At 45.4% G+C, this 72,089-nt stretch overlaps 1 long non-coding RNA gene and 1 pseudogene across 2 annotated transcripts in view; both read left to right on the forward strand.

The window, feature by feature from the left end:
- The first annotated feature begins 23,189 nt into the window (after window positions 1-23,189).
- LOC123101314 (uncharacterized) lies at window positions 23,190-54,092 on the forward strand (annotated as a pseudogene).
- A 14,346-nt stretch (window positions 54,093-68,438) lies between these two features.
- LOC123106926 (uncharacterized) overlaps window positions 68,439-72,089 on the forward strand; it is a 6,624-nt gene continuing 2,973 nt past the window's right edge. The window contains exons 1-3 of one of the 2 annotated variants that reach the window (XR_006451551.1): window positions 68,439-68,779; window positions 68,919-69,017; window positions 69,133-69,191. This is a non-coding gene — a long non-coding RNA (uncharacterized lncRNA). Of the gene's footprint in view, window positions 68,780-68,918; window positions 69,192-72,089 lie in introns of both variants that reach the window. The other variant, XR_006451550.1, reaches the window with a different exon arrangement.

Consider the following 72,089-nt stretch of genomic DNA (forward strand, 5'->3'; position numbering starts at 1 on the left):
TCCCGTGTATTTATTGAGGACACGGTAAGCATGAGAGTTTGTAGCATAACCAAAAAATATGCCCTCATAAGCTCTAGCTTCAAATTTAGACAACCGAACACCTTTCTTGAGAATGAAACACTTACACCGAACACCCGAAAGTACTTGAGGTTGGGCTTGTTACCGGTGAGTATCTCATATGGAGTCTTGTTCAAGCCCTTGCGCAGGTAGAGCCGATTGGATGCATGACACGCGGTGTTGATGGCTTCGGCCCAAAAGTTGTATGGAGACTTGAACTCTGCCATCATGGTCCTTGCCGCATCCATCAACGTCCGGTTCTTCCTCTCAGCAACACCGTTTTGTTGAGGGGTGTAAGGTGCCGAATATTGATGCTTGATCCCCTCATAACTAAGAAACTCATCCAAGGTGTAGTTCTTGAACTCGGTGCCGTTGTCACTTCTTATTGTCAAGATCTTTACATTGTGTTGACGTTGTGCTTCATTTGCAAAGTCAATGACGGTTTGTTGTGTCTCGCTCTTCCTCTTGAAGAAATACACCTAAGTGTATCTTGAGTAGTCATCCACAATCACCAAGCAATACTTCCTACCCCCAAGACTATCGAAGGATGGAGGCCCAAAGAGATCCAAGTGAAGGAGCTCCAAAGGCCTCTTTGAGTAAATGATAGTCGTGGGAGGGTGAGCCTTCTCATGTAGCTTTCCTTCGATACAAGCACTGCAAGCACGATCTTTAGCAAAACTAACATTCGTTAGTCCACGGACATGGTCCCCCTTGAGAAGACTTTGCAAATATCTCATATTGACATGGGCTAAATGGTGATGCCAAAGCCATCCCACATCAACTTTAGCCATTAGGCATGTCGCGGTCTTAGTGGGTCGCTCCAAAAAGTTAATGACATATAGACCGTTCTCGACATGCCCAACAAAGGATACTTTAAGAGGCTTGCTCCACAAGAGGGCCACGGTATCGATATCAAAGAAAGTGGCAAAGCCCATGATTGCAAGTTGATGAACGAAAAGTAAAGTGTATGCAAGGGACTCAACAAGCATGACCTTCTCGATCGTGAGATCATGAGAAATGACTACCTTGCCAAGTCCCAATACCTTAGAAGATGAGGCGTCACCCCACTCGACATTGGTGGGCATAGATGAAATCTTGTGCATGTCCACCACCAAGTCATTGCTTCCGGTCATATCATTTGTAGCTCCGCTATCGAGCAACCATGATCCCCCACCGGAAGCAAACACCTATGAGAGATCAATGCTTGGTTTTAGGTACCCATTTTGTAATGGGTCCTTTGATGTTAGTAACAAGGGTCTTTGGAACCCAAATAGACCATTCAATGTACTCATGAGGGGAACCAACAAATTTGGCATAGGCATGCCCATCACTAGCCTGACATAACACATAAGAAGGATTAAAGTCGCCGGCTTTGATGGGAGTGGCATTGCCATTTTTGACACAACCACCCTTTGCATTGTTCTTCTTCTCCTTGGAAGCACTCTCTCCCTCCTTCACAAAGGTTTGCATGAGAGGAGGAGGTCCTTTGTTCTTATCATTCTTCTTCTTGTTCTTGGACTCGGGCACGTACCCAATCCCTTCCTTAGCCACAACTCCCTTTTGGTTGGTCAAGAGGTCGTTGAGGTTCTTCTTGCCTTGTATGCAAGGCGCAAGACCTTTCTCAAGTTGCACCTTTAGCTTAGCGTTCTCCTCAACAAGATGCACATGCTCACAACACGGGTTAGTAGCATTTGCATTATCAATTAACATCATACGAGGAAAAGTGGCTTTTTCCTTGGTTAGCTTTACTTGAAGTTGATCATGAGACTCTTTGAGGCTAGCATGAGCACCCTTCAAGACTTGTGAGCCTTGTCAAGTAGATCAAACTCCTCTTTGAGTCTAGCAAGGTCAACCTCAAGTTAGGCCTTCCCAGATTTTAGCACACGAGAAACAATGAGAACATGATCAAAATCTTTCTTTAACTTAGCATGATCAACATCGTGTGACTCCTCAAGAGCCAAACGAAGACCACGCTCTTCCTCAAGAGCATTGGAAAGATCCAAGATCTCATCGGCATAGTCACGACTATGCCCTTCCATCTTAGAGATGGTATCTTCGTGAGCCTCGATCATGTCATTGGCTTCACCAAGTTGTTCCAAGAGAGCAACAAAGTGCTTCTTGGATTTACCCTTAAGTTTGCCCATAAAGGCATCAAACTCATTCACCTCCACATTAGCTCCCTCATGTTCATCAATGCTATCCGTCGAAGAAGGATGATTAATGATGGTAGTTTTAATGTTGGAGGTTACCTTGTTGGTGGCTTTATCCATGAGGCACTTGGCCGTGATGCTCTCATTGGGTGAGTCGAAGAGAGACACCCGTGGAGTCGTCGCAATGGCAACAGAGGCCATGGCAACCGACTCACCATCTTCATCATCGTCATCATCCTCATTGTACTCTTCTTGTACCACCAATACCTTGGGGGGAGTCTTCTTGGTGAAGTTGCTCTTGTTGGGGAACGACTTGGCCTTGTCCTTTCGGATGAGCTTGCCACCATTGTCTTCCCTCTTCTCATACGGGAACTCCTCAACAAAATGACTCACATTGCCACAATTGTAGCAAGTCCTTACACGTTGCTTGCTCTTCATGCCACTTGAGTTGTTTTTGTTAAAGTTTGGCCTTGAGTTTTTCTTGCTCCAAAATTGCCTTGAAGCAAGTGCCATGTGTTAATGATATGCATACTTTGTATCTTAGGGGTTGCTCTCCTCTTCTTCCTCTTCTTCTTCTTCAACGCAGAGCTTGGCCTTCAATGCAAGGTTGGGCTTCTTTGCCCTTTGAGAATGAAGCACCGCATTGTCGACGGTCCTCCAAAATGTTCATGGCCACAAACTCATCCAACACTTTGCTTGAGGTCAAAGTGTGGAAGTACGGCCTTTGACGAATGACGGAGGACATGGCCTTGTGGTAGGGCATCATTGCCTTGAGGAATTTGCACTTGATCCAATTGTCATCCGTGTCCTTGCTCCTGTGATCTCGGAGTAACGCGCGAGTTTGTTTACTCTCCGATAAAGCTCACGAGGTTCTTCATCTTCTTTCATTGCAAACTCATCGACCTCATCTTGCACCACTTCATAGTTGGAGCGTTGAATGCTTGTGCTTCCTCGGTAGAGTGAGACAACACAAAGCCATGCGTCTTTGGCCAAGGCGAAGGGCCGAAGATGAGGTAGATCTTCGGGTGGAATTGCATCTTGAATGATGAAGAGAGCATTCTCATTGAATTGATTGTCCACGGCTTCTCGAGGAGTGAAGTTGCTCGGATCATGCGGTTAGAAACCTTCTTCAATGATTCTCCAAAGATTAGTGTTCACATGATTTAAATGACGTTTAAAGCGGTAAACCCAAGAATCAAAGTCCTCATTTTTCACAATCTTAGGGGGAGGACCGGCATGATTCAAATGAGTGGAAGGAACCGATCCACCATAAACAAGTGGTGGTTCCACATGAGCAAAGATGTCGGTGCCATTCTTACCACTAGAAGAAGGAGCCTTTTCGCTACTAGCTTCGCCCTTATCGGAGGTAGCACCGGTCACCTTGTCGGTGGGATTACCCACTTTCAACAGTGCGGTGGATAGTTTAAGCCCTTCAAGGAATTTAGTAAACATGCTTTCAACCTCGGTCGTCATGGAGGTTTTCAATGTCTCCAAGGCCACACTGAACTCCTCACGAGAGACCGACGTTCCCCCATCGCCCGTAGACAAGATCGGATTCACACCGAAGTGTTCCTCCACACCGTCTACGGTATCAACCATACTCTTCGGACGGTAAAGTCCTTAATAAAGAGACGAGGCTCTGATACCAATTGAAAGGATCGATGTGGTTGACTAGAGGGGGGTGAATAGGAAACTAACAATTTTTAACTTTTCTTTACCAAATTAAACTTTGCATCAAAGTAGATTGTCTAGATGTGCAACTAGGTGAGCAACCTATATGATGCAATAACAACAAACAAACAAGCAAGCAAGAGAAGTAACACTAAAGAGCTTGCATAAGTAAATGTAAGAAATAACCAAGAGTGGATCCGGTGAAGACGAGGATGTGTTACCGAAGTTCCTTCCTTTTGAGGGGAAGTATGTCTCCGTTAGAGCGGTGTGGAGGCACAATGCTCCCCAAGAAGCCACTAGGGCCACCGTATTCTCCTCACGCCCTCACACAATGCGAGATGCCGTGATTCCACTATTGGTTCCCTTGAAGGCGGCGACCGAACCTTTACAAACAAGGTTGGGGCAATCTCCACAACTTAATCGGAGGCTCCCAACAATATCATGAAGCTTCACCACAATGGACTATGGCTCCGTGGTGACCTCAACCGTCTAGGGTGCTCAAACACCCCAAGAGTAACAAGATTTGCTAGGGATAGGTGGGGGAATCGAAAATCTCTTGGTGGAAGTGTAGATCGGGGCCTTCTCAACCACTCCCAAGCAAATCAACACGTTTGATTGGCTAGAGAGATAGATCGGGCGAAAATGGAGCTTGGAGCATTAATGGAGCTTGAGAGGAAAGAGGTAAGTCAACGGGGAAGAAGGAGACCCCCTTTTATAGTGGGGGCAACAATCCAATCGTCCCCCCACTAAACAGCCCCGCAGAGGGCGGTAGTACCGCTTGGGGGGGCGGTACTACCGCTGAGCCAGCGGTACTACCGTTCCAACTAGCAGTACTGCCGCGTAGAGGAGAGAAGCGGGGACCAGGACCCAGAGCGGTACTACCACGGTGGTAAGGGCGGTACTACCTTTGAGAAGCGGTACTACCGCCTCTACTGCCGCAACTAGTGCTACAAATCCCGACACGAGAAAAAGAGCCCTCAAGTCGAGGCGGTAGGGGCCAGGCAGGCCAGCGGTAGTACAACTGCGGAGTCACCGGTGGTATTACCGCTGCGGAGCTATACTGCCGCTTGTGACCCCTCACCGGTACTACTGCTGGGTAGCACGGTACTACCGCTGGGACCCAGACAAGACACACAAGAGAGAAAAGATCTCTCCATGAAGCGAAAGAGCTCTAAGGGTGAGAAGCGGAAGTGTACATGTTGATTCCACCCAAGAAATACCACAACGGAACCCCTCTTGATAGTACGGTGCCCTCTATGCAACTAGACCACCGAAAGAGAAACGAAAGAGCTACATCGTCTTGAATGACACTCCGAGGGGAAGAAATCGTCTCGTGCCAAGGATGAATCTCTGAAACGCTCAAAGCACACGATTAGTCCGCAAACACGTTGTCATCAATCACCAAAACCACATCGAGAGAGTGATGCCTCAACATGTGACATATCAGAATCAATAACAGGTGTAGGTGTCACAAATTTACTCATAACAGAAGGTGAGTCAAGTGCAGAGCTAGATGGCAGCTCTTTACCTTCCCTCATAGTTGAGGGGAAAATCGTGGTTCTTTCATCTTTCAAGTTTCTCATAGTGATCAACAGATATAAACCCCAAGTGACTCAAAGAATAGAGCCATGCTCCCCAGCAACGGCACCAGAAAATAGTCTTGATAACCCACAAGTATAAGGGATCGCAACAGTTTTCGAGGGTAGAGTATTCAACCCAAATTTATTGATTCGACACAAGGGGAGCCAAAGAATATTCTCAAGTATTAGCAGTTGAGTTGTCAATTCAACCACACCTCTAAGACTTAATATCTGCAGCAAAGTATTTAGTAGCAAAGTAGTATGAAAGTAACGGTAACGGTGGCAAAAGTAACAGTAGTAGTTTTTGTAGCAACTGTAACAGTGGCAATGGAAAAGTAACTAATCAAAGATCAATATGTGAAAAGCTCGTAGGCAATGGATCAATGATGGATAATTATGTCAGATGAGATTCCTCATGCAACAGTTATAACATAGGGTGACACAGAACTAGCTCCAGTTCATCAATTTAATGTAGGCATCTATTCTGAATATAGTGATACGTGCTTATGCCAAAGAACTTGCATGACATATTTTGTCCTACCCTCCTGTGGTAGCGGGGTCCTATTGGAAACTAATGGATATTAAGGCGTCCTTTTAGTAGAGTACCGAACCAAAGCATTAACACTTAGTGAATACATGAACTCCTCAAACTACAGTCATCACCGGGAGTGGTCCCGATTTTTGTCACTTCGGGGTTGCCGGATCATAACGGATAGTAGGTGACTATTGACTTGCAAGATAGGATCAAGAACTCACATATATTCATGAAAATATAATAGGTTCATATCTGAAATCATGGCACTCGGGCCCTAGTGGCAAGCATTAAGCATAGAAAAGTCATAGCAAAATTAATCTTAGAACATAATGGATACTCGGGATCAAACCCTAACAAAAGTAACTCAATTACATGGTAAATATCATCCAACCCATCACCGTCCAGCAAGCCTACAATGAGATTACTCATGCACGGCGATGAGCATCATGAAATTAGTGATGGAGGATGGTTGATGATGACGATGGGGACGGATTCCCCTCTCCAGAGCCCCGAACGGAGTCCAGATCAGCCCTCCTGAGGAAGATTAGGGCTTGGTTGTGGCTCCGTATCATAAAACACGATGAATCCTTCTCTCTGATTTTTTCTCCCCGAAAGTGAATACATGGAGTTGGGTTTGAGGTCGGTGGAGTCCCAGGGGGCCCATGAGGCAGGGAGCGCGCCCTGCGCCCTCGTGGATAGGGTGTGGGCCCCCTGATGCTGATTCGTTCGCCAATATTTTTTATTAATTCCAAAATGTGTCTCCGTGGATTTTTAGGTCATTCCGAGAACTTTTATTTCTACACAAAAATAACACCATGGCAGTTCTGCTGAAAACAAGGGCAAACGTGTTTGGAAAAGTATATAAGTTGGAGACGTATCAATGGCCATCATCATCTTGTGCCTTTGATCTCCATCTCAAAGCACCGTCATGATCTCCATCGTCACCGGCTTGACACCTTGATCTTCATCGTAGCGTCGGTGTCGTTTCGCCAACTATTGCTTCTACGACTATCGCTACCGCTTAGTGATAAAGTAAAGCAATTAGATAGCGATTGCATTTCATACAATAATGCGACAACCATAAGGCTACTGCCAGTTGCTGATAACTTTTACAAAACATGATCATCTTATACAACAATTTATATATCATCACGTCTTGACCATATCACATCACAACATGCCCTGCAAAAACAAGTTAGACGTCATCTACTTTGTTGTCACAAGTTTTACGTGGCTGCTACAGGCTTCTAGCAAGAACCATTCTTACCTACACATCAAAACCACAATGATTTTTTGTCAAGTGTGTTGTTTTAACCTTCAACAAGGATCGGCCGTAGTCAAACTCGATTCAACTAAAGTTGGAGAAACAGACACCCGCCACCACCTATGTGCAAAGCACGTCGGTAGAACCGGTCTCATATATCACATGATCATCTCATACAATAACGTATATCACATCATGACTTGACCATATCACATCACAACATACCCTGCAAAAACAAGTTAGATGTCCTCTACTTTGTTGTTGCTGTTGGGGAACGTAGCATGCAATTTTGAAAAATTTCCTACGATCACGCAAGATCTATCTAGGAGATGCATAGCAATGAGATGGGGAGAGTGTGTCCACGTACCCTCATAGACCGAAAGCGGAAGCGTTAGGTTAATGTGGTTGATGTAGTCGAACATCTTCAGAATCCAACCGATACAAGTACCGAACGTATGGCACAGCCGTGTTTAGCACATGTTCAGCTTGATGAAGTCCCTCGAACTCTTGATCCAGTAGAGGGTCGAGGGAGAGTTCCGTCAGCACGAGGGCGTGGTGACGAAGATGGTGATGTGATTCGCGCAGGGCTTCGACTAAGCACTACGACGATATGACCGAAGGAGTAAACTGTGGAGGGGGGCACTGCACATGGCTAAGAAACAACTATTGTGCCTTTGGGGTGCCCCCCGCCCCCGTATATAAAGGAGAGGGGGAGGAGGTGTCCGGCCTAGGAGGGGCACGCCAAGGGGGGAGTCCTACTAGGACTCCACTAATAGTAGGATCCGATCCCCCTTCCTTCCAACGGAGAGGGGAAAGGGGAAAGAGAGGAGAGGGAGAAGGAAAAGGGGGGCCTGATACATCTCCAATGTATCTATAATTTGTGATCATTCCATGCTATTATATTATCTGTTTTGGATGTTTAATGGGCTTTAATATACTCTTTTATATTATTTTTGGGACTAACCTATTAACCAAAGGCCCAGTGCAAATTGCTGTTTTTTTGCCTATTTCAGTGTTTCGCAGAAAAGGAATATCAAACGGAATCCAAACAGATAGAAACCTTCGCGAGGATCTTTCTAGGAACAAACGCAATCCAGGAGACTTGGAGTGGAAGTCAGAGACGCAACGAGGCAGCCATGGGGCAGGAGGGCGCGCTCCCCACCCTCGTGGGCCCCTCGTAGATCCACCGACCTACTTCTTTCACCTATATATACTCTTATACCCTGAAAACATCCAGGAGAGCCATGAAACCACTTTTCCACCGCCGCAACCTTGTGTACCCGTGAGATCCCTTCTTGGGGCCTTTTCCGGTGATCTGCCGGAGGGGGATTCGATCACGGTGGGCTTCTACATCAACACCATAGCCTCTCTGATGATGCGTGAGTAGTTTACCACAGACCTTCGGGTCCATAGTTATTAGCTAGATGGCTTTCTCTCTCTCTCTCTCTCTCTTTGGTTCTCAATACAAAGTTCTCCTCGATGTTCTTGGAGATCTATTCGATGTAATACTTTTTGCGGTGTGTTTGCCGAGATCCGATGAATTGTGGGTTTATGATCAAGATTATCTATGAACAATATTTGATTCTTCTTTGAATTCTTATATGCATGATTTGATATCTTTGCAAGTCTCTTCGAATTATCGGTTTAGTTTGGCCTACTAGATTGATCTTTCTTGCAATGGGAGAAGTGCTTAGCTTTGGGTTCAATCTTGCGGTGCCCGATCCCAGTGAAAGAAAGGGAACCGACACGTATTATATTGTTGCCATCAAGGATAAAATTATGGGGTTTATATCATATTGCTTGAGTTTATCCCTCTACATCATGTCATCTTGCCTAATGCGTTACTCTGTTCTTATGAACTTAATACTCTAGATGCATGCTGGATAGCGGCTGATGTGTGGAGTAATAGTAGTAGATGTAGAATAATTTCAGTCTACTTGACAAGGACGTGATGCCTATGTTCATGATCATGCCTAAATATTCTCATAACTATGCGCTTTTCTGTCAATTGCTCGGCAGTAATTTGTTCTCCCACTGTAATATATGATATCTTGAGAGAAGCCACTAGTGAAACCTATGGCCCCCCGAGTCTACTTTACATGATATAAGTTTCCGATCTATAATTCTAGTTTACTATTTATTTTGTAATCTTTACTTTTCAATCTATACAACAAAAATACCAAAAATATTTATCTTATTGTCTTTATCATATCTCACTTTTGCAAGTGGCCGTGAAGGGATTGACAACCCCTTTATCGCGTTGGTTGCAAGGTTCTTCATTGTTTGTGGAGGTACTAGGTGATTTGCGTGTAGTCTCCTAATGGATTGATACCTTGGTTCTAAAAAACTGAGGCAAATACTTACGCTACTTTGCTACATCACCCTTTCCTCTTCAAGGGAAAACCAACGCATGCTCAAGAGGTAGCAAGAAGGATTTCTGGCGCCGTTGCCGGGGAGATCTACGCTCTAGTCAAGACATACCAAGTACCCATCAGAAACTCTTATCCCTCTGTAGCGACCCAACCTCAAACGGTCAAGCCTCTGTGTATCCGTGCCATCCCTGGATCGGTATGCTTGCACACAGTACATCAATGTATATATCAAAGTGCAATCACATGTATAAATAACGTAAAACTGATATATACCTGATAAATCTCAGCGGAAACAATCAAACGGGTGTGGAGTCCCATCAACGCCAACGGCAAGTTGAGTGTAGACCGTAACCCAACAATGTAACTCTTACTCGTTGTAGCAAATTCCTGCAACATAAGAAATTGCAGCCCTGTAGTCAGTACATTGAATGTACTGGCAAGTCACATCATAAGAATAATGAACCTATTTGTACATGCAATTTGGCTGGTGGAAAGCTCTGGTTTAGTTTTTGCATAAAGCTAGTTTTTCCATAGAATAAAAGATATTATTCTACCACTACTGTATAGCATAGGATGAGTTAGTAAACCCAACTCAATCCATTCCCAAAGTTTCATTTAAAACCCAATTGTTTAATTAATAGTGATGAGATCTCCCAGCATTTCCACTACTAGATGCTCAAGTTGTCCATAACCGGGGACACAGCTAATCGATTAGGTTTTAACACTCTGTAGAGGTTTGCGCACTTTTCCCCACAAGACTCGATCGCCTCCCTTGAAATTCTCGCACTGCCTCGTGTTTGAGAATAGGATGACCGAGACATAGTCTTTCGAAAGTATTTTCCCATTAACCCACGGATAGGCCGGTACACCTACTCATTCTACGTCTTCTAGCCCATCCCGGAAGGGGTCACACTAACTACTCAACTAATCCAGAGCCCATATTGGCTTGTGGCTGCACACGTAAGCATCTAGAAATGAGAATACGATTGATCCCTTTGAGCCTGGGCGGTCGACCACTAGTGGTGCACCACCATGGATTAACCATGCATGCCCCCACTGTACTTCGCCACCATTCAAACCAAATACCGCCCATCTAGTTCATTTACAAGTCTTGGTCCTGCTTACAACTTTGTCACTCATGTCTCACCATGTTCGCTTCCCAAACCACGTCTAAATTTGCGAGGCAGAAATAAACTTACACGGTAGTGACAAGGATGTATAGATCAGACCTACCTCAAATGAACTACTAGGTAACGGCATAGCCATCTGGCAACAATAAATCCTACCATGCAATCCTACCACAAAAGGACTATGTGCATAATATAAACACAGGTAATTGGAAGAATGGTCAAATGTGAACTTGCCTGGTAATAGTTGATGAAGATTATATCGCTCTCAGAAATTTACTTAATAGAACTATTTGTCACTCTCCGATGAAAATCTATAAAGTCAAACATTGCACTCACATAAGCAATCCTTTCAGATAACCAAGAAGAACATGCAAAGCAAAAAGTCTTGGAAAAACCAAATGAACATTCAACACACTTAACTAGTATGGAAATATCCTAAGTGCAAAACAACATGTGACATAGGTTGCAAAGATGTGATGTGTACTAAAGTGCATACATGGCATAATAGTAAAACTATCATAGACTGACCATTTTTGTGTGGAAAACGTGTGACAATGGTCCAACTGGTAGGGTTTGGCTACGGTGACATGGTGCAAAAAGAATCACATCAATCGGAGCTATGGTTTAGGAGATATGGCCAGTTGAAGTTTGAATTCAAACCTGAATAAATTCAAATTTGAAATTGGCAAAAAAAATTCAAAGATGGTTCTCTGGATAAAGCTATTTGAGATGAACATTTTGCCGCCTGTTTCGTCGAATTTGGAGTTACGGTTAAAAAGATACAACCATTCAAAGTTTAGGGGCTAAACTGAAAACTCATGAACTTGACTGTGAAAGTTTTATTCGCGACCAGGTCCCTGGCCACGTGGCGGCTTCCGGGTGGCTGAGCAGCATTCGCTGCTTAGGCTAAATGGCGAACGGCCACTAAATAAGCAAAACAGAGGCAATAGCTAACTACAAGAAAAACCGACTTCGGTTTAAATAAAAACCGTTCGGTTTAACTACAGCCAAGGTTAACCGGTCTAATACTAATAACACAAAAAATGTAACGAACGAGGCGGGCAAGCAGCTCAGCTTACAGCGAGCGACGATGATGAACAGGGGGCGGCGGCGTTGGTGTCAGGCGGCGGAAGGGCGGTGGCGGCGGTGCTCCTCGGCGGCGGGGGAGATGACGGACGGGGCATGCGCGAGGTGGGCGGTCCGGTGGTGAGGCGGCTCGCGTCGGGGAGGTCAGGGTCGTGCTGTGCGGGGACGGCGGCTCCATGCTCCGGCGAGGACGCAGGTCGTCGGGGCAGGGTCTTCGGCAGGGCCTAGGGCAAATAAAAATGTCAACTAAATGCGTCTCGAGTAGGGCAGTAGGTTGACGGAAGAAGGCGGAGCCGAGGTCATTTACGAGCGTCGAATAGGACCGGCGAGGTAGCTCCGGTGGGCGAGATCCCAAGGACGAAGGCAGCGGCTGTGAGCGACGTGGGACGATGCGAAGTGGCAGAATGGAGAGAGGGGGCGAGGAGCTTTTATAGGCGCGGGGAGGGGTGCTCGGGGCTGGGGATATGTGTTATCCGAGCGCAAGGTGGGCGGCTATTGCGGGCGGTGAGCTCGCAAGCTCTATCCGAGTGAAGAGAGCGGGAGGTTTGGGGTGACCTGGGGCGGGCCCCATCTGGCAGCGGGCGCTGCGTGCGAGCTAGGGGAAGGCAACGGGCGTGCGAGGCGGTGGCCTCCGGGCATTGGGAGCAGGCCGCGATGCTGGCGCGACTTGCTGTGGCCGTGGGCCGGCTCTGGGACGCTGGCCTCCTGGCGCTTGTCTGGCTAGCTGGGCCGGTGGCCTGGCCGGCCAGAGTTTTTTTTAATAAAAGGTTTTTCTCTTTTTTTAACAGTCATAAAAACAAAGAAATTGAGTAATAATAAAAAAACTATATAAGCATATTATATACCAAAATGCTCCGAAAAATAGCAGCAATAAGATGAACTATTTTTCAAGTTCAACTAAATTCCATAAAAATTCCTAAAAGTCAAAGAGTGCTACTGTTGCATTTAAAATCAATAAAATCATTTTTTAAATAGCAAAATGATTTCAAATTTATTTTCTCCTAATTTTGTATTGAAGGGAATCATTTTACCTTATCTCTGTTTATTTATTTTTAGGAGAAAAATAATTTGAATATAAAACTAAATAACTCCCAAGAGGACTTGAATTTGGAAATTCAAACAACTTCGAATGGAAAAAGAGTTTCAAATAACTTCAAAGTGACTTCCAATTTATTTCTTTGAAACTTCCAGCTCTCTTTCTTCAAATATGAAGAAGTCATTTTATCTTCCCTCATGAACTCATTGAGTTGCTTAAAGTTTCTAAATTTGAAATATTTCAAATGGAATTCAAATCATTTTCGAACCCCTTTTCATTTCTTCAAATGGAAGAAGTCATATTATCTTCACTCTAGGGTTTTGTAATGAAATGAATTTGAACTAAGGGAGATCAAAATGGAAGATGAAAAGTTTTGGGGAAGTCCTTTTATTCCCTCTCATTCAACTCTCAAAAAGTTTTCAATTTCCAATCATTTTCACACAATCAATCACACAACAATCAAACAAACAATCATAATAATTTATTTAATATGACATTCCAAAATTTAGAATTTTGGGATGTGACACCCTCGCATTACATTATTTGCCATTCGCCTCTCGTTTTCCTCTCCCCCACTTCACCTTTGCCGTTTTATTCGTCCTTTTTCCGTTTGCTTCTTTCCGCTTGCCTCTTGTGTTTTTGGGTGTTAGTGTGCCCGTTTTGCTTTAATGGCTCCACCAAAAAGTGTTGATCCTCACCTTAGAAGGTTGGAAGAAATTGAAAACAATGTTAGAAGCTTTATGTCTTTGCAATTTGAGCATAAAAATTTCTTCATAAACGAGCTCAAAGAACGGAAAAGTTTTATGGAGTACATGAATAAAGAGCTCGATGATATGTCTAAGGAATTTTATGGTTTGAAATCTCAATTTGCTCATCTTGAAAACTCAATAGCCCAAATTTCGGATAAGCCAGCCACCTTGGTTAATAAGATGGCCGCTAAACCAGAAGATCTAGAGAATAACAATGATGAAGATCTAAAAGTGATTGATGTGTCCCCTATTAAATATTTGTTTTCCAATATGAATCTTGATAAAGATGGGACTGGAGATGAGTCAAATTTAGTTAAAAGGCGTCCGAATGATTCAGAGTTTTTAGATCTTGATGCAAAAATTGTAAAAGTGGGATTGAAGAGGTCAAAATTTTACATAGCAATGAACCCACTATTTTGGATTTCAAGGAATTTAATTATGATAATTGCTCTTTGATAGATTGTATTTCCTTGTTGCAATCTGTGTTAAATTCTCCTCATGCTTATGATCAAAACAAAGCTTTTACTAAGCATATCGTTGATGCTTTAATGCAATTTTATGAAGAAAAACTTGAATTAGAAGTTTCTATCCCTAGAAAACGTCATTATGAGTGGGAACGTACTATTAAAATTAAGATTAAAGATCATTAATGTTATGCCTTATGTGATTTGGGTGCTAGTGTTTCCACGATTCCAAAAACTTTGTGCGATGTGTTAGGTTTCCGTGAATTTGATGATTGTTCTTTAAATTTGCACCTTGCAGATTCCACCATTAAGAAACCTATGGTAAGGATTAATTATGTTCTTATTGTTGCAAATAGGAATTATGTTCCCGTAGATTTCATCGTTCTTGATATAGATTGCAATCCTACATGTCCTATTATTCTTGGTAGACCTTTCCTTAGAACGATTGGTGCAATTATTGACATGAAAGAAGGAAATATTAGATTCCAATTTCCATTAAGGAAAGGCATGGAACACTTTCCTAGGAAGAAAATTAAATTGACTTTTGAATCTATTATCAGAGCCACTTATGGATTGCACACCAAAGATGACAATACCTAGATCCATTCTTGTTTTTATGCCTAGCTAGGGGCGTTAAACGATAGCGCTTGTTGGGAGGCAACCCAATTTTATTTTTTGTTCCTTGCTTTTTTTTTACTGTTTAGTAATAAATAATTCATCTATCCTCTGTTTAGCTGTGGTTTTATGTTTAATTAGTGTTTGTGCCAAGTAAAGCCTTTAGGATCTTCTTGGGTGATTGTTGTTTGATCTTGCTGAAAAAAATAGAAAGTATGAGCTCACGAGAATAATTTTCATTTTTTTACAGGAGAGCAATAAAGTACCAATTCCAACTACAGTAGAACAATATACAAATTATTTAGGTCGTCCTAATTTTTCACAATTTTTCGAGTTCTAGAAGTATACCTTTAATACAGATTACTACAGACTGTTCTGTTTTCTGAGAGATTCTGTTTTTCGTGTGTTGTTTGCTTATTTTGATGAATCTATGGCTAGTATCGGGGGGTATGAACCATAGAGAAGTTGGAATACAGTAGGTTTAACACCAATATAAATAAAGAATGAGTTCATTACAGTGCCTTAAAGTGGTGGTTTGTTTTCTTACACTAACGGAGGTCGTGAGATTTTTTGTTGAGTTTTGTGTTGTGAAGTTTTCAAGTTTTTGGGTAAAGATTTGATGGATTTTGGAACAAGGAGTGGCAAGAGCCTAAGATTGGGGATGCCCAAGGCACCCCAAGGTAAAATTAAAGGACAACCAAAAGCCTAATCTTGGGGATGCCCTGGAAGGCATCCCCTCTTTCATCTGCGTCTATCTGTAACTTTACTTGAGGCTATATTTTTATTCACCACATGATATGTGTTTTGCTTGGAGCGTCTTGTATGATTTGAGTCTTTGCTTTTTATTTTACCACAATCATCCTTGCTGTACACACCTTTTGGAGAGATACACATGAATCGTAATTTATTAGAATACTCTATGTGCTTCACTTATATCTTTTGAGCTAGATAATTTTTCTCTAGTGCATCACTTATAACGTTTTAGAGCACTCTGGTGGCTTTATTTTATAGAAATTATTGATCTCTCATGCTTCACATATATTATTCTGAGAGTCTTTTAGAACAGCATGGTAATTTGCTTTGGCTATAAAATTAGTCTTAATATGATAGGCATCCATGATTGGTATAATAAAAACTTTCATATAGAGTGCATTAAATACTATGAGAAGTTTGATACTTGATAGTTGTTTTGAGATATCAAGATGGTAATATTAGAGTCATGCTAGTTGAGTAATTGTGGAATCGAGAAATACTTGTGTTGAAGTTTGCAAGTCCCGTATCATGCACGTATGGTAAACGTTGTGTGAAAAAATTGAAGCATGAGGTGTTCTTTGATTGCTTTCCTTATGAGTGGCAGTCGGGGACGAGCGATGGTCTTTTCCTACCAATCTATCCCCCTAGGAGCATGCACATAGTGCTTGGTTTTGATGACTTGTAGATTTTTTGCAATAAGTATGTGAGTTCTTTATGACCAATGTTGAGTCCATGGATTATACGCACTCTCACCCTTCCATCATTGCTAGCCTCTTCGGTACAGTGCATTGCCCTTTCTCACCTCGAGAATTGGTGCAAACTTCACCGGTGCATCCAAACCCTGTGATATGATACACTCTATCACACATAAGCCTCCTTATATATTCCTCAAAACAGCCACCATACCTACCTATTATGGCATATCCATAGCCATTCCGAGATATATTGCCATGCAACGTTCCACCGTCCTGTTTATTATGACACGCTCCATCATTGTCATATTGCTTTGCATGATCATGAAGTTGACATCGTATTTGTGGCAAAGCCACCTTCGTAATTCTTTCATACATGTCACTCTTGATTCATTGTACATCCCGGTACACCGCCGTAGACATTCACATAGAGTCATATTTTGTTCTAAGTATCGAGTTGTAAGTAAATAAAAGTGTGATGGTTTTCATTATTAGAGCATTGTCCCATGTGAGGAAAGGATGATGGAGACTATGATTCCCCCACAAGTCGGGATGAGATTCCGGACGAAAAATAAAAAATAAATAAATAAGAGGCCAAAGAAGCCAAAAAAAGAGGCCATAAAAAAGAGAAAAAAGGCCCAAATAAAAAATGAGAGAAAAAGATAGAAGGGGAAATGTTACTATCCTTTTTCCACACTTGTGCTTCAAAGTAGAACCATTATCTTCATATACTAGTGGGAATTTTTCATTATAGAACTTGGCTTGTATATTCCAATGATGGGCTTCCTCAAAATGCCCTAGGTATTCGTGAGCAAGCAAGTTGGATGCACACCCACTTAGTTTCTTTTGTTGAGCTTTCATATATTTATAGCTCTAGTGCATCCGTTGCATGGCAATCCCTACTCCTTGCATTGACATCAATTGATGGGCATCTCCATAGCCCGTTGAAGCCGCATCAATGTGAGACTTTCTCCTTTTTCATCTTCTCACACCACCTCCATCATCATATTCTATTCCACCCATAGTGCTATGTCTAGGGCGCGCGCTCATATATTGCGTGAAAGTTGAAAGAGTTTAAAAAGGCTAAGTATGAAACAATTGCTTGGCATGTCATCGGGGTTGTGCATGATGGGAGCATTTTGTGTGATGAAAATGAAGCATGACCAAACTATATGATTTTGTAGGGATAAGCTTTCTTTGGCTATGTTATTTTGATAAGACATAATTGCTTGGTTAGCATGCTTGAAGTATTATTATATTTATGTCAATATTAAATGTTTGTCTAGAATCTTTTGGATCTAAACATTCATTCCGCAATAAAAATAATTACATTGAAAATTATGTTAGGTAGCATTCCACATCAAAAATTCTATTTTTATCATTTACCTACACGAGGACGAGCAGGAATTAAGCTTGGGGATGCTTATATGTCTCCAACGTATCTATAATTTTTTATTGTTCCATGCTATTATATTATCTATTTTGGATGTTTAATGGGCTTTAATATACTCTTTTATATTATTTTTGGGACTAACCTATTAACCGAAGGCCCAGTGCAAATTACTGTTTTTTTGCCTATTTCAGTGTTTCGCGGAAAAGGAATATCAAACGGAATGAAACCTTCGCGAGGATCTTTCTTGGAACAAACGCAATCCAGGAGACTTGGAGTGGAAGTCATAGACGCGACGCGGCGGCCACGAGGCAGGAGGGCGCACCCAGGGGGTAGGCGTGTCCTCCACCCTTGTGGGCCCCTCGTAGCTCCACCGACCTACTTCTTTCACCTATATATACTCTTATACCCTAAAAACATCCAGGAGAGCCACGAAACCACTTTTCCACCGCCGCAACCTTCTGTACCCGCGAGATCCCTTCTTGGGGCCTTTTCCGGCGATATGCCGAAGGGGGATTTGATCACAGAGGGCTTCTACATCAACACCGTAGCCTCATCGATGATGTGTGAGTAGTTATCCATAGACCTTCGGGTCCATAGTTATTAGCTAGATGGCTTTTTCTCTCTCTTTGGTTCTCAATACAAAGTTCTTCTCGATGTTCTTGGAGATCTATTTGATGTGATACTTTTTGCGATGTCTTTGCCGAGATCCGATGAATTGTGGGTTTATGATCAAGACTATATATGAACAATATTTGATTCTTCTCTGAATTCTTATATGCATGATTTGATATCTTTGCAAGTCTCTTCGAATTATCGGTTTAGTTTGGCCTACTAGATTGATCTTTCTTGCAATGGGAGAAGTGCTTAGTTTTGGGTTCAATCTTGCGGTGCTCAATCCTAGTGACAGAAAGGGAACCGACACATATTGTATTGTTGCCATCGAGGATAAAAAGATGGGGTTTATATCATATTGCATGAGTTTAAACCTCTACATCATGTCATCTTGCCTAATGTGTTACTCTGTTCTTGTGAACTTAATACTCTAGATGCATGCTGGATAGCGGTCGATGTGCGGAGTAATATTAGTAGATGCAGAATTGTTTCAGTCTACTTGGCACGGATGTGATGCCTATGTTCATGATCATGCCTAGATATTCTCATAACTATGCCCTTTTCTATCAATTGCTCGGTAGTAATTTGTTCACCCACCGTAATATATGCTACCTTGAGAGAAGCCACTAGTGAAACCTATGGCCCCAGGGTCTACTTTACATCATATAAGTTTCCGATCTATAATTCTAGCTTACTAACTTTCCCGGGGGGTTCCGGTAACCTCCCGGTACTCCGAAAAATTGTCGAACCTCTTCAGAACCATTCCGGTGTTTGTATATAACCTTCCAATATATGAATCTTTACCTCTCGACCATTTCGAGACTCCTCGTCATGTCCGTGATCTCATCCGGGACTCCGAACAAATTTTGTTCACCAAAACACATAACTCATAATACAATCGTCATCGAACGTTAAGCGTGCGGACCCTACGGGTTCGAGAACTATGCAAACATGATCAAGACACATCTCTGGTCAATAACCAATAGCGGAACCTGGATGCTCATATTGGTTCCTACATATTCTACAAAGATCTTTATCGGTCAAACCGCATAACAACATAAGTCATTCCCTTTGTCATCGGTATGTTACTTGCCCGACATTTGATCGTCGGTATCATCGTACCTAGTTCAATCTCGTTGTCAGCAAGTCGCTTTATCATTCTATAATGCATCATCCCGCAACTAATTCATTAGTTACATTGCTTGCAAGGCTTATAGTGATGTGCATTACCGAGTGGGGCCAGAGATACCTCTCCGATACTTGGAGTGACAAATCCTAATCTCAATCTATGCCAACTCAACAAACACCTTCGGAGACACCTGTAGAGCATCTTTATAATCACCCAGTTATGTTGTGACGTTTGATAGCACATAAGGTGTTCCTCCGGTATTAGGGAGTTGCATAATCGCATAGTCAGAGGAATATGTATAAGTCATGAAGAAAGCAATAGCAATAAAACTAAACGATCATTATGCTAAGGTAACAGATGGGTCTTGTCCATCACATCATTCTCTAATGATTTGATCCTGTTCATCAAATGACAACACATGACTATGGTCAGGAAACTTAACCATCTTTGATTATTGAGCTAGTCAAGTAGAGGCATACTAGGGACACTTTGTTTTGTGTATGTATTCATACATGTACTAAGTTTCTGGTTAATACAATTCTAGCATGAGTAATAAAAATTTATCATGATATGAAGAAATATAAATAACAACTTTATTATTTCCTCTAGGGCATATTTCCTCCAGTTGCAAGTTTTACGTGGTTGGTATGTGTTTCTAGTAAGAACCGTTCTTACCTACGGCAAAAACCACAATGGTGTTTCGTCAAGTTTGCTATTTTAACCTTCTTCAAGGACTAGCCGTAGTCAAATTATATTCAACTAAAGTAGGAGAAACAGACACCCGCCAACCACCTTTATGCAAAACTAGTTACATGTCAGTCGGTGGAACCGGTCTCATGTGCGTCGACATGTAAGGTTGTTCGGGCCGCTTCATCCCACAATACCACCGAATCAAAATAAGACGTTGGTGGTAAGCAGTATGACTATCACCACCCACAACTCTTTACGTTCTACTCATGCATATCATGTACGCATAGACCTGGCTCATGATGCCACTGCTGGGAAACGTTGCATCGAAAACAAAAAAAATCCCACGCACACACAAGATCTATCCTTGGAGATGCATAGAAACGAGAGGGGAGAGTGTGTCTATGTACCCTCATAGACCATAAGCGGAAGCATTTAACAACGCGGTTGATGTAGCTGTACTCTTTGCGATCCGATCACGATCCAACCGTTTAGTGCCGAACAGACGACACCTCCGAGTTTAGCACACATGTGGCTCGACGAGGTCTCCTCCTTCTTGATCCAGCAAGTGAGAGAAGATAAGTAGATGGGATCACAACCAACACAGCAGCGTGGTGGTGATGGTGGTGGTGGAGTACCGACAGTGCTTCGCTAAGCGTCGCCAGGACGAGGCGGTGGAACTATGGAGTAACGGGAGATAGAGGGGCGCCAAGGGCTTAGTGTGTCCTCTTGGGGAACCCCTCCCCTCTATATATAGGTGGAGGGGCGTGGGAAACAGCCCCTCCAAGCCCTAGGGCGCAGCTAAGGGGGAGAGGACTTGAACTCCAAATCCAATCCTATTCCTACTAGGACTCCTTCATTTTTTGCCTTCCCTAGCCACATGGGCTTTGAGGACTTGGTGCGCCTAGACCAACAAGGCCAGGGAACCTCCCCGTAGCCCATGCTAGCCCTTGGGTCGTGGCGGACCCAATAGTGGACTTCCGGACCCCTCCGGAATCCTCAGAACCTTCTAGAAGCTTCCCGATACAATACCGAAAAACTACACTTTTTTCCGGAACCCAACATATGACTTCCCATATATAAGTCTTTACCTCTCGACCATTCCGACACTCCTCGTAACGTAGGGGATCTCATCCGGGACTCCGAACAACATTTGGTTACCACTCATCAATTATCCCAATACTACTCTAGCATCAACGAACATTAAGCGTGCGACCCTGCGGGTTCGGGAATTATGTAGTCATGACCGAAACACCTCTCCGGTTAATAACCAATAATAGGACCTGGATACCCATATTGATTCCTACATATTCCATGAAGATCTTTTAACGGTTGAGCCTTTATGAGAACATACATAATTCCCTTTGTCTGTCGGTGTGTTACTTGCCCGATATTCGATCATCGGTATCTCTATACCTAGTTCAATCTCGTTACCGGCAAGTCTCTTTACTCATTTTGTAATACATCATCTTGCAACTAACGCCTTATTCACTTTGTTTGCAAGCTTCTTGTGATGTGTATTACCGAGAGGGCCCAGAGATACCTCTTCAATACACGGAGTGACAAATCCCAATCTCGATTCACGCAAACTCAACAGACACCTTCGGAGATACCTGTAGAGCATCTTTATGATCACCCAGTTACGTTGTGACGTCTGATAGCACATAAAGTACTCCTCCGTTATCCGGGAGTTGCATGATCTCATGGTCGAAAGAACATGTATTTGACATTAAGAAAGTAGTAGTAATAAACTGAACGATCATATGCTAAGCTAACGGATGGGTCTTGTCCATCACATCATTCTCCTAATGATGTGATCCCGTTATCAAATAACTCATGTCTATTGTTAGGAAACCTTAACCATCTTTGATCAACGAGCTAGTCTAGTAGAGACTCACTAGGGACACGGTATTTGTTTATGTATTCACACATGTATTAAGGTTTCCGGTCAATACAATTCTAGCATGAACAATAAACCTTTACCATGAATAAGGAAATATAAAATAACAAATTTATTATTGCCTCTAGGGCATATTTCCTTCATGGCCTAGGCGTGGGTGACTTGGTATGACCTCTCATATTTTTTATTGCCATGCCATGTTCATGTTTGTTTACATCTTGTGTCCTTCGCTATTACATTTGTGTCCTCCTCTTTGATTGTGTAGGCATTCCAATCTTTGGAAGCCTTCAAGGCCCGCCATAAGAACAAGCTTTTCAGACTTACACATTGTTGGTCGCTCATCAAAGATTGTCCCAAGTTCAAAGACCAATATGCCGCTCTTAAGAAAAAAGGAGGGAAGGCGGCCATGGCTGACAATGGAGATTTGCTCAAGAGGCCGAGGGGCAAGACCAACTCGAAGGCCTATGAGAAGCGTGATGCGTCATCCATTGCCTTCAAGCAACTTTGCACGACATGATGACTCAAAAGGAAGTGAGGGAGGAGAGGAGGAGCAAATGAAGATATACTTGGAGATCCAAACAAAGAAGCTTGACATGGAGGAGGCCGCCAAGAGGAGGAAGCTCGACATTGAGGAGGCCACCCAATCGAAGAAGCTCGCGATCGAGGCCACCAATGCCGATACCAAGGCAAGAGAGGTGGCGCTAGCTATCATGAGCGTTGACAACACCAACATGTCCCCGAAGAGAAAGATTTGGTTTGAGAATAGGCAAAAGGAGACTTTCGAGCAAGACGACCTGAACTAGGGAGGCCTCGGCCGTGGACTATGGTCGATCATTTTGAAGGTTGGCTTTGTTACCGGCGTGAATAACTTGTTCATATAGAAGGCTGGCTAGTGTGTTGGCCGATGGCTTTGTTGCCGGCGAGAAAACTTGTTTATTTTAAAGGCTGCCTAGTGTGTTGGCCGCTGACTTTGTTGGCAGCGTGAAATTTGGGACTTGATCGTTATGTAGGTTGGCATATGTTTGCCTGCCGATGAGATGCAGTCGTGCTCTAGCAAAATATCAGACACATCCCTATTACCCTATCGAAATGGACAAAATTCAAACAAAACAGATGTCCATTTAGGTTGTATGTTGGATGCGGCAGAAAACATGAGCATGCATCGGGTGCTTGGACCTATCTGGACGTTTGCGGCATGGCGATTGGGGATGCCCTTCTACACAAACCAAACATTCCGGGTAGTCTTCTGTTCCATCCTGCCAAAGCTAGTCCGCCAGTCCGGTCCCTGTCCCGAACCCTTATGCAACTGCAGCGATGACGCGGAAGAACAAAGGGAAGAAGACCAGAACCAAAAAAGCGCCACCTTCCTCCACCTCGCTTCCTCCCCCGCCGCCGGTGGAGCCACAGGCTACCGAGGCGGCGGCCTCCATCAATATCCTCGCCGAGTTTCACATCTCCAACATTCTCTGTTGTCTCTCCCTCGCCGACCTCCTCCGTGCCACCCTGGCATGCCAGCGCTGGTGCCGCCTGGCTGCCCGCTGCCTTCCTCGGACCCTCCTCTCCTCGGCTACTTCCATCACCCAACCCACCTCCTCCCCCGTTCCCCGGCCGGGATACCAAGCTCGAGGACACCCCTGCCGTGTTCGCTCCCCTCGATGCCGCCTCCCCGCGCCTTACCCTCGACTTCGCTCCGGACGCCTTCCGCTTCCTCCTCTTCGACTCACTCCAAGGCCTCCTGCTTTTCGAGTCATCCGACGAGATACAGAAGGACAAGGGGGCCATGCCCTGCTTCCTCGTCCTCGACCCGGCCACCCGCCGCCGCATGGTCCTCCCGCCCCCGCGCCGTGACACGGTGCCCGATGACCGCCGCTGGCGCAGATCAAGGTACTACATCGGCTCTATGCTGCTCTCCCACGCTCACCCGAGCAAGCTCTGCTTCGAGGCTGTCTGCTGACTTTTTTTGTCCAAAAGGACCATCTGACCAGATGAATTGACAAAAAGGACTACCTATGGATCAATTAGACAAAAAAACCTCAGCGATGGCGGCAGGCGTGGCAACCGACATGTAACGCCTGCCGTCACGGTAGGAGGCGGCGGGCCCTGCCGCCAGGCCGTGAGGCGGCCAGCAGCCAAGAACGTGTTTCCGTGGTCGGCCAGAACGTGTGAGCCACGCCGCCACTGGGCGAGGCGTCCGCCACTATTGCTGCCGCACCCAGGCCGACAGCGAGTGCTCCACGCTAGCCGAGAGCGCGGGCGATGCCGCCACTCCACAAGGCGGCGACCCTGTTGCTGATGCATGCGCGACAACTTTGTTGTGGCAAACGACATTGATTCCCACACAGAAGACACTAATTTCCATGGGCGGGAATCTGATGCTGTGCGGTGATTCATATGCCCCGGGAATCACTCACTCTGTTGGCTTTTGCTTTAGCGGACACTACCGCATCAGTCACTCAGCACTGCTTTTGCTTCAGAGGACGCGACGGCACTGCAGGAATTAACTCACTCGGTCCGGGAATCCGAGGCTGCAGTAGGATGGGTTTTAACCTGATCTGCCGACACTACAGGGATCCTCTTCTTTTTATATGCCATGCTTCTGCTCCGTGCGCAAGCATACTCTCTGTGACCTCGTTCCTCTTATTTGATCTCTAAGTCTCTAAGTACAGAAAGAAAGAAAAGCTCAATAGGCACTTTCACTTGTGATTTAGGGCGATTTAGATTTGGATTTTGCAGCTGGTGAAGTTGAAGAAAAGTTAGATTAAGGTAAGATGTATCCATTTTTGTTGGTTTTGTTCCCATGCATGATGTTTTTGTTCTATTTGATTAGTTCCTAAGTGTGTATTCTATGTTGTTTTAGGCATTATTTCAGCACTTGGAGGATTCATTTGGAGTTTCTGGAGTAGGATTTGCCGTTCAAAGTAAAGTACGAAGGGGAGATCAGGTAGGAGCTTTGCAATACATGGATTTTTTTGCATGCACGGTGGTAATTAGTTAGTCATTTAGCTCGTCATTAGCTATGTGATGTTAGTGCTTAGAGGTTAGGAAAAATTTCAGACGACGGATACAACATTTATACTATTTTTTGAGAAGAGTAGGTTGAAGATGTTGTATCAATGTTAGCTGCGTCCATTAGTATTGACATGCGAGAAGCTCTTAATACGGTAATTAAGAAAAAATTGCACTGTAATTGTTCATTGCATGTGGTATGTTATTTCATGTGGTACATTTATTAATAAGTCTATGGTTAGGAAACCGTAGGTCTACTTTGTTATGTCGCAATAATCTAAATTTTATATGTTAAGATTTGGTGCTAATGTACTTAATGATGTATGTAATTAGGTAAAATAATTCATCTTAGTAGCAAACAAGGAGGAGATGACGTGATTGAAGAAATTGTGTTTTCATCTTCGCTGTCCCTTTTGAGGTGATGACCACATACATGCAAGTGCTATTTTCATACTTTTGATACCAGAAAGAAAAATCTGTGTGTAATATTGATGTTCAGGTGATAATAGTTGACTCCGTTCATATAGTACTGGTGGCGGATATTTATCAAACTATTTGGACGCTTAATTGCATTCACAAGCACATCCATATTGGAGCTAAGGTATGAAATGACGCCGTAATTTTGTTAATATTTTTTATATTGATGTACTGTTGTGAATAATGTGCATGCCGCTGCAAATATTATTATTTGTAAATAAATGATTGTTATCGTATGATACGAAAAACATTATATAAAGCCGGAAGAAATTAAATGTTTTATTCATATGATATTAAAATGTTATTATCATACTATTATGTTTAGTGGTTGTTTGCATAGCGAGTAATTACCCTCGGTTTTGTCATAACCTGTTGTAAGAAAATTTTGTAGAAAACCAGTTTTTACTAATAGTCATTTTTCCAAAAGCTCAGTTTTTGCATGTTATGAGAACCTGTTTAGGATATTTTTGGGGTAGTTAGAGAAAAGCAAACAGAGTTTTAGTTTGTTACGCTCATAGACGAGTTTGAGAAAAAATAGATCTTTAAATACCCGTTAACCAAACAACCCCTTAAAGTCTAAGCAAATGATTCTAAAAATAAACCGAATATTTGTAACGAAAATACGGTTATTATTTTAGTTGTATGATATGTAAATGTTGTCATCGTTACTAAATGTTCAGTTACTAATTATTTGAAATGTCAACATGTATGTTGGTTAGGTACTATGGAAATTTAGTAGTGTACTATGGGAACGTCTTACACAACAGTCCTTTCGGGGTGGATGTGTCCTTCTACGAGTCGACTATAGTTGTACTGAGAGACATGGTCAACGTGGGTTACACAGCAGTTAGAAGGTGCATCTGAGCGGTGTTTGGCCGAGGGATGCAGGAAAAAAAATTGACAATGGAGGTCTTCGTCGTTGACAGAGGAAATGATGGGACAGTTGCCCGTTGGGGTTTGCGGCCTGTCACAGGTAATCAGTCCTGGGGGTCGTACATGAGGTTTGCAAGCAATCCAAATAACTCAATGTATGGTCAGCTGATGGTGTATGTGGAGTTCAGTTCAGTCACTGATGTTGCCGGATGCAGTAGCAGGGGTGGTGAGGTTGAGTTGGCCATCACATCAACCCCTAGCATCGGCCCATCGGAACCGACGGGCGGCCAACCTGTGTATGACACAGGATATTGGTCTGCGGCCGTTGACATGAGCGAACACGTGGTGGGATTTCCGGAGGCGCTAGATGATGACGATCATTCTTATGCGTCTTCGGAGTCAAGCAAATAAGAAGATGTTCCTCCTCAGAGGGCGGTCGCGGCGGCACTGCAACCTGGGTTTTTATAGGATATGAGCATCACCAATGAATTTCACTCTGTTTCTGGCCTAGGAGCGGGGAGCCTGGAGGTTGGGCAAGTTTTCCCAGACAAGAAGTCTGCTTACCAGGCAATGGGTAGCTATGCAATCGGCATCCACTGCCAGCATAGAGTGAAGCAGTCTGATAAAACAGAGTTGAAGGTCATATGCATCCACACTGTGAAAGGTTGCCGCAGAAGAGTTCTTGCTAGACTGAAGCCTAGGGTATGTCAGTCATGGCATATCACAAAAATAGTGGAGCATACCTGTGAGCAAACTGGGACTCTTCCAAATCACTGCAATGTGACAGCAAGATATGTGGCACAGACGATGGAAATGATTGTGCAGGGAAGTCTCAACATTAGTGTTAGGGCTCTGCAAAAAGATGCAGAAGATCAAATTGGCTTCCCTGTCAGCTACAGCAAGGCTAGGCGTGTGAAGGAAAATATATTCAAGAAATTGTATGGTACCTATGAGGAGGCATGTTCTTATGCCCCAGAATGCTTCATCGGATAGCAAGTCTAATAGGGAGACTCAAGTTTAGCGGAGAGAACATCCAAACCCAATGAGCCCAGGTGAGCTAATCTTGGACCGCTTATTCTGGGCATTCACCCAGACTATACAAGCCTTCAGGCACCGTCGCCCGGTATTATCAGTTGATGGTACCTTTCTCACTGGAAAGTACAAGGGCACACTATTGGTGGCGATTGCAGCGGATGCAAATGATAAGCTTCTTCCTATTGCATATGCACTGGTCGAGAGCGAGAACAAAGATAGCTGGTTGTGGTTCCTGAGCTGCGTGAAGATGGGTGTCGTGAAAGAGCGTGAAGGTGTTTGCATCATCTCTGACCGCAACACTGGATTATTAAGCGCTCTTGACATAATTAAGGCGTCGAAAGAAGAGTGGGGCTGGCCCGATCTAGAGGGAAGGTGGTGCATGACGAATTTGGCAGCAAACTTTTACTCCAAATTCAAAAACAAGGATTGGTTCAAGTTATTCAAGAGGATGTGCATGCAAAAAACTGGAGCCAAAATGAATGCGATCTGGGCAGGTATCAATGGTGAGATCGACCGCGCGGCCTTGCCGCAGAGAGAAGACCGGAGGGGTCATAGGACGCCCATAAATTTGAGCCAGTGGATCCGCGAGAATTGCCCTCATTTGGACAAGTGGGCGCAGGCTCACGACATCGGGGCTCGGTATGGAATAATGACCAGTAACATGTCAGTGGTGTACAATGGTGTTCTTAAAGGGGTGCGAGTACTGCCTATCACAGACGTAATTGAAGAAACTTGGAACCGGACCCTGTCATACTTTGCAAACAGGGTCACAGTCGCCAAAGCACAAGTTGAATTGAACAAGCCATGGTCCGAGAAGATGCAAATACATCTGGACGAGAAAGCAAGGAAGTCCCAAAGTCATGGCTGCAGGAAAGTGGACACATTTAGGAATAAGTGGGAGATCAATGTGCGAGCCAAGTATGTTAAGGGTCACCACAGAGGATCAAAAAATCAAGATGTCACCCTCGGCCCAACGTCCTATGAGTGCACTTGTAACAAGCCCAAGCTTGAGGGCTACCCTTGCAGTCATGTGCTCCGGGCGGCTGCTGATCAAAAAATTAGTGTCGAGCCATACATATCGCCTTACTTCAACATGTACAATCTGTACAACACTTGGAACGGTGAGTTCTGGGCTTGGGGCATTGATATGAACTACAAAATATTGTGGCCAGATGGGCTGAAATGACTTCCGAATACCCACTTGATGAGAACCGCAAAGGGACGACGCCAGTCTAAGCATCATCGCAATGACATGGACCATAGCCAGATGGGAGAACCAAGGCGATGCCGCGTTTGCAGGTGTCCTGGACATTCACGCATAGAATGCCCGTATCAAGCCAACAACACCGCATGATGTTGATATATCTGTACTCGCTATGTCTATTTATATTTCTACTCATTATGTGTACTTATATTAAATTTAAATTGAATCTCTTTGTATTATTGTACTCGTGATGTTAACTTCAGATAATTAATGTAAATTGTATCTCTTTGTATTTTTTAAGTTAATTTTGATTTGCATTTGTATTTGTGTCTTCCTCGTAATTTATATTTGTATATTTGTGTGCAGGTTATGGCTGAAGTGCCAGTGCTTTTGCAGGGGCCCCATGACGCCGGCCACCGTTGCCACCTATTTTTGAACCCAAATACTAAGCATGATTATCGGCCTTTTAGACTTCGAACCATAAAGAAAACATGGCCAATACACAATTCTTTCCTTGCTCACCTTGACGCTTATGGACAACAAAGTTTTGCTAGGCTCACATCATGCGATGAACAATTACGTTCGGACCCATCCTTTTGACATCCCTCGTTGACCGGTGGAGACCTGAAACCCACACCTTTCACTTTCATTTTGGGGAGCTTGCACCTACACTGAAAGATGTTTCTATAATCACTGCTATACCAATTAGAGGTGAGCCGTTAGTCTCTCCACGAGTGTCTCCATCTTGGCCATTAGATATAGCAGCCCGTCTTGGGATGGAGATGCCAGAATCACAACGGTCTGGTGGCCCTCGGGGCATCCCACTCGCCTGGCTTCGTGATAACTTTCATATTTTATCAAGCTTCGCCAATGATGAGACGAGAAAAAGACATCTATTTGTGTATTTGTTGTGGCTCCTCAGGACTCTGTTTCCAAATTCACACGGGGACGTAGTTCTCCCTGGTCTCATCTACATTGCAGAAAATATGGTAGATGAACCTTTACCCGAGCAGCCAAAATACAGCTTCGGTTCTGCCATGCTATGTCATACATATAGAGGCTTGTGTGATGCCATGCAAAAAACTTCTTTCACACAAAAAGCTCTATTACTTTGTGTCGCCTATGAGTTTCTACAGTTGTGGTCCCGGGAATACCTCCTTGTAGGACGGCCTCGTATAGTAAATCACGTACACCCATACGACTTTAGCGAAGGCAGCAGTGCAACTATGGCCACCAGGTGGACAAAGGCATGGAAACGTTGGTCTCCAGATATTGCGAAAAATTGTTACCCTATGTACCACCAGCAGTTTGAGATACTTGATGAGGCAGAAGTCACATGGAACCCATGGACTCAGGACCAGATACAAATGGTCTTTGATATTCGACCCATCACAGCATGCATCTTGAGCGATAGTGCATTCTGGCTGACTAGCTGCAACTTATTGTTCATGTGGTGTGTTGAGCCTTACAACCCAGAGCGTGTAATGAGACAATTCGGTCTCTATCAAGAGATTCCACCACCTTTTCCAAGACGTATCGATGAGGAAACCCATACTGTGACCTCCCTAAATAGTTAGTGTCTTTTTTAATTTACTAAACTCACACTTTGTTACATAATTTGCAGGCTAACCAATATGGGCAGGGGTTGGAGTTTATACGATTGGAGGGACACAACATTCAATGGGTACACAAGTGGAAAAATGAAGCGCTAGCACATATAGTGCATCAACTTAGGTACATTTTATTTACATTATTTTATTACCATGACCATGCGACGCGTGAAGATGCTTTGCTTTCATCACAATGGTTTGTGTAATTATTTAATTTTGCAGACCATATGATGGAAGTACAGATCAAGCGTACAAGCAGTTGTACTGCATCAACACACGTACTAGTCTGGCCAGTCAGCCAGCTACTATACCAACACATCTCACAAAGGAGGAGCGGGTGCAGAGACATATTGAGCTGCATGCAGCTTACTATCATGACCACATGATAATCACTTGTAAATTTCTTAGGTCCATCATTTCATAATCATTTCAACCAAATAACATCCAAATATTGTTCAGATTGAAAGTTGCAATGAAGTAGGGCAGATGGCTGCGGAAAGCATGCCGGCCCAGGGCCTAGCTCGCAAGTCATTTCAGAAACGTTTTCAAGAATACACGGCAACAAAGTTCAGATGCGGTAGAGGCGACGACGTTGTCACTAGAGCGTACAACATGCCGGTAGCGAGGTCAGCCAGACCGATTGCAGCGCCGTCGTCCAGACCAAGCGAGGCACGTACGAGCCATGGGCAATGGGGGGAGGGTCCGAGTACCAGAACGACATTGCCACGACATGACTCATCTCTGCCACTACATCACTCTTCTTCGGTGCAGCTTCATCAGGGGCAGACATCTCAGGACCATGGCACGGGCTTGGATTCGATGCCCGAGCAGACTCTTTCCCCGAACCCATATGCATACAAAGGATATGATGCATACACCCAAGGTGAGGGATCTCAGCCGTATCTCTCCACGCGAGGGATCTCCATGCCCGAGGAGACTCGTGTACCCGATTTAAACCAGTACCATGTACGATGGCCAGGCAATACAGGCAAAGGATCTGATCAGGTAGTCATGTTTACATTTTAATGCATTTACAATGATATCATATATTATCCTCTAATAGTTTGTTTACAATGTTTCTATGTGCAGGACATACCTGATGTTAATTGGGACGATGAGAACACCCAACGTGGCCTCAACACAGGCATCCGGGGAGCATCACATGATCATGGCGACACGGTTACATCATTAGTTACAGAGTTCTTTGGAGGAGACGTTATTGGCCCATCTTTTATCCCTGCAGAGTCACAACCATACGCCTATAATTACGCTTCAGGTTCGCAACAAGGATTCCCGACTCCACCAACTATGCAGGAGTTGCAGACACATGAAGCCGAAGTGAAGTACGGCCGCGGTCTTCGTGTAACTCGGCCACCTACTCGTTGTCGCTTTCCGGTCATAAGGAAAGGCCAGGTGGTCGTCGTCGACTAGGGTGATTCATCTATCCATGTGTGTGACCCATTTATTTACATATGTCAGTATCAGACTTTCCGATTTAAACATCTATGTATGCTGAAATAAAAATGCACCAGTCACAAACATTTTTTCCCGCCTATATCTCCCGCCATACTATCCCGCTTCACTCTTTGGCTTAAGATAGGCCGAAATGATGTTTTTTTAATTTTGGCTGATGAATACTGTGCAACCATTGCCCATCTTAGACATTGAAAAAAAATATTTCCGTGCAACCCTTTCCCCTCAATATTTTCCCGCCAACTCTTTAGCTCCGTATGTTCCCGCCACCTGTTTCCCGCCAACCCCTTCCCGCCATATCTTCCCACCACCCGTTTCCCACCAACCTCTTCCTGCCATATGTTCCCGCCAACCCTTTCCCGCCATACCGCAGTCATTATTTCCCGCCATTTTCTCCTCTCTACCTATAAACCCCCCTTCAGACGGAGGTGGATAAGCATTCGAGTGTAGTGTAGTCGAGATGTCCCATTATCCTTTCGATCGTAGTTTTCACCTTGGGATGAGCAGGACTCTTCTGAGGCTAGCTACCGGACAATAGGATAGTTCCATGGGACGAATTCACCGGTAGTGACACCTTAATGAATAAGTTGGCTCATGAATTACGTAGGTCTGGGTGGCCTGAAAGGACCTATGAGGAGGTACGTAAAGAACTTCTTAGGTTGCATGCAAGGTGGAAGAAGCTAGTGGAGCTGAAGAGTGAAAATTTCAGAAGGACTACAGCAAAGCATCCATTTTTATGGACCGACGACAACAAGGACGAAGATGATATCTTCATGTCGCTACTTCCGGGTTCTGCATCTTCAAAGGGCAAGAGTCCCGCATCATCCAAGGGCAAGAATACTGCATCCTCGAAGGGCAAGAGTTTTGTATCGTCCAAGGGTAAGAGTTCTGCATCCTCGAAGGGCAAGAGTTCTGCATCGACGAAGGATGACGATGATGCCTTCATGTACTTTTTAAGCTGTCTTCCGGTTCTACCGTTTAATTCAAATGTACTTGCATTATTAGTTTGTACTCTCTTATTGTACAGCATTATGTTCTATCTTAATTTCATTTTGTAGTTGTTGCATGATGTTCGATAATTAGTGGAGGGAAAGAAAATGCCACTAATTTATTCTAAAACTATACTATTTTTTCATTACGACACGATACAACTGAAAATAAGATACATCATACTATTGAAATAAAGCTACATTTAACTACTAAAATAAAGCTACATTAAACTGCAGAAATTAAGATACAAACGATTGCGAAATATAAAATACTACTACACGAATCTATTGAGTCCAGCGTGGATATTTTCCTTTTCCATCGCAAGCTTCTTCTGCTGCTTTGGCCTCATGAGCCCTTTCTTTGTTTCTCTGTCTCTCCGCCTCACGAGCCTCCTTTTGATGTCGTTCCTGCTCCTCCATGCGACGAGCCTTTTCCCTGTTTTACTTTCCTAAATCCTGAATTTTAAGATCCATGTAGTGTCGGCACAAGAGGTTCCCACAGCCTCGGATTCCTGCAGCGTGTGAGTGATTCCCGCAGTGCCGTCACATCCTCTGAGGCAAAAGAAGAAAAAGTCGGAGTGATTCCCGGGCAGCAGCATCGCCAAAGCAACCAGTGTAGAGCACCGCTGACTGTACGCACAAAGGTAAAAATCCACAGATTCCCGTGCGTGGGAATGAGCGTTGTCTGCACAGGAATCAGCGCCGTATGCGTCGGGGCGGACGCGCGTGCAGCAGGGTGGCCGCCAGCGCTGGTGGTGGCAGGACTCATGCCTCGGCCCGCGAGCAGAAGCAGCTGTCGGCTAGGGTGCGGCAATAGCAGATGCGGCCACCTACTACGATGGCGGCAGGGCCCACCTGCCATGCCCCGTTCCGTCCCGGCTCCACGCACTGTGCGGAAAATGTTATACCATCGCTTGGCGGCAGGGATGAGGGGGTCTTTTTTGGCAATCGCGTCCGCAGGGGGTCTTTTTTGGCAATTCCACTGGGCGGAGGATCTCTTTCGACAAAAAATCATGTCAGCTTCGCCATCAAGGAGGGGCGCCCTCGCGCCTGGGTCACCTCCGTCAGCAACGACAACTGCAGCTGGCGCGCGCTCCCGCGGGACGAGGACACCGTGGTCGACTTTAATCCCTGGTTGTTCGAAAACCGCGGCGTGCACGCAGGCAGGGAGATATACTGGCACATCTGCAACTCTCCACCCATGCTCGCGCTAGACCCTGTCATACTCAGGTTCTCCTACCTGCAAGGGTCGCGCGCGCTAGCTGTCGACCCGATAACTGTGTGCAAGGTCCGCGTCGGGGAGACGCCGGATGGGCGGCTTTGCTTGGTGACCGACGGCGAGCAGCAACTGCAGCTCTGGGTGCGCGGGGAGGGCAGGGGGTGCGACAAAGGTTGTCTTCTAGAGAAGAGCGTCATGGAGTTGAGCACGATGTGCGACATGATTCCTGGCATGCCAAGCAACGTGGAAATGATTCCTGGACCTCGCAAACCCACCGACATCGAGATGGTTCCTTGTCAGGCTGCAGGTGGACGTGGATTTAAGTGTGACTAACTAGTCCATCCCACTTAATTTGCTTTAATGGAATCCCATTGGACAGGAAAAAAATTTAATCGGGCTATCCCACTTAAAGCATCTCCAGCCGTTGAGCCCCCAGAAGGCATTTTTACGCACCTGGGAGGGCTGCCGGCGAAAGATTTAGCCTGGTGGTGAAAAAATGCCCACTTGTTGCCCCACACATGTACCCCGTCCACCACCACCACCGTGCGAGAGGAGCAGCAGGCGGCCGAGGATGCCGAGGATGCGCGCCGTCGCTCGCTGGCCGTGGCCTCGAACGCGCGCACGAGGAAGGGCGCTGCTACTGCTGGCTACTATTGGAAATATGCCCTAGAGGCAATAATAAAATGGTTATTATTATATTTCCTTGTTCATGATAATTGTCTATTGTTCATGCTATAATTGTGTTATCCGGAAATCATAATACATGTGTGAATACATAGACCAAAACATGTCCCTAGTAAGCCTCTAGTTAACTAGCTCATTGATCAATAGATAGTCACGGTTTCCTGACAATGGATATTGGATGTCATTGATAACTGGATCACATCATTAGGAGAATGATGTGATGGACAAGACCCAATCCTAAGCATAGCACAGGATCGTGTAGTTCGTTTGCTAGAGCTTTTCCAGTGTCAAGTATCATTTCCTTAGACCATGAGATCGTGTAACTCCCGGATGCCGTAGGAGTGCTTTGGGTGTACCAAACGTCACAATGTAATTGGGTGACTATAAAGGTATACTACAGGTATCCCCGAAAGTGTCTGCTGGGTTGACACGGATCGAGAATGGAATTTGTCACTCCGTATGACGAAGAGGTATCTCTGGGCCCACTCGGTAATGCATCATCATAATGAGCTCAATGTGACCAAGTGTTTGGTCACGGGATCATGCATTACGATATGAGTAAAGTGACTTGCCGGTAACGAGATTGAACGAGGTATTTGTATACCGACGATCGAATCTCGGGCAAGTAACGTACCGATTGACAAAGGGAATTGTATACGGGATTGATTGAATCCTCGACATCGTGGTTCATCCGATGAGAGCATCGTGGAACATGTGGGAGCCAACATGGGTATCCAGATCCAGCTGTTGGTTATTGACCGGAGAGTCGTCTTGGTCATGTCTGCATGTCTCCCGAACCCGTAGGGTCTACACACTTAAGGTTCGGTGACGCTAGAGTTGTAGAGATACTAGTATGCGGTAACCCGAAAGTTATTCGGAGTCCCGGATGAGATCCCGGACACGAGGAGTTCCGGAATGGTCCGGAGGTGAAGATTTATATATAGGAAGTCAAGTTTCGGCCATCGGGAAGGTTTCAGGGGTAATCGGTATTGTACAGGGACCACCGGAAGGGTCCCGGGGGTCCATCAGGTGGGGCCACCTATCCCGAAGGGCCCCATGGGCTGAAGTGGGGAAGGGAACCAGCCCCTAGTGGACTGGTGCGCCCCCCTTGGGCCTCCACCTGCGCCTAGGGTTGGAAACCCTAGGGGTGGGGGCGCCCCACTTGGCTTGGGGGGCAAGCCACCCCCTTGGCTGCCCCCCTTGAGATCCAATCTCTAGGGCCGGCGCCCCCCCCCCTAGGGGCCCTATATATAGTGGGGGGGAGGGAGGGCAGCCGAACCAAGTCCCTGGACCCTCCCTCTCCCCACGTGACACCTCTCTCTCTCTCTCTTGTTGGAGCTTGGCGAAGCCCTGCCGAGATCACCGTTGCTTCCACCACCACGCCGTCATGCTGCTGGATCTCCATCAACCTCTCCTTCCCCTTGCTGGATCAAGAAGGAGAAGATGTCTTCCCAACCGTACGTGTGTTGAACGCGGAGGTGCCATCCGTTCGGCGCTAGGTCATCGGTGATTTGGATCACGACGAGTATAGCTCCATCAACCCTGTTCTCTTGAACGCTTCCGCTCGCAATCTACAAGGGTATGTAGATGCACTCCCCTCTCCCTCGTTGCTAGATGACTCCATAGATTCATCTTGGTGATGCGTAGAAAATTTTAAAATTCTGCTACGTTCCCCAACAGTGGCATCATGAGCTAGGTCTATGCGTAGTTTCTATGCACGAGTAGAACACAAGTTGTTGTGGGCGTTGATTTTGTCAATTTACTTGCCGTTACTAGTCTTATCTTGATTCTGCGGCATCGTGGGATGAAGCGGCCCGGACCGACCTTACACGTACGCTTACGTGAGACTGGTTCCACCGACTAACATGCACTAGTTGCATAAGGTGGCCGGCGGGTGTATATCTCTCCCACTTTAGTCGGATCGGATTTGATGAAAAGGGTCCTTATGAAGGGCAAATAGAAATTGGCATATCACGTTGTGGTTTTGGCGTAGGTAAGAAACGTTCTTGCTAGAAACCTATAGCAGCCACGTAAAAACTTGCAACAACAATTAGAGGACGTCTAACTTGTTTTTGCAGCATGTGCCATGTGATGTGATATGGCCAAAAGGATGTGATGAATGATATATGTGATGTATGAGATTGATCATGTTCTTGTAATAGGAATCACGACTTGCATGTCGATGAGTATGACAACCGGCAGGAGCCATAGGAGTTGTCTTAATTTATTTATGACCTGTGTGTCAACATAAACATCATGTAATTACTTTACTTTATTGCTAAACCGTTAGCCATAGTAGTAGAAGTAATAGATGACGAGACAACTTCATGAAGATACGATGATGGAGATCATGGTGTCATGCCAGTGACGATGATGATCATGGCGCCCCGAAGATGGCGATCAAAAGCAGCAAATGATATTGGCCATATCATGTCACTATTTGATTGCATGTGATGTTTATCATGTTCATTGCTTCTTATTTGCTTAGAACGACGGTAGTAAATAAGATGATCCCTCACAATAATTTCAAGAAAGTGTTCCCCCTAACTGTGCACCGTTGCTAAGGTCCGTTGTTCCGAAGCACCACGTGATGATCGGGTGTGATAGGTTCTAACATTCGCATACAACGGGTGTAAGCCAGATTTACACACGCAATACACTTAGGTTGACTTGACGAGCCTAGCATGTACAGACATGGCCTCGGAACACGAAAGACCAAAAGGTCGAACATGAGTCGTATAGAAGATACGATCAACATGAAGATGTTCACCGATGATGACTAGTCCGTCTCACGTGATGATCGGACACGGCCTAGTTGAACCGGATCATGTATCACTTAGATGACTAGAGGGATGTCTATCTGAGTGGGAGTTCATTAAATAATTTCATTAGATGAACTTAATTATCATGAACTTAGTCTAAAATCTTTGCAATATGTCTTGTAGATCAAATGGCCCACTCTAATGTTGCCCTCAACTTCAACGGGTTCCTAGAGAAAACCAAGCTGAAAGACGATGGCAGCAACTACACGGACTGGGTCCGTAACCTGAGGATTATCCTCATAGCTGCCAGGAAAGCATATGTCCTTGATGCACTGCTAGGTGAAGCACCTATTTTCCCTGCAGAACAAGACGTTATGAACGCTTGGCAGACACGTAGTGATGATTACTCCCTGGTTCAGTGCGGCATGCTTTACAGCTTAGAACCGGGGCCCTAAAAGCATTTTGAGCAACACGGAGCATATGAGATGTTCCAAGAGCTGAAAATGGTTTTCCAAGCTCATGCCCGGGTCGAGAGATATGAAGTCTCCGACAAGTTCTATAGTTATAAGATGGAGGATAACAGTTCTGTCAGCGAGCACATACTCAAAATGTTTGGGCTGCATAACCGCTTGTCTCAGCTAGGAGTTAATCTCCCGGATGATGCTGTCGTTGACAGAATCCTTCAGTCGCTCCCACCTAGCTACAAGAGCTTTGTGATGAACTTCAATATGCAGGGGATGGAAAAGACCATTCCCGAGGTATATTCAATGCTGAAATCAGCGGAGGTGGAAATCAAAAAGGAACATCAAGTGTTGATGGCGAATAAAACCACTAAGTTCAAGAAAGGCAAGGGTAAAAAGAACTTCAAGAAGGACGGCAAGGGAGTTGCCGCGCCCGGTAAGCAAGCTGACGAGAAGAAGTCAAAGAATAGACCCAAGCCTGAGACTGAGTGCTTTTATTGCAAGGGAAACGGTCACTCGAAGCGGAATTGCCCCAAGTACTTAGCGGAAAAGAAGGCCGGCAATACCAAAGATATATGTGATATAAATGTTATTCATGTGTACCTTACCAACGCTCGTAGTAGCTCCTGGGTATTTGATACCGGTGCAGTTGCTCATATTTGTAACTCAAAACAGGAACTGCGGAATAAACGGAGACTGGCGAAGGACGAGGTGACGATGCGCGTCGGGAATGGTTCCAAGGTCGATGTGATCGCCATCGGCACGCTACCTCTGCATTTACCTACGGGATTACTTTTAAACCTCAATAATTGTTATTTAGTACTAGCTTTGAGCATGAACATTGTATCTGGATCTCGTTTAATGCGAGATGGCTACTCATTTAAATTTGAGAATAATGGTTGTTCTATTTATATGAGAGACATGTTTTATGGTCATGCCCCGCTGGTCAATGGTTTATTCTTATTTAATCTCGAACGTGATGTTACACACATTCATAGTGTGAATGCCAAAAGATGTAAGGTTGATAATGATAGTCCCACATACTTGTGGCACTTCCGCCTTGGTCACATTGGTGTCAAACGCATGAAGAAACTCCATGCAGATGGACTTTTGGAGTCTCTTGATTATGAATCATTTGACACGTGCAAACCATGCCTCATGGGTAAAATGACCAAGACTCCGTTCTCCGGAACAATGGAGCGAGCAACCAACTTATTGGAAATCATACATACTGATGTGTGCGGTCCAATGAGCGTTGAGGCTCGCGGTGGCTATCGTTATGTTCTCACCCTCACTGATGACTTAAGTAGATATGGGTATATCTACTTAATGAAACACAAGTTTGAGACCTTTGAAAAGTTCAAGGAATTTCAGAGTGAGGTTGAGAATCAACATGACAGGAAAATCAAGTTCTTACGATCAGATCGTGGGGGAGAATATTTGAGTCACGAATTTGGCACGCACTTAAGGAAATGTGGAATAGTTTCACAACTCACGCCGCCTGGAACACCACAGCGTGATGGTGTGTCCGAACGTCGCAATCGCACCCTATTGGATATGGTACGATCTATGATGTCTCTTACTGATCTACCGCTATCTTTTTGGGGTTATGCTATAGAGACTGCCGCATTCACTTTAAATAGGGCTCCGTCGAAATCCGTTGAGACGACACCGTATGAATTGTGGTTTGGCAAGAAACCTAAGTTGTCGTTTCTGAAAGTTTGGGGATGTGATGCTTATGTCAAGAAACTTCAACCTGAAAAGCTCGAACCCAAATCGGAAAAATGCGTCTTCATAGGATACCCTAAAGAAACTATTGGGTATACCTTCTATCTTAGATCCAAAGGCAAGACCTTTGTTGCCAAGAATGGATCCTTTCTAGAGAAAGAGTTTCTCTCGAAAGAAGTAAGTGGGAGGAAAGTAGAACTTGATGAAGTATTGCCTCTTGAACCGGAGAGTGGCGCAGCTCAAGAAATTGTTCCTGAGGTGTCTGCACCGACTAGGGAGGAAGTTAATGATGATGATCATGAAACTTCAGATCAAGTTGCTACTGAACTTCGAAGGTCCACAAGGACGCGTTCCGCACGAGAGTGGTATGGCAACCCTGTCCTGGAAATCATGTTGTTGGACAATGGTGAACCTTCGAACTATGAAGAAGTGATGGCGGGCTCAAATTCTGACAAATGGCTGGAAGCCATGAAATCCAAGATAGGATCCATGTATGAAAATGAAGTATGGACTTTGACTAACTTGCCCGTTAATCGGCAAGCCATAGAAAATAAATGGATCTTTAAGAAGAAGACAGACGCGGATGGTAATGTGACCATGTATAAAGCTCGGCTTGTCGCTAAGGGTTATCGACAAGTTCAAGGGATTGACTACGATGAGACTTTCTCACCCATAGCGAAGTTGAAGTCCGTCCGAATCATGTTAGCAATTGCCGCATTCTATGATCATGAGATATGGCAAATGGACGTCAAAACGGCATTCCTTAATGGTTTCCTTAAGGAAGAATTGTATATGATGCAACCGAAAGGTTTTGTCGATCCTAAGAATGTTGACAAGGTGTGCAAGCTCCAACGCTCAATCTATGGGCTGGTGCAAGCATCTCGGAGTTGGAACATTCGTTTTGATGAGATGATCAAAGCATTTGGGTTTACGCAGACTTATGGAGAAGTCTGCGTTTACAAGAAAGTGAGTGGGAGCTCCGTAGCATTTCTCATATTGTATGTGGATGACATACTATTGATGGGAAATGATATAGAATTCTTGGAAAGCATAAAGGCCTGCTTGAACAAGTGTTTTCAATGAAGGACCTTGGAGAAGCTGCTTATATATTAGGCATCAAGATTTATAGAGATAGATCGAGACGCCTTATTGGTCTTACACAAAGTACATACCTTGACAAGATATTGAAGAAGTTCAATATGGATCAGTCCAAGAAGGGGTTCTTTCCTGTACTGCAAGGTGTGAGATTGAGCACAGCACAATGCCCGACCATGGCAGAAGATAGAGAAAAGATGAGTGTCGTCCCCTATGCCTCGGCCATAGGGTCTATCATGTATGCCATGCTGTGTACCAGACCTGATGTAAACCTTGCTGTAAGTTTGGTAGGAAGGTACCAAAGTAATCCCGGCATGGAACACTGGATAGCGGTCAAGAATATCCTGAAGTACTTGAAAAGGACTAAGGATATGTTTCTCGTGTATGGAGGTGACGAAGAGCTCGTCGTAAAGGGTTACGTCGATGCTAGCTTCAACACAGATCTGGATGACTCTAAGTCACAAACCGGATACGTGTATATTTTGAATGGTGGGGCAATCAACTGGTGCAGTTGCAAGCAAAGCGTCATGGCGGGATCTACATGTGAAGCGGAGTACATGGCAGCCTCGGAGGTAGCACAAGAAGCAATCTGGGTGAAGGAGATCATTACCGACCTAGGAGTTATTCCCAATGCATCAGGCCCGATGACTCTCTTCTGTGACAACACTGGAGCTATTGCCCTTGCCAAGAAGACCAGGTTTCTCAGGAAGAGCAGGCATATCAAGCGTCGCTTCAACTCCATTCATGAAAATGTTCAAAATGGAGACATAGATATTTGCAAAGTGCATACGGACCTGAATGTCGCAGATCCGTTGACTAAACCACTTCCTCGAGCAAAACATGATCAACACCAGAACTCTATGGGTGTTCGATTCATCACAATGTAACTAGATTATTGACTCTAGTGCAAGTGGGAGACTGTTGGAAATATGCCCTAGAGGCAATAATAAAATGGTTATTATTATATTTCCTTGTTCATGATAATTGTCTATTGTTCATGCTATAATTGTGTTATCCGGAAATCATAATACATGTGTGAATACATAGACCATAACATGTCCCTTGTAAGCCTCTAGTTAACTAGCTCGTTGATCAATAGATAGTCATGGTTTCCTGACTATGGACATTGGATGTCATTGATAATGGGATCACATCATTAGGAGAACGATGTGATGGACAAGACCCAATCCTAAGCATAGCACAAGATCGTGTAGTTCGTTTGCTAGAGCTTTTCCAGTGTCAAGTATCATTTCCTTAGACCATGAGATCGTGTAACTCCCGGATGCCGTAGGAGTGCCTTGGGTGTACCAAACGTCACAACGTAACTGGGTGACTATAAAGGTATACTACAGGTATCCCCGAAAGTGTCTGTTGGGTTGACACGGATCGAGACTGGAATTTGTCACTCCGTATGACAGAGAGGTATCTTTGGGCCCACTCGGTAATGCATCATCATAATGAGCTCAATGTGACCAAGTGTTTGGTCACGGGATCATGCATTACGATATGAGTAAAGTGACTTGCCGGTAACGAGATTGAACGAGGTATTTGTATACCGACGATCGAATCTCGGGCAAGTAACGTACCGATTGACAAAGGGAATTGTATACGGGATTGATTGAATCCTCGACATCGTGGTTCATCCGATGAGATCATCGTGGAACATGTGGGAGCCAACATGGGTATCCAGATCCCGCTGTTGGTTATTGACCGGAGAGTCGTCTTGGTCATGTCTGCATGTCTCCCGAACCCGTAGGGTCTACATACTTAAGGTTCGGTGACGCTAGGGTTGTAGAGATACTAGTATGTGGTAAGCCGAAAGTTGTTCGGAGTCCCAGATGAGATCCGGATGTCATGAGGAGTTCCGGAATGGTTCGGAGGTGAAGATTTATATATAGGAAGTCAAGTTTCGGCCATCGGGAAGGTTTCAGGGGTAATCGGTATTGTACCGGGACCACCAGAAGGGTCCCGGGGGTCCACCGGGTGGGGCCACCTATCCCGGAGGGCCCCATGGGCTGAAGTGGGGAAGGGAACCGGCCCCTAGTGGACTGGTGCTCCCCCCTTGGGCCTCCACCTGCGCCTAGGGTTGGAAACCCTAGGGGTGGGGGCGCCCCACTTGGATTGGGGGACAAGCCACCCCCCTTGGCCGCCCCCCCTTGAGATCCAATCTCTAAGGCCGGCGCCCCCCCCCCTAGGGGCCCTATATATAGTGGGGGGGGGGGAGGGAGGGCAGCCGAACCAAGTCCCTGGCCCCTCCCTCTCCCACGTAACACCTCTCTCTCTCTCGTTGGAGCTTGGCGAAGCCCTGCCGAGATCACCGTTGCTTCCACCACCACGCCGTCGTGCTACTGGATCTCCATCAACCTCTCCTTCCCCTTGCTGGATCAAGAAGGAGGAGACGTCTTCCCAACCATACGTGTGTTGAACGCGGAGGTGCCGTCCGTTCAGCGCTAGGTCATCGGTGATTTGGATCACGACGAGTACGGCTCCATCAACGCCGTTCTCTTGGACGCTTCCGCTCGCGATCTACAAGGGTATGTAGATGCACTCCCCTCTTCCTCGTTGCTAGATGACTCCATAGATTGATCTTGGTGATGCGTAGAAAATTTTAAGATTCTGCTACGTTCCCCAACAGCTACTGCCCTCGCCATCCCTCCGCTTGTCGCGCCTACCCTCTCGCCCCGGTACTGCTGGCTACTGCCCTCGCTTGCCGCTGCTTCCTCGACGCCCGCCTGTCGCGCCACTCCACAGCACACGCATCACCCTGCCCGCGGTCGCACATGCGCCTGCCGCGCAGCACTGCCCATGTCGTGGCCCCACTGCCGGCGCCGCTCCGGCCCCACCCGCACCAGCGCGCCCTCCACGTAGGTGGACGCCACTGCGGCGGTGCCCCCCGTGCCCGCGCGGTCCCCAAGTGCCTCGGCGGGGCGGGGTGCGCTGGAGGCCGGGCACGGAGGCTGTCGCGGAGGCGCGGGAGGCCAGGCACGCTTGCTCTCCGCGCCGCGCCATGGGTCCTCGCTTCGATCGCGTGAGCGCAAGCTCCGTGCCGGGCAATGAAGGACGCAGGCAACGGGCTCGAGGAGGCGGCGGTGGCCGTCGAGGGGAGGGCGAGACGAGCTGGGCTGCGCGGTGGCCGCGGTGGCCGGCGAGGGGAGGGCTAGACGAGGCCGCGGAGGCACGGTGGCGAGGAGGAGGCTGATACGTCTCCAACGTATCTATAATTTTTGATTGCTCGATGCTATATTATCTACTGTTTTGGACTATATTGGGCTTTATTTTTCACTTTTATATTATTTTTGGGACTAACCTATTAACCGGAGGCCTAGCACAGAATTGTTGTTTTTTTGCCTATTTCAGTGTTTCAGAGAAACAAAATATCAAACGGAGTCCAAATGGAATAAAATCTTCAGGAACGTGATTTTCTCACCGAACGTGATCCAGGAGACTTGGACCCTACTGCAAGGGATCAAAGAGGAGGTCACGAGGGTGGGGGGCGTGCCCCCCCTAGGGCGCGCCCCCCTGCCTCGTGGGCCCCTCGGTGCTCTACCGACGTACTCCTTCCTCCTATATATACACACATACTCCTTCCTCCTATATTCCACCGCCGCAACTTTCTGTATCCACGAGATCCCATCTTGGGGCCTGTTCCGGAGCTCTGCCGGAAGAGGGCCGTCATCACGGAGGGCTTCTACATCATCCTAGCCCCTCCGATGAAGTGTGAGTAGTTTACCTCAGACCTTCGGGTCCATAGTTAGTAGCTAGATGGCTTCTTCTCTCTCTTTGATTCTCAATACAAAGTTCTCCCCCTCTCTCGTGGAGATCTATTCGATATAATCTTATTTTTGCGGTGTGTTTGTTGAGATCGATGAATTGTGGGTTTATGATCAAGTCTATCTATGAATAATATTTGAATCTTCTCTGAATTCTTTTATGTATGATTGGTTATCTTTGCAAGTCTCTTCGAATTATTTATTTGGTTTGGCCAACTAGATTGGTAGTTCTTGCCATGGGAGAAGTGCTTAGCTTTGGGTTCGATCTTGTGGTGTCCTTTCCCAGTGACAGAAGGGGAAGCAAGGCATGTATTGCATCATTGCCATCGAGGATAACAAGATGGGGTTTATTTCATATTGCATGAATTTATCTCTCTACATCATGTCATCTTGCTTAAAGCGTTACTCTGTTTTTAACTTAATACTCTAGATGCATGCTGGATAGCGGTCGATGAGTGGAGTAATGGTAGTAGATGCAGAATCATTTTGGTCTACTTGTCACGGACGTGATGCCTATATACATGATAATGCCTAGATATTCTCATAATTATGCTCAATTCTGTCAATTGCTCATCAATAATTTGTTCACCCACCGTAGAATACTTATGTTCTTGAGAGAAGCCACTAGTGAAACCTATGGCCCCTGGGTCTATTCTCATCATATCAATCTCCATCACTTTAATATTGTTTTGCTATTTACTTTGCCTTTACTTTTTACTTTGCATCTTTATACCAAAAATATTCTATCAATCAGATCTCACTCTCGTAAGTGATCGTGAAGGGATTGACAACCCCTAATCGCGTTGGTTGTGAGTAGCTATCGTTTTGTGCAGGTACGAGGGACTTGAGCGTGGCCTCCTACTGGATTGATACCTTGGTTCTCAAAAACTGAGGGAAATACTTATGCTACTCTGCTGCATCATCCCTTCCTCTTCGGGGAAAACCAACGCAAGCTCAAGACATAGCAAGAAGGATTTCTGGCGCCGTTGCCGGGGAGTCTGCGCAAAAGTCAATATATCAAGTACCCATCACAATCCCTATCTCTCGCATTACATTATTTGCCATTTGCCTCTCATTTTCCTCTCCCCCACTTCACCCTTGCCGTTTTATTCGCCCTCTCTCTCTATCCTCCATCTCTGTTTGCCTCTTTTGCCCGTTTGCTCTTGTTTGCTCGAGTGCTAGTTTGTTTTGCCTGTCGTCATGACTAGTCTCATATCTTCTCCGTTGTCTCCCGAGAGTGAAGTTCTAAATTTTAAACAAAGGGAGGGAGAAAATCTAAAAGATGCTTGGTATAGGATTTGCAATGCTCAAAATAGATCTACCAGGAAGCAATCTACCTTAGTTCTTCTCCGCAATTTTTATGTAGGTATTAATCCTTGGAATAGATATATCCTCGATACCATTACCGGAGGGAACTTCTTGGGTAACCATACTTTTGATTCTTATAATGCTATGTTAGATTTATTTGGCTCACCACCTCTTTTGGTTAATGGAACCATGTTAACTTTGGAGCATGTTATGCAAAGACTTGAAATTATTGAAAATAAAGTTTCTACTATTGAATCAATTGAAAATCTAGATAAAAAGATCCACAATCAAATTACTCAATATGGATCTAAGGTAGAAATGACTTTGAAAAATATTAAGGAAAAGGAACCCGTAGTTAATGAGAAGATGAACTTAGATTCTACTAGAATTGATAAACTTGAGGGTATCATTACAAATTTGGGAACCACTTTTTCTTTTGTAAAGAATACTCCTATTCCTCCTACTAAAATTGCCAAGCTTATGTATGTTCCTAAGAATAAGGGTGAATCATCTAGTAAGGAAACTGCTGATCTTAAATCTATAAGTATTCATCCCAATCTTTTTGCTATCATTGAGGAACCATTTATTACAAATGAATTTTTCGATCTTGTGCCTAAAATTTGATAATTAATAAAAAGAAATAAATTCCTAAATATGGTAGGCGCCTAATTGAAGAATTGCCTGCTAAAGATGGCAATACCTAGATCTATCCTCGCTTGTTATGCCTAGCTAGGGGCTTTAAACGATAGCGCTTGTTGGGAGGCAACCCAATTTTATTTTTATTCATTTATATTTGCTCCTGTTTAGTAATAAATAAATTATCTAGCCTCTGTTTTGGTTGTGTTTTTTGTGTTTAATTAGTGTTTGTGCCAAGTAGAACCGTTGGGAAGACTTGGGGAAAGTCTTGTTGAACTTGCTGTAAATAAAATAGAAACTTTAGCGCTCACGAGAACTGCTGTCATTTTTATTTGAAAAGTGCTATTTAGTTAATTCTTTTTTAATATGATTAATGGATAAATTCCTCACATCCAGCAATTTATTTTAGAATTTTTGGGATTCCAGATCTTGCGCTAGCTACAGATTACTACAGACTGTTCTGTTTTTGACAGATTATGTTTTTCGTGTGTTGTTTGCCTATTTTGATGAATCTATGGCTAGTAAAATAGTTTATAATCCATATAGAAGTTGGAATACAGTAGGTTTAACACCAATATAAATAAAGAATGAGTTCATTACAGTACCTTGAAGTGGTCTTTTGTTTTCTTTCGCTAACGGAGCTCACGAGATTTCTATTTTGAGTTTTGTGTTGTGAAGTTTTCAAGTTTTGGGTAAAAATTTGATGGATTATGGAACAAGGAGTGGCAAGAGCCTAAGCTTGGGGATGCCCATGGCACCCCCAAGATAATCCAAGGACACCAAAAAGTGAAAGCTTGGGGATGCCCCGGAAGGCATCCCCTCTTTCGTCCACTTCCATCGGTAACTTTACTTGGAGCTATATTTTTATTCACCAACATGATATGTTTTTTGCTTGGAGCGTCTTGTATTATTTGTGTCTTTGTTTTTTAGTATTCCACAATCATTCTTGCTGTACACACCTTTTGAGAGAACCATACATGAATTAAAATTTGATAGAATACTCTATGTGCTTCACTTATATCTTTTGAGCTAAGTAGTTTTGCTCTATGTGCTTCACTTATATCTTTTGAGCGTTATAATTTTGCTCTATATGCTTCACTTATATCTTTTGAGCTAAGTAATTTTGCTCTATGTGCTTCACTTAGATCTTTTAGAGCACGGTGGTGGATTTGTTTTAAAGAAACTATTGATATCTCATGCTTCACTTAAATTATTTTGAGAGTCTCTTAATAGCATGGTAATTTTCTTAATAATAATATGCCTGGTATTCAAGATTTGTGAAACTTTCTTTTGAGTGTGTTGAATACTAAGAAAAGATTGAAGCATGATAATTGTTTTGAGATAGGGAGGTGATAATATTAAAGTCATGCTATTGGAGTAGTTGTGAATTTAAAGAATACTTGTGTTGAAGTTTGTGATTCCCGTAGCATGCACGTATGGTGAACCGTTATGTGATGAAGTTGGAGCATGATTTATTTATTGATTGTCTTCCTTATGAGTAGCGGTCGGGGACGAGCGATGGTCTTTTCCTACCAATTTATCCCCCTAGGAGCATGCGCGTAGTACTTTGCTTTGATAACTTCTAGATTTTTGCAATAAGTATATGAGTTCTTTATGACTAATGTTGAGTCCATGGATCATACACACTCTCACCCTTCCACCTTTGCTAGCCTCTCTAATACCGCGCAACTTTCGCCGGTATCATACACCTACAATATACCTTCCTCAAAACAGCCACCATACCTACCTATTATGGCATTTCCATAGCCATTCCGAGATATATTGCCATGCAACTTTCCATCATCTAGTTCATCATGACACGTCCATCATTGTCATATTGCTTAGCATGATCATGTAGTTGACATAGTATTTGTGGCAAATCCACCTTTCATAATTTTCATACTTGTCACTCTTGATTCATTGCATATCCGGTACACCGCTGGAGGCATTCATATAGAGTCATACTTTGTTTTAGTATTGAGTTGTAATCATTGAGTTGTAAATAAATAGAAGTATGATGATCATCATTCAATAGAGCATTGTCCCAATAAAAAAAGGCGAAAGATAAAAAAAGGCCCAAAAAGGGGGCAATGCTACAATCTCTTTTTCCACACTTGTGCTTCAAAGTAGCACCTTGATATAGCGAGTCTCATATATTGTGCTTCAAAGTAGCACCATGTTCTTCATATAGAGAGTCTCATATGTTGTCACTTTCATTTACTAGTGAGAATTTTACATTATAGAACTCTGCCTATATATTCCAATGATGGGCTTCCTCAAATTGCCCTAGGTCTTCTTGAGCAAGCAAGTTGGATGCACACCCACTAGTTTCTTTTGTTGAGCTTTCATACATTTATAGCTCTAGTGCATCCGTTGCATGGCAATCCCTACTCACTCGCATTGATATCTATTGGTGGGCATCTCCATAGCCCGTTGATACGCCTAGTTGATGTGAGACTATCTTCTCCTTTTTGTCTTCTCCACAACCACCATTCTATTCCACCCATAGTGCTATATCCATGGCTCACCCTCATGTATTGCGTGAAGATTGAAAAAGTTTTGAAAAAGTTAGAGTATGAAACAATTGCTTGGCTTGTCATCGGGGTTGTGCATGATTTAAATACTTTGTGTGGGGAAGATGGAGCATAGCCAGACTATATGATTTTGTAGGGATAACTTTCCTTGGACATGTTATTTTGAGAAGACATAATTGCTTCGTTAGTATGCTTGAAGTATTATTATTTTTTATGTCAATATAAACTTTTGTCTTGAATCTTTCTAATCTAAATATTCATACCACAATTAAGAAGATTTGCATTGAAATTATGCCAAGTAGCACTCCGCATCAAAAATTTTCTTTTTATGACTTACCTACTCGAGGACGAGCAGGAATTAAGGTTGGGGATGCCTGATACGTCTCCAACGTATCTATAATTTTTTGATTGCTCCATGCTATATTATCTACTGTTTTGGACTATATTGGGCTTTATTTTCCACTTTTATATTATTTTTGGGACTAACCTATTAACCGGAGGCCCAACCCAGAATTGTTGTTTTTTGCCTATTTCAGTGTTTCGGAGAAACAGAATATCAAACGGAGTCCAAACGGAATAAAATCTTCGAGAACGTGATTTTCTCACCGAACGTGATCCAGGAGACCTGGACCCTCTGCAAGGGATCAAAGAGGAGGTCACGAGGGTGAGGGGCGCGCCCTAGGGAGGCGCGCCCCCTGCCTTGTGGGCCCCTCGGTGCTCCACCGACGTACTCCTTCCTCCTATATATACACATGTACCCCCAAACGATCAGAACAGGAGCCAAAAATCTAATTCCACCGCTGCAACTTTCTATATCCACGAGATCCCATCTTGGGGCCTGTTCTAGAGCTCTGCTAGAAGAGGGTACGGAGGGCTTCTACATCATCCTAGCCCCTCCGATGAAGTGTGAGTAGTTTACCTCAGACCTTCGGGTCCATAGTTAGTAGCTAGATGGCTTCTTCTCTCTCTTTGATTCTCAATACAAAGTTCTCCCCCTCTCTCGTGGAGATATTTGATGTAATCTTCTTTTTGCGGTGTGTTTGTTGAGATCGATGAATTGTGGGTTTATGATCAAGTCTATCTATGAATAATATTTGAATCTTCTCTGAATTCTTTTATGTATGATTGGTTATCTTTGCAAGTCTCTTCGAATTATCCGTTTGGTTTGGCCAACTAGATTGGTAGTTCTTGCCATGGGAGAAGTGCTTAGCTTTGGGTTCGATCTTGCGGTGTCCTTTCCCTGTGACAGAAGGGGCAGCAAGGCACGTATTGCATCGTTGCCATCGAGGATAACAAGATGGGGTTTATTTCATATTGCATGAGTTTATCTCTCTACATCATGTCATCTTGCTTAAAGTGTTACTCTGTTTTTAACTTAATACTCTAGATGCATGCTGGATAGCGGTCGATGAGTGGAGTAATAGTAGTAGATGCAGAATCGTTTCGGTCTACTTGTCACGGACGTGATGCCTATATACATGATCATGCCTAGATATTCTTATAATTATGCTCAATTCTGTCAATTGCTCAACAGTAATTTGTTCATCCACTGTAGAATACTTATGTTCTTGAGAGAAGCCACTAGTGAAACCTATGGCCCCCGGGTCTATTCTCATCATATCAATCTCCATCACTTTAATATTGTTTTGCTATTTACTTTGTCTTTACTTTTTACTTTGCATCTTTATACCAAAAATACCAAAAATACCAAAAATATTCTATCTATCAGATCTCACTCTCGTAAGTGACCGTGAAGGGCTTGACAACCCCTAATCGCGTTGGTTGCGAGTAGCTATCATTTTGTGCAGGTATGAGGGACTTGAGCGTGGCCTCCTACTGGATTGATACCTTGTTTCTCAAAAACTGAGGGAAATACTTACGCTACTCTGCTGCATCATCCCCTCCTCTTCGGGAAAAACCAACGCAAGCTCAAGACGTAGCAGAGGCCGCGACGATGGCCGGCCACGCGAACTCTGTGTGCGGTAGGTGGGGAAAAGAGAGAGGAGAGAGAAAAGAGAGAAAGGAAAGGAGAGGGGAGAGAGAGGGGGGCTGGCAAGTGGGGCAGCGGGGCAAAAAGTAGATGCCGACGTCCCCAGCTGCCCCCCAGGGGGTTGGGTGTGGGGTGGGCGTGCCGGCGCTAAATATCGCCAGAACCGGTGCAAAACGATGTCTCGGATGCCTGGTTGGGACGTTTTTTACCCGCCGGTGCTAAAAAAGATGCTTGGGGGCATCCTGGAGGCCCTAGTGAAGATGCTCTTAGGGCATGTACAATGGTGACATATGGATACATATGCCCATGACAAAAAGTAATTTAAGATATCTACATTTATTTTTTCTCCCCAATACAAACTACCATTAATGGGACTCATTAAGAAATCTTTATCTTTATCTTTATCTTTACCTAATAATAATAAAGCAGCTATCGTTTCTTCCTTCCGAAAATTTCGTCCGTCGCTAGCAAATTTCGTCCGTCCGTCGCTAGCAAAATTTCGTACGCTATCGACTTTCTGGACCTGTCGATCACATGAGCCTCAGCTCACGAGGTGGCCCAGGCAAAAAAAAACTAGATCACATGGGCCTCAGCTCACGAGGTGGCCCGCTATGCAAAGTTTTCAGATTCGTTTCCCTCTTATATTGTCCCACCTCGCCCTCTTACACAAAATCTGATTGATTTATATACACTTGCCAGTTAATGTCAATATGCCGCCTAGAAAATCGGGAAGGGCTGGATTCGTCTCTCAAGAAAAAGTGTGGAAATGAGAAGCAGCCCCGATTTGGAAGGAGGACATGATTTGTGGGTCGGAATTAAAAAAATCCAGAGATTGTGCCATGCACCAGATTGTGGAATCATTGTCCGGAATTAAAAATTCTGAAGATTGTGCCATGCAACATATTGTGGGATCATTGTTCATCATTCATGCACGTAAATTATGGACATTAAAACGTATGGCTAGCATGACTTTTCAGCATTCTTTTTGGTAACTAATTTGAGATAACGACTTCAAGTTGCTTCCTGTATCTCGGTAGTGCCACATCTAATTATGTGCATGATCATTTTCTTTGGAATTATTCACAGAATAATTACTTACACGAGTAATCATCTTTGTAAAACTTGAAGTCTATCACGACTAAATATATCTCTCACCCTATTACTTGGAGGCAATATATGTAATTATTTCAATTCGGATGGAGTTGGAGTTAGTAGTGCAATAGATAAACACTTGAATACGACACGAATTATCAAATTTATTTTATACCCGTTAGAAGCACGCGCTCTTTTGTTGATAAATGGAACCAAACAACAAGTTTATTTGTTGGAGGCGGCTTCTAAAGCTAGAAGGAAGCTAAGCTTGGACACATTGACGCCAAGGCTTGCACTATATGGAGCATGCCTCTATAGGCTGTGATATCGCCTTATGGTTTTAGTATTTTAAACGGCCTCTTAAAAGTTTTTTCTCAGCTTAAGTTTCAAATGTTTTTTCTTAATCTCTACCACGTCTCTATAACCTAATTTTTAATCTTACACGATGTGTTCTTTTAGTAGTGAGGGTGCTATCAGATGGGGATATCTTATGATTTAGATAGGACGGAGAAGGTGTAGGAAACCATTTGTGAAATTCAAATGAATTCCTAGCCATTGCCATCGAGCTTCATTCCATAGGACCTTTGTTAATTGATTCAAAATTATCCAACAATAATTATCTCTATCATATACCACACCGTCAGAAAAAAAAGCAATTGCATAAAAATGTAGGAATGATGCATGAATCAAGTAAAAGATGAGATAAAAATGGCATGCACCATCATCATAAGTCCGTAGAATTACAAGTCGTTGTAGAAAGGAGCTCATGAAGTGGCATTCTAGAGTAAGCAAGCCCATTGCCTTAGGATTGACCACTTTTATCGTGAGTAAGTGAATAACGTGACTATCATTGACAACGATGATGAAGAGGAGACACGGCAATACGGATGTGTCACCACTAGGGACATGAAAATATTTATTTATTCCGTTGCAACGCACGGGCACATTTTCTAGTAGAAAATAAAGACTCTAGTACACATGCATCTCTACTTTTCATTCCAACTTTTTCAGCTTTTGTCACCGGACCACACTTTTTCTCTTCAAGCACCCGCCTCCTGAAGAGGATCCCGCTTCCTATCCAAACCTACTTTACGTCATATCCGATCCTATATGGCATGTGAGGCATCACCTTGAGGCTATGCATTGTACATGCCCTTAGCCCGTTGGGATCTCACCCTGCACTATTAAGCTAGCCAACTGCACAGTAGAAGCGTGGTGCAACAGCATGCTCCCGCCGCTGCCGCCGATTGATGGCCGTCGCCGCCGCTGCACCCCTGTTTCTTCTTCCTGGCACCACGCCGCAAGGATTAGTGGGCAGCTTCTTGGCCAAGGAAGCAAGATCTGGCGGATGTCGGGCTGCAGGCAGGTCTGCCGATTGGTTATGGCCGCCAAGAGGAACGTCATGTGGTGCTCCACGGTCGGTCGCCTGGCCGTGGAAGGCGACTGCAGGTCCGAAGTGCTGGGCAATGTCAGGCCTCAACTCTCACACACATGAAGAACAGAGAAGTCGTGTGTTTCGGGCAGCTCTAAACATCCTGCAATATTTTCTTCTCTACTTCTATTTTCAACACCAATGGAAAGAGAGAGCTAGTCACGGCTGGACTGCCTGCACTGCGGTTGTCGATCCTGACTTGCACCGTTTCACGGCGCGCACACACACTATAGTGGGCTCGTGCAGTGCTGCCTTGGCCTTCGCTTCTTACAGTGTAAGGGTGACACTGTAATGTGGACTCGGCAGATGGATGCTAAACTAGTGCGTACTGGAGTATTATGTTTCAATCCTTCATTTGCTAAGTGAGATCCCACTTGAGCCCAGATAATTTATGCATGTTTTGATGGGGTGTCCAGTTACTCCCACTAAACGTAGTGGGATCAGGTGGGTTGGAGGTGGGACGCTCAGGTATTGTCCCACCTGCAGCCTGAGTTCCTGGCATGCCCTGCGAACGGACTGTTTGCGTCTGGCCCAGCGACATGGACGCCGGTCGCACGGGGAAGGTGTTCATCAAGACCTGGGGATTCGGGCGCTACTCGTACGATTTATACACCGGCAAGCTGGAGCGCCTGGCGACGAAGCGTGGCAAGGAATATGGGCACCCCATGTTCGCCTACTTCCTGGCTTGGCCGCCCGCCTTCCTCGCTCCAGAATATGGGCACCCCATGTACACCCCTCTCCTCTCACTCATGTCATTTCTGTTCAGCGATGTTGCCTGCTCTTTTGCACACTCAGATCATTTTGTGTTTCACGTGTCTGCTTGGAGTAGGCTAGTGTAACTTGGGTGCGCAAATGTATCCAGCATTTCTAGGACTTTTATGACTATAAAGAGTTCTTAGTTGCAAGATATTGACATCATTTTTGTTATTGCAAGATATTGAAGTGATTATGCTCAGAATGACAAGGATTTGGGGGCATTCAATACTACATGATCTATTTGAAATACAAGACAAGCCAGAATATTCTCTAATTTATCCTATGTTTCCTAATACAATCACGTTACTCAATATCCCCCTGCAGTCACAATGGTAGCGACGCGGACGGTGAGACTGGAGAAGAATCCGAAGGCAAGCCGACGGACACTCCCCACAGTCGTAACGGTCGACGCATCGCGGAGTCGTGGCTGGAGTGTCAACTGACAAGGTTGCTCAAGCAAGGCGGTAGCCCTTTGTGTCGTTGTCGAGGTAGCCAAGAGTGTAGGGTGGTGTAATCGTGGTCGAGGCACAGTTTTGATTTTCGGCCGAAAAAAATCAATTTCGGCCGAATTTCGGCCATCTCGGCTGGGCCCGGAATATGTCCCTTTCGCTTCAAAAATTCCGGCCTGCTTTGAAAGTTATGGCCCAGCCCAACATCTAGAAGGCCTCCACTATGGTCCGGCTAAGAAAACGCCATCAAACTGAACGCCCGAACCCTAAACATCTTGTTTCCCTGTGCGGCGCCGCCGCTGCCCGCCTACTGCTGCCTTCCCACGCCCGTCGGGAGCTCCTCCGGTGAAGAATCTGCACGCCTCCGCTGCATCAAGCCGCCTCGTTGACTGGTACCTCCCTCCCGCTTGCTTGCGTGTGAGCGCGTGGACGCGCAGCCTCCATCAGGGCCACCTCGCGCCTCCTCCATCACCACCTAGTTTCTTCTCTGTTGCTTCTTCAAGGCCACAACATGGTGCTTGATGTCTGCGGCAGTGAGGATTGTTTTTATATGTTGGACTGATGCATAGGTAGCATCAGGGCACTTCCTTCTTCGTTTGCTTCTTCAATGTTTATTCTTGGACTGATTCAGTTTTTAATCCCTAGAGCTCGATCCGCTATACCTTTACTCTGTTGATTGCAAAATTTCGGCCAAATTTCTACCAGATTTCGATTAAATTTCATTCAAAAATTCAAATTTGGTTTATGCAATTTCGTCCGAGATTTTGCCGAAATTTTTGAATTGACCGAAATTCGGCCATTTCATTCAGGAGCGAAAAAAAACCCAATCCGAAAATCAAAACGCAGGGTCGAGGTAACCGTGCGAAGAATGTCGTGGTCGATGTCGAGTCGGGGTAGCGGTGTCGAGGAAGTCGCCATGGAGCCGCGGGCGCAAGGAGGCGCCGAGTTAGCATGGGCGCAGTGGTGTCGAAGTAGGGGTGCGCCGGGGAGAGGACGGTGTTGACGAGGCGTCGCGCCAGGGTTGCCAAACCCGGGGACATGTCGTAGACGAAGGCACACGTTGGTGTTGCCAGCACCGGGCATGCATAGATGAGGGACCTGCACGAGTTGTACACCATGTCAAAGAAGTTGGAAGGGCCAGCAGAGAAGAACTTGACGACGATTGCGGCGCCCATCGACGCGGGGCCGATGTCACTAACGGTGGTCGGAGTAGACGAAGTGGTCGGGGTAGATGATGGCGACGCTGGCGACGGGCTGGTGCTAGACGAAGACGAACGGGGTGGACGGGCGGCGGCGGCCAAAGAAGAGCGGCGACGGCGGCCTGATGGCAGCGGCAGTGGCTAGGTTAGGAGTGCGGCGGCGGTGCTCGAAGTAGGCGAAGAACCCGACAGCGAGACGAAGACCGGCGCGGATGGTGGCGCTCTCGCACCAAAGGAAGACGACGTGACGCATACCATGGGAAGTCGACGCGCGGGGACGGCGAAGTGGACCGCGGGCCGTGGCACTAGGGCCCGAAGGGGCAACGCAGCGGCGGCAGGCGGGTCAGGGCGGCGGCGGGAAGACCTCGGGGCGGCGGCGGAAACCGCGGGCCGCGACACTACGGCCCGAAGGGACGACGCAACGGCGGTTTGCGAGTCGGTGCAGCCATGAGGACGGCCTCGGGACGACGGTTGGGACTGCGTATCACGGCACTACGGCCTGTAGGGGCGACGCACGAGTCGATGCAGCCGCGAGGAGAAACACGGGGCGGTGGCGCTGCGGCCCGACGGGGCGACACAGCGGCAGCCTGTTGCTCGATCGGTTGAAGGGTGCGCTAAACTCGGGGACAATCTTTGCGGGACCTGCGGAGGCGCGTGCAACCGACGGGCCAGGTTGGTCGCGTGGCGTAAATGGGGCGGATCGCGGTGGCGAACGGGTGATCAAGCCGATCGCGCGCGAGGTCGGGGACGCCCTCGGTGGAGTCTTGGTGGCGGCGGAGTCCGGGATGAGGCCGGCAACAACGGACGGCGTGGGATATCGTGTGGACGAGCGTGTCAGCATCGGCACCCAGGCAGTGAGGCCCGGACCGACCAACGTAGCAGCGGCGCCCGAGTTGAGTCAACCAATGAGCCTGTTGCAGCTGTCCCGACGCAGCCAAGGACGAGGCCGGCGAGGTAGACCGCCGGGCCGCCGTGCAGACGTTGTTGGAAATATGCCCTAGAGGCAATAATAAATGAGTTATTATTATATTTCCTTGTTCATGATAATCGTTTATTATCCATGCTAGAATTGTATTGATAGGAAACTCAGATACATGTGTGGATACATAGACAACACCATGTCCCTAGTAAGCCTCTAGTTGACTAGCTCGTTGATCAATAGATGGTTACGGTTTCCTGACCATGGACATTGGATGTCGTTGATAACGGGATCACATCATTAGGAGAATAATGTGATGGACAAGACCCAATCCTAAGCCTAGCACAAGATCGTGTAGTTCGTATGCTAAAGCTTCTCTAATGTCAAGTATCATTTCCTTAGACCATGAGTTGTGCAACTCCCGGATACCATAGGAATGCTTTGGGTGTACCAAACGTCACAACGTAACTGGGTGGCTATAAAGGTGCACTGCGGGTATCTCCGAAAGTGTCTATTGGGTTGGCACGAATCGAGACTGGGATTTGTCACTCCGTGTAACGGAGAGGTATCTCTGAGCCCACTCGGTAGGACATCATCATAATGTGCACAATATGACCAAGGAGTTGATCACAGGATGATGTGTTACGGAACGAGTAAAGAGACTTGCCGGTAACGAGATTGAATGAGGTATCGGGATACCGAGGATCGAATCTCGGGCAAGTATCGTACCGATAGACAAACGGAATTGTATACGGGATGGATTGAATCCTTGACATCGTGGTTCATCCGATGAGATCATCGTGGAGCATGTGGGAGCCAACATGGGTATCCAGATCCCACTGTTGGTTATTGACCGGAGAGTTGTCTCGGCCATGTCTGCATGACTCCCGAGCCCGTAGGGTCTACACACTTAAGGTTCGATGACGCTAGGGTTATAGGAAAAGTATGTACGTGGTTAACGAATGTTTTTTGGAGTCTCGGATGAGATTCCGGACATCACGAGGAGTTCTGGAATGGTCCGGAGGTAAAGATTTATATATGGGAAGTCCCGGTTTGGTCACCGGAAAAGTTTTGGGTGCTATCGGTAACGTACCGGGACCACCGGGAGGGTCCCGGGGGTCCACCAGGTGGGGCCACCATCCCGAGAAGGCTGCGTGGGCCAAGTGTGGGACGGGACCAGTCCCAGGTGGGCTGGTGCGCCCCCCACCAAGGCCCAAGGCGCGTGGAGAGTGGAGAGTGGGAAGGGGGCAAACCCTAGGTCCAGATGGGCCTTAAGGCCCACCCTAGGGCGCCCCCCTCTCTTCCCCCCCTTGGCCGCACCCTAGATGGGTTTTGTGGGCTGCCTCCACCCCTAGGGATGGAACCCTAGATGGGGGCGCAGCCCCTCCCCTCCCCCTATATATATTTGAGGTATTGGGGGCTGCCCAACACATGATTTGATCTTCCTCTTGGCGCAGCCCTACCTCTCTTCCTCCTCGTCTCTCGTAGTGCTTGGCAAAGCCCTGCTGGAGTCCCGCGCTCCTCCACCATCACCACGCCGTCGTGTTGCTGCTGGACGGAGTCTTCCCCAATCTCTCCCTCTCCCTTGCTGGATCAAGGCGCGGGAGACGTCACCGGGCTGTACGTGTGTTAAACGCGGAGGCGCCGTTGTTCGGTGCTTAGATCGGAATCGACCGCGATCTGAATCGCTGCGTGTACGACTCCACCAACTGCGTTCTTGCAACGCTTCCGCTTAGCGATCTACAAGGGTACGTAGGTGCACTCTCCTTCCTCTCGTTGCTAGATTACTCCATAGATTGATCCTGGTGATGCGTAGAAAATTTTAAATTTCTGCTACGATCCCCAACAGTGGCATCATGAGCTAGGTCTATGCGTAGTTTCTATGCATGAGTAGAACACAAAGTAGTTGTGGGCGATGATTTGTTCAATTTTCTTGCCGTTACTAGTCTTATCTTGATTCGGCGGCATTGTGGGATGAAGCGGCCCGGACCGACCTTACACGTACGCTTACGTGAGACTGGTTCCACCGACTGACATGCACTTGATGCATAAGGTGGCTGGCGGGTGTCTGTCTCTCCCACTTTAGTCGGATCGGACTCGATGAAAAGGGTCCTTATGAAGGGTAAATAGCAATTGGCATATCATCGTTGTGGTTTTGCGTAGGTAAGAAACATTCTTGCTAGAAACCCATAGCAGACACGTAAAACATGCAACAACAATTAGATGACGTCTAACTTGTTTTTGCAGGGTATGCTATGTAATGTGATATGGCCAAAAGGATGTGATGAATGATATATGTGATGTATGAGATTGATCATGTTCTTGTAATAGAAATCACGACTTGCATGTCGATGAGTATGACAACCGGCATGAGCCATAGGAGTTGTCTTAATTTATTTATGAGCTGCGTGTCAATGAAAACGCCATGTAATTACTTTACTTTATTGCTAACCGTTAGCCATAGTAGTAGAAGTAATAGTTGGTGAGGCAACTTCATGAAGACACGATGATGGAGATCATGATGATGGAGATCATGGTGTCATGATGTGTTCATACCGTGCCTCAAAGATGGAGATTAAAGGCGCAAGATGATATTGGCCATATCATGTCACTTTATGATTTGCATGTGATGTTTGTCATGTTTTTACATTTTATTTGCTTAGAACGACGGTAGCATAAATAAGATGATCCCTCATTAAAATATTAAGGATTGTGTTCCCCCTAACTGTGCACCGTTGCTAAGGTCCGTTGTTCCAAAGCACCACGTGATGATCGGGTGTGATAGGTTCTAACGTTCGCATACAACGGGTGTAAGCCAGATTTACACACGCAATACACTTAAGTTAACTTGACGAGCCTAGCATGTACAGACATGGCCTCGGAACACGGAAGACCGAAAGGTCGAACATGAGTCATATAGTGGATACGATCAACATGAAGATGTTCACCGATGATGACTAGTCCGTCTCACGCGATGATCGGACACGGCCTAGTTGACTCGGATCATGTATCACTTAGATGACTAGAGGGATGTCTATCTAAGTAGGAGTTCATTGAATAATTTGATTAGATGAACTTAATTATCATGAACATAGTCAAAAGGTCTTTGCAAATTATGTCGTAGCTCACGTTTTGGTTCTACTATTTTAGATATGTTCCTAGAGAAAATTTAGTTTAGAGTTGACAGTAGCAATTATGCGGACTGAGTCCGTGAACTGAGGATTGTCCTCATTGCTGCACAGAAGGGCTATGTCCTTAATGCACCGCTCAGTGTGTTGAACCTCGAGCGTCGTCTGTAGATGTTGGAAAACATCTGACATACACGTTTTGATGACTACGTGATAGTTCAGTACGTAATACTAACGGTTTAGAATTGTGGCACCAGCGACGTTTTTGAAACGTCGCAGAACATATGAGATGTTCCAAAGACTGAAATTGGAATTTCAGACTAGTGCCCATGTCAAGAGGTATGAGACCTCTAACAAGTTTCTTAAGTCTGCAAACTAAGGGAGAAAAACTCAATCGTTGAGCATGTGCTCAGATTGTCTGAGGACTGCAATCGCTTGAATCGAGTGGGAGTTAATCTTCCAGATGAGATAGTGATAGTTCTCCATAGTCACTGCCACCAAGCTATTAGAGCTTAGTGATGAGCTATAACATATCAGGGATAGACATGATGATCCTTGAGCAACTCACGATGTTTGACACCGCGAAAGTAGAAATCAAGTAGGAGCATCAATTGTTGATGGTTAAACCACTAGTTTCAAGAAGGGCAAGGGAAAGAAGGGATACTTCATGAGACGGCAAATCAGTTACTGCTCTAGTGAAGAAACTCAAGGTTGAACCAAACCCGAGACTAAGTGCTTCTATAATGAGGGGAACGGCCACTGAAGCAGAACTACCCTAGATACTTGGTAGATGAGAAGGCTGGCAAGGTCGACAGAAGTATTTTGAATATACGTCATATTATTGTGTACTTTACTAGTACTCCTAGTAGCACCAGGGTAATAAATAACGGTTCGGTTGCTAAGCGTTAGTAACTCGAAATAAAAGGCTGCGGAGACTAGCTAAAGGTGAGATGACGATATGTGTTGGAAGTGTTACCAAGGTTGATGTGATCAAACATTGCACGCTCCCTCTACCATCGGGATTGGTGTTAAACCAAAATAATTGTTATTTGGTGTTTGCGTTGAGCATAGACATGATTGGATTATGTTTATCGCCACACGGTTATTCATTTAAGGAGAATAATGGTTACTCTGTTTATTTGAATAATGCCTTCAATGGTCTTGCACCTAAAATGAATGGTTTATTGAATCTCGATCATAGTGATACACATGTTCATGCCAAAAGATATAAGATAGTAATGATAGTACCACGTACTTGTGGCACTGCCATTTGAGTCATGTTGGTATAAAACGCATGAAGAAGCTCCATGTTGATGGATCTTTGGACTCACTCGTTTTTGAAAGGATTGAGACATGCGAACCATGTCTATTGGTAGATATGCATGAAGAAACTCCATACAGATGGATCGTTTGGACTCACTTGATTTTGAATCACTTGAGACATGCAAATCATACCACATGGGCAAGATGACTGAAATGCCTTGTTTTCAGTAAGATGGAACAAGAAAGCAACTTGTTGGAAGTAATACATTTTGATGTGTGCAATCCATTGAGTGCTGAGGCACGCAGTGGATATCGTTATGTTCTTACTTCACAGATGATTTGAGTAGATGCTGAGTATATTTACTTGATGAAACACATGTCTGAATTATTGAAAGGTTCAAGTAATTTCAGAGTGAAGTTGAAGATTGTCGTGATAAGATGATAAAATGTCTATGATATGATCATAGAGATGAATATCTGAGTTACGAGTCTGGCACATAATTAAGACATTGTGGAAATTGTTTCACACTAATACCGCCTGGACCACCATTGATGGTGTGTCCGAACATCACAACTGCACCCTATTGGATATGGTGCATACCATGATGTCTCTTATCGAATTACCACTATCATTTATGGGTTAGGCATTAGAGACAACCGCACTCACTTTAAATAGGGCACCACACAATTCCGTTGAGACGACACCGTATGAACTATGGTTTAGAGAAATCTAAGCTGTCATTTCTTAAAAGTTTGGGGCTGCGATGCTTATGTGAAAAGGTTTCGGGATGATAAGCTCGAACCCAAAGCGGATAAATGCATCTTCATAGAATACCCAAAAAAAGTTGGGTATACCTCCTATTCCAGATCCGGAAGCAAAAGTGATTGTTTCTAGAAACAGGTCCTTTCTCGCGGAAAAATTTCTCTCGAAAGAATTGAGTGGGAGGATGGTGGAGACTTGATGAGGTTATTGAACCGTCACTTCAACTAGTGTGTAGCAGGGCACAGGAAGTTGTTCCTGTGGCACCTACACCAATTTAAGTGGAAGCTTATGATAATGATCATGAAACTTCGGATCAAGTCACTACCAAACCTCATAGGTCGACAAGGATGTGTACTACTTCAGAGTGGTACGTAATCCTGTCTTGAAAATCATGTTGCTAAACAACAATGAACCTATGAGCTAGGGAGAAGTGATGGTGGGCCCGGATTCCGACGAATGGCTCGAGGCCATAAAATCCGAGAGAGGATCCATGTATAAAACAAAGTATAGACTTTGAAAAGAACTACTTGATGGTCGTAAGGCTGTTGGGTGCAGATGGATTTTAAAAGGAAGACGGACAATGATGGTAAGTGTCACCATTAAGAAAGCTCGACTTGTCGTTAAGATGTTTCCCGACAAGTTCAAGGAGTTGAATACGATGAGACTTTCTCACTCGTAGCGATGCTAAGAGTCTATTGGAATTATGTTAGCAGTTACTGCATTATTTATGAAATCTTGCAGATAGGATGTCAAAACATTTTTTCCTCGACGTTTTTCTTGAGGAAAGGTTGTATGTGATACAACCAGAAGGTTTTGTCAATCCTGAAAGATGCTAATAAGTATGCAAAGCTCCAACAATCCTTCTAAGGACTGGAGTAAGCATCTCAGAATTGGAATGTACGCTTTGATGAGATGATCAAAGATTTTGGGTTCATACAAAGTTTATGAGAAACTTGTATTTCCAAAGAAATGAGTGGGAGCACTATAGAATTTTTGATGAGTATATGTTGTTCACATATTGTTGATCAGAAATGATGTAGAATTTCTGGAAAGTATGCAGGGTTATTTGGAAAGTGTTTTTCAATGGAAAACATGTATTAAGCTACTTGAACATTGAGCATCAAGATCTATAAGGATAAATCAAAATCGCTTAATAGTACTTTCAAACAAACACATACCATGACAAAATTTTGAAGGAGTTCAAAAATAGATCGGCAAAGAAGGAGTTCTTAGCTTGTTATAAGGTATGAGTATTGAGTAAAACTCAAGACCTGACCACGGCAGAATAGAGAGAAAGGACGAAGGTCGTCCCCTATGCTTTAGACGTAGGTTCTAAAGTATGCAATGTTGTGTACCGCACCTGAAGTGTGCTAAGCCATGAGTCAGTCAAGGGGTACAAGTGTGATCTAGGAATGGATCACAGGACAACGGTCAAGGTTATCCTTAGTGACTAGTGGACTAAGGAATTTTCTCGACTATGGAGGTGGTAAAAGAGTTCATCGTAAAGGGTTACGTCGATGCAAACTTTGAAACTAATCCGGATGACTCTGAGTAGTAAAGCGGATTCGTATAGTAGAACAGTTATTTGGAATAGCTCCAAGTAGTGCGTGGTAGCTGCATCTACAAGATGACATAGAGATTTGTAAAGCACACATGGATCTGAAAGGTTCAGACTCATTGACTAATAAACCTCTCTCACAAGCAAGATATGAACAAACCCCATGGGTGTTGGATTCATTGCAATCACATAGTGATGTGAACTAGATTATTGACTCTAGTGCAAGTGAGAGACTGTTGGAAATATGCCCTAGAGGCAATAATAAATGAGTTATTATTATATTTCGTTGTTCATGATAATCGTTTATTATCCATGCTAGAATTGTATTGATAGGAAACTCAGATACATGTGTGGATACATAGACAACACCATGTCCCTAGTAAGCCTCTAGTTGACTAGCTCGTTGATCAATAGATGGTTACAGTTTCCTGACCATGGACATTGGATGTCGTTGATAACGGGATCACATCATTAGGAGAATGATGTGATGGACAAGACCCAATCCTAAGCCTAGCACAAGATCGTGTAGTTCGTATGCTAAAGCTTCTCTAATGTCAAGTATCATTTCCTTAGACCATGAGATTGTGCAACTCCCGGATACCGTAGGAATGCTTTGGGTGTACCAAACGTCACAACGTAACTGGGTGGATATAAAGGTGCACTGCGGGTATCTCCAAAAGTGTCTGTTGGGTTGGCATGAATCGAGACTGGGATTTGTCACTCCGTGTAACGGAGAGGTATCTCTGGGCCCACTCGGTAGGACATCATCATAATGTGCACAATGTGACCAAGGAGTTGATCACGGGATGATGTGTTACGGAACGAGTAAAGAGACTTGCCGGTAACGAGATTGAACGAGGTATCGGGATACCGACGATCGAATCTCGGGCAAGTATCGTATCGATAGACAAAGGGAATTGTATACGGGATTGATTGAATCCTTGACATCGTGGTTCATCTGATGAGATCATCATGGAGCATGTGGGAGCTGAAGGAAATATGCCCTAGAGGCAATAATAAAGTTATTATTTATTTCCTTATATCATGATAAATGTTTATTATTCATGCTAGAATTGTATTAACCGGAAACATAATACATGTGTGAATACATAGACAAACAGAGTGTCACTAGTATGCCTCTACTTGACTAGCTCGTTAATCAAAGATGGTTATGTTTCCTAACCATGGACAAAGAGTTGTTATTTGATTAACGGGATCACATCATTAGGTGAATGATCTGATTGACATGACCCATTCCATTAGCTTAGCACCCGATCGTTTAGTATGTTGCTATTGCTTTCTTCATGACTTATACATGTTCCTATGACTATGAGATTATGCAACTCCCGTTTACCGGAGGAACACTTTGTGTGCTACCAAACGTCACAATGTAACTAGGTGATTATAAAGGTGCTCTACAGGTGTCTCCAAAGGTACATGTTGGGTTGGCGTATTTCGAGATTATGATTTGTCACTCCGATTGTTGGAGAGGTATCTTTGGGCCCTCTCGGTAATGCACATCACATAAAGCCTTGCAAGCATTGCAACTAATGAGTTAGTTGTGAGATGATGTATTACGGAACGAGTAAAGAGACTTGCCAGTAACGAGATTGAACTAGGTATTGAGATACCGACGATCGAATCTCGGGCAAGTAACATACCGATGACAAAGGGAACAACGTATGTTGTTATGCGGTCTGACCGATAAAGATCTTCGTAGAATATGTAGGAGCCAATATGAGCATCCAGGTTCCGCTATTGGTTATTGACCAGAGGCATGTCTCGGTCATGTCTACATTGTTCTCGAACCGTAGGGTCCGCACGCTTGAGGTTTCAATGACAGTTATATTATGAGTTTATGAGTTTTGATGTACCGAAGGAGTTCGGAGTCCCAGATAAGATCGGGGACATGGCGAGGAGTCTCGAAATGGTCGAGACGTAAAGATCGATATATTGGACGACTATATTCGGACATCGGAAAGGTTCCAAGTGATTCGGGTATTTTTCGGAGTACCGGAGAGTTACGGGAATTCGCCGGGGAGTATATGGGCCTTATTGGGCCATACGGGAATAGAGGAGAGAGGCCAAAAGGAAGGAGGCCTGCGCCCCCCCTCTGGTCCGAATTGGACAAGGGGCGCAGCCCCCTTGTCCTTCTTCCTCTCCCCCTCTTTCCCCTTCTCCTACTCCAACAAGGAAGGAAGGAGTCCTACTCCCGGTGGGAGTAGGACTCCCCTTGGCGCGCCCCCTCCTAGGCCGGCCGCCCCCTCCCCCTTGCTCCTTTATATACGGGGGCAGGGGGGCACCTCTAGACACACAAGTTGATCTTCGTGATCGTTCCTTAGCCATGTGCGGTGCCCCCCTCCATCATATTCCACCTCGGTCATATTGTAGCGGTTCTTAGGCGAAGCCCTGCGACGGTAGAATATCAAGATCGTCACCATGCCGTCGTGCTGACGGAACTCCTCCCCGACGCTTTGCTGGATCGGAGCCCGGGGATCGTCATCGAGCTGAACATGTGCCAAGAACTCGGAGGTGCCGGAGTAACGGTGCTTGGATCGGTAGAACCGTGAAGACGTACGACTACATCAACCACGTTGTGCTAACGCTTCCGTTGTCGATCTACAAGGGTACATAGATCACACTCTCCCCTCTTGTTGCTATGCATCACCATGATCTTGCGTGTGCGTAGAATTTTTTTGAAATTACTACGTTCCCCAACATGAGCCAACATGGGTATCCAGATCCCGCTGTTGGTTATTGACCGGAGAGTTCTCTCGGCCATGTCTGCATGAATCCCGAGCCCGTAGGGTCTACACACTTAAGGTTCGATGACGCTAGGGTTATAGGGAAAGTATGTACGCAGTTACCGAATGTTGTTCGGAGTCCCGAATGAGATCCCGGATGTCACGAGGAGTTTCGAAATGGTCCGGAGGTAAAGATTTATATATGGGAAGTCCCGGTTTGGTCACAGAAAAGTTTCGGGTGCTATCTGTAACGTACCGGGACCACCGGGAGGGTCCCGAGGTCCACCAGGTGGGGCCACCAGCCCCAGAAGGCTACGTGGGCCAAGTGTGGGAGGGGACCAGCCCCAGGTGGGCTGGTGCGCCCCCCACCAAGGCCCAAGGCGCGTGGAGAGTGAGAAGGGGGCAAACCCTAGGTCCAGATGGGCCTTAAGGCCCACCCTAGGGCGCCCCCTCTCTTCCCCCCCCCCTTGGCCGCACCCTAGATGGGTTTTGGGGGCTGCCGCCACCCATAGGGATGGAACCCTAGATGGGGGCGCAGCTCCTCCCCTCTCCCTATATATACTTGAGGTATTGGGGGCTGCCCAACACATGATTTGATCTTCCTCTTGGCGCAGCCCTACCTCTCTCCCTCCTCGTCTCTTGTAGTGCTTGCTGAAGCCCTGCTGGAGTCCCGCGCTCCTCCACCATCACCACGCCGTCGTGCTGCTGCTGGACGGAGTCTTCCCCAACCTCTCCCTCTCCCTTGCTGGATCAAGACACGGGAGACGTCACCGGGTTGTACGTGTGTTGAACGCGGAGGCGCCGTTGTTCGGTGCTTAGATCAGAATCGACCGTGATCTGAATCGCTGCGTGTACGACTCCACCAACCGTGTTCTTGCAACGCTTTCGCTTAGCGATCTACAAGGGTATGTAGGTGCACTCCCCTTCCTCTCGTTGCTAGATTACTCCATAGATTGATCTTAGTGATGCGTAGAAAATTTTAAATTTCTACTACGATCCCCAACAGACGTGGCGGAGGCGGGTGATGTGGATCAATGGGTGGGCCGGCGCGCGAGCGACGGCTATGATTGGCCGCCGCATGGCGCGAGGCCGCCAGGTCGGGGCAATGCAGGTTTCCCGGTCGGAGCAGGGCGGTGACGGCCGATGCTGGGCAACGGGCGGACGGCGACTGGCCCTGATGGGCCGCCGCGGCGCGCGTGGCCGCCGGGTCGGAGGAGAGGCCGGCTGGTCGCTCCGGGGTTGGAGTAGAGGCGCATGGGGGTCGACGGCGGCAGCGGGCGACGCAAACCGATCATGATTTCATCGAAAAACCAAAAAGGAAAACGCCGATCAAAACGACCAATGAGAGAGCGAAAAAACACGGAGCAAAGGCTCGGAAAAAAGACTCTCTAGGGCAACCGGCCAACACGGCCGGGACGAACCCTAGATACAGGTGGCGCGGCCCCCGGCGGCGATCATGGTGGCCGACCGCCCGGGAGGCGGCGCGCAGGTGCGCAAGCGGCGGCGCCTAGGGTTTGAATTATGATTAGGCTGATACCATGTTAGAAGGAAGGGATAGGATTGATGAAATTGTTCGTTGTATTGCTTCAGCCTCATGGATATATATATAGGAATACATGATCTATTTGGAGTACAAGACAAGCCAGAATACTTTCTACTTTATCCTATATTTTCTAATACAATCACATTACTCAACAAATACCTAAGTCTATCTTAAAAGTTCTCATCACAAGTCCTGTTGGTTGTATTGTAGAGATAATGACACACTTGATACTTCCTTAATTTGTGTTGTATGGTCTCTAGTCTCTACACATGTTCATTATCCTGTCCTGCCGTATTTCATCTTCTGAAAGTTTCCTGGTTACAATTTCTGAATTATTCTTGCACAACTTCCTAGTATGCTTCGAATGGATATTGATCCCACCATGTGACTGCCCTATAACTGGTTTTATTCAGTACACGCTACGTGATACGTAATTTTGGCACCATGACCAACATATACTAAGAAGACTAGGCCCGTAAGGGTTCGATTTTTCTGGGTTTTTTGGAAATTTTTTTACCCCTGCTGATTGAGCGACACGTGTGCATGGTGGCTTTCGTGAAATGGTTGATTGCTCTCTTGGTTGCTCACTTGGACTGTGCATGTTTCTTCTAAAGGTGCATGGGCTTATATTGTCTCATGTGGAAAGGTGGTATGACTGCATGAGCTGATTTTGTCTCATGTGAGAAAAAAATATTAGCTGCATGGGATGTTGTATGGGCTGGTATACGTGTGCTGCTGCATGGCTCATGCATGCATGCATGTGTCCATCTTTGCATGTTTGGAGTTCCACGTTTGCACATCGTTTGTGTTCTGGGTCCTTCTTTGCTTGCCTATAAGTAGCTCCTTGCTGTGTTCTTCTCTTATGTGTCAAACCACTCCTCACCTATAGGCCCATCTCTCCTCCTGATGCTGCCCTCCAGCCTCCACCCAAGATCCCATGGTGCGCCTGGTTGCCGCTCCGTCTGGCCGGCCGGGAGGTGCGTGCAAGCTACACCATGAATCAGGAGAGCCGCATGACATCATCTTCTCATAGATCTTCCTCGGCTCCGGCTCTGTCCCTGGCCTCCAAGGCGGATACATGGCGGTGGCCTTCCCATGGTCCAAGGTGGCACGCCTGCAGTTGGCGCTGGATAGCTCGCTGCCCTGCCGCTCTCCATCCTAATCGACTCCCCTCAGTCTTCCCCAACTTCGGCCCCGGCAATAGGTCCCCTTCATCTCCCTTTCCTCTCCTCTGGTGTGCGTGGTTTCCTTGTACGAGTAGACGAGTTATTAGTACTAGAATTTCATCAGATCTAAAGTTGGGTGCATATGCTACAAATTCTTAATCTAAGAAGAATGTTCAGGCATTGCGTGCATGTCTGTGCTGAGGACACAAATTTGGGGGTCCAGCTCCTTGTGTGAATGTGCAAGGAATTCGGAACCTGCATCTTTAATATGACATGGTATATTTATTCTTAATCTCTCCATTACGTTTTGTGTTTCATTTTCTCGATGGAAGTAATTGTGGTTTAATTTCACATGGTTTTTAAACAAATAAACACATGATGTGCTGAATAGCTGACATGCAGAGGAAATGGTACAGCTTGATGACTATTTTACTACTAAATTATTCTCAGGTATTTATTGTTCCTTTTGTGATAGTTTTCTCTCTCCTAAAAATAAAATGAATCATTTTTAATTCTTTGAACAAGTTTGCCTAAAGTAGGGCGCTCAGCCATTGAGGCATTATCAATTTCTTTTAGAAGCTTAGCAAAATCTGCTCTTGTACTAAAGAAATCTAATGTAGATTTGTTAGCCTTATAGGGTACTATATGCTGAACACATGATATTAAATATACAATAAATTGCACTGTGAAGTGAGTATGTATATACTATCCACACAGGATTGCCATTTTGGAGATGTTGTGTCACATCCCTAGCTGCTGGTAGTGCTCTAGGCTAGCTCATGTGTGCATCATGTTTAAATTTTTGAAACTTGAACTGAGGAATTTTGGAAGCCTCAAAAACTTAAATAAAAGAGGGGCAAAAACCCTAGAAATCTCATTCATTGCTCCAAAATGCTCTTCGTAAATGTTTAATAATTTTTGGTAAGGGTTCTGGTCCCAACCAAAATATTGAACATTTTTAAGGAATTATTTTTGGGACTTTGGATTTAATTCATTAGCTATTTGAATTTGAATTATATTCATATAATTAGAATATAATTTCAAATACCCCTGATATATTTTATAAGCTTTTGGAAAAGTCCATTTAGCAATATAAAATATTCAGAGGAGTTTTTAGCTTTGTTTGAATTTTTTTAAATTCAAAACAGTGGCAAAATAAATTAAATAAACAAAACAGAAGAAAAAAATAAAAAGAACAGAAGCCTACCTGGGCCACTTACCTGTAGCCGGCCCAGCTGGCCAGCTCCTCCCGCTGGCCCAGCCCACCGCCGCCTCCCTCCCCTGTCGCCTTCCTCCTCTGCCAGGAGGACGGGCACGCGCCCGGCGCGCGCGGCCACGCGCCCCGGCCACCTCCTCCCTGCCTGGCTGCCTCCTCCTCCCCTGGTCCCTTCCGCGACGCCACACAGTCCCCGACCCCCTCTCCCTTCTCCCTCTCTCCCGCGTCCTCATCCTCTCCCCGGAACCCTCTCCCCCCCCCTCCTCTGTTCTCCTCACCGAGCGGAGCCCGTCGCCGCCGCTCGCCATAACCACGGCCACCGGGCCTCCCTCGCTCCCCCGACTAGCCCAGAGGCTCCGCCTCGACCCCCTCTTCCCTCTCCACCGACCCACGGCCCTCCGGAAGCCCTGCAACGCCGCCACCATCGCCGTTCCGTCGCCGGCCACCGAAGCTCACCGTTGGCGATTCGCCGCCTCCGACGCCTCCCCGAGCTCCCCGAGGCCACCGTCGCAACCCCTGTGAGCTCCGCCACCGTTTCCCCCTCTTTCCCTCTTCGTTTGGTTGCCGTAGCCGTCGCCCCCTTGATGACCGAAACCCGCCGCCGTCTGTGATCGCCGCCGACGTGCCTCCGGCCACCTAGTGGCCCGGCTGTCGTGCTCAGCTTCCTCCCCGCGCTGCCTGGAACACGTAGGTGCCCCGCACGAGCCTCCCCGGCCACCGTAGCGTCAACCCCGAGCTCGCCCGAGCTCCGGCGACCGCCACGCTCGACGCCGGTGACGACTCCGGCCATCTTAGGCCCAGCCGCTGCCACTACTCGACGCGGACGAGCGCCCGCGTCACGTAGACGCTCTCCGCCGGCCATTTGGTCATCGGAGGAGGAAACCCGCACCCCTCCGCCGTTTCTGGCTCCGCCGGCGACGAGTCGCGGGTCAACTCCGGCGAGTTGACCCAGGTTTGACGTTCCCCGTGTGTCACTGACGTGTGGGCCACCCCCCTGACATTTTAGTTAGTATTAGTTTAACACTAATTAACCTAGGTTAGTTAGCTGATTAGTCGCTGACCAGTGGGCCCCGGCCCCACAAACAGTTTAGTTAGAATTAACTTAAGGCTAATTAACTTGGTTAATTAGTTGTGTCACTGACCAGTGGACCCCACTGGTCAGGTTTGACCTGAATCTGCCCCGTTGACCTGATGACGTCAAGGTGATGTCATGCTGACGCATTAAATGATTTTCTGGATTTAAAATAAATCAGAAAATCCAGAAAATTGTATAAACTTCTAAAATTCATAGAAAATTAACCGTAACTCCAAATTAAATAAATTATATATGAAAAATTATCAGAAAAATTCAAGGAATCCATCTGTACCATTTTCATGCATGTTAGAACAACTTATAGATGCTGTTTAGCACAAATCAATTAAATGGCATTTAAATAATCACATATGGAGTTTGAATTTGAATCTTGTATTCAAACCAACCCCATTTAACTTGTTGCTAGATGCATTAGCCCAAAACACATTCATTTTGCCATGTCATGATCATGCATCATATTGTGCATTGGATTGATTGTGTTCCCTTCTGTGTTGCCGGTATTTGTCCCCTCTCGATAGACGTGATACCGATGATGTGATCGTTGACACTGATGAAGACTCAATGCTATCTTCAGAAGTGCCAGGCAAGCAAAACCCCCTTGTTCATTCCGATATAATCCTACTCTCTCGCTCCTGCTCTCTTTTACTGCATTAGGACAACACCGATTCATCTGTTACTTGCTGCGGTAGCTGAACCCCTTTATCCTTTGCATGACCTGTCATTGCCACAGTAAATAGACGAAACCCACTAGCATGAGTAGGAGTTGTTTGAGCCCTGATGTGCCTACTCATTCATGCTTGTTTGTCATGCCTGCTACTGCTTAGAGTTGAGTCAGGTCTGATTCATCGGGGATGAATCAGAGGCGTGTGAACATGTCCTACTGTGTGTGAGCTAGGTGTGTGAACACGATTTGGTAAAGGTAGCGGTGAGAGGCCATGTAGGAGTACATGGTGGGTTGTCTCATTGAAGCCGTCCTCAGGAACTGAGTTCTGTGTTTGTGATCCATGATTCAGCTACTACCATACATTGGGCCCTGAAA

This window comes from Triticum aestivum, chromosome 5A (assembly GCF_018294505.1).
Source record: "Triticum aestivum cultivar Chinese Spring chromosome 5A, IWGSC CS RefSeq v2.1, whole genome shotgun sequence".
Lineage (NCBI taxonomy): Eukaryota > Viridiplantae > Streptophyta > Magnoliopsida > Poales > Poaceae > Triticum > Triticum aestivum.